The 72,089-nt window shown below is 43.5% G+C and overlaps 1 long non-coding RNA gene across 1 annotated transcript; it reads left to right on the top strand.

The window, feature by feature from the left end:
* Positions 1-20,854: 20,854 nt before the first annotated feature.
* Positions 20,855-40,986, top strand: LOC140458987 (uncharacterized). The gene is made up of 3 exons (XR_011953796.1): positions 20,855-21,410; positions 29,983-30,081; positions 40,923-40,986. It is a non-coding gene; the product is annotated as an uncharacterized lncRNA (long non-coding RNA).
* The last annotated feature ends 31,103 nt before the right edge of the window (positions 40,987-72,089 follow it).

Below are 72,089 nucleotides of genomic sequence, written 5' to 3'. Positions count from 1 at the left end.
GCAAAGCATTGAAGTGGCATTTGGTCAGAAACATGAACAGGCAGAGAATAGAGGGATATGGACCATGTGCAGGTAGATGGGACTAGTTTAGAATAGAATCATGGACAGCACAGCGATGGTGGGCCGAAGGGCCTATTACGGTGCTCTACTGCTCTGTTTTCTAACTTCCCAGCATCTAACCTGTCAAATCCCCCCAGAAACAAGAATGTTTCATTCAACTTCTCTCTCATGTTTTCTGAACGGCAATGGGTTCAACCTCAGTCTAATCCACCTCTTCCCATTAGAAAATCCCTCCATTCACAGGATCAGCCGAGTGATCCTTCTCTGGCCTGCCTCCAATGTGACCATGTTGTTCCTTAGCGCACTCAGACTGCTCTTAATATTCTAGGTGTGGTATGATTGTACCTTACCGTAGATCTCCCTCTTTTTTAGACGCCATTCCCTTTGTAACAAATGTCAGTATTTGATTTGCCTTCTCTATTACCTGATGACCCTGAAAGCTACCTCTTCCATCTTGATAACCAAGAACTCTCACAACCCTTTCTGCTGTCAGTCTGAAACCAAATAAGGTTAGCCTGACAGTAAGTCAGGCGCATGCTGAAATGTTTTAGAAAGGATATGTCAATAAACAATAACTGGACCCTTAGAAACACATTTTATACAAGAGAATTTGTTATTGAGCCTGTTGGATTTTATTTCTGGTGTGAATATAAATGGCAGAGTAGATAAGGGTGTCGGAGATGTGTGGTGGTACGGAGGTTATGGATTACTTGAATTATCAGAAGCCTTTGCACAAGTTTCAAGAAGTGCTAATGAGTAACTTAGTAGAGAATAGGGCCCGTTAAAGATCAATGAAGTCACCTATGTGTGGAACCAGAGGAGATGGGTGAGAAATTAGACAAAATAGTGTTGTAAGAATTTACTGTGGAGAAAGACATGGAAGTTCAGGAACTTGGGGAAACAAATAGTGATGTCTTGGAAAGAATGCTCAATGGAAAAGAGGAAGTGCTGGAGTCGTAAAGCAAATAAAGGTTGATCCTAGAATATTGTTGAAAGCTAGGGAAGAGATTGCAGTGTCCCTAACAGAGATATTTACATTATCAACAGACACCGTGAGGTGTCGGAAGACTGGAGGGCGGCTAATGATGTTCCATCACTTCAGGGTGCAGAGAAAAGCCGGGAGATTACAGCCCCGTGAAGGCGAAGTTGTTAGAGGAGCTTCTGAGAGAAAGGAGCTAAGTATATTCGGAAGGGCACGGGCTGATTAGAGATAGTCAGCATGGCTTTGTGAGCGGATAACAATGTTTCACAAACCGGATTGACTCTTCAAGGAAATGGAGACAGTGAGGTCTGCAGATGCTAGAAATCAGACTTTAGAGGGTATTGCTGGAAAATCACAGCAGGTCAGACAGCATCTGAGGAGCAGGAAAATCGACATTTCAGGCTGGAGGCCTTCATCAGGAATGAGGAGGTTGCCAAGAGCTGGATGAAGGCAAAGCATTCAATGTTGTCCAAATGAACTTCAGCAAAGCATTTGACAAGTTTCTAAGGGATGTAGAATGTCTAGTCAAGAGGAAGAAGGAAGCTGAATTATGGTTGAGGAAGCAAGAATCAAATAGACGTCTAGAGGGTTACATGGGGCAGCACGTTGTCTCCGTGGTTAACACTGCTGTCTCATAGCACGAGGGACCAGATTTTAATTCCAGCCTCCGGCGACTGTATATGTTCTCCCATTGTCGGTGTGTGTTTCCTTCCGGTGCTCGGCTTTCCACTGACAGCAAAAATGTGCAGGTTAGGTGAATCAGCCATGCTAAATTATCCAGAGTATTCAACGATGAAAAGGACTGATACATGTTTACAGGTTGATGTGAAGAAGGAGGATGCGCTGAGAATTTTGTAAAACATAAAAATAGATAAACCTGCTGCATCCACAGTCACGACAGGAAGCGAAGAAAGAGATTCTTGCGCCTTTGGCGATGGCCTTTGCTTCCTCACTGTCTACTGGTCATACCAGATAGATTGGAGGCAGGAAAATGTTATTCCCTTGTTATGGAAAGTGAATAGGGACAATCTTTGGAATTACAGAACTGTCAGTCTTATGTCTGTGGTGTACAGATTATTAGGGAGGACTGTGAGAGACAGGATTTATGATTCATAGTTTGATTAGAGATAGTCAGCATGGCTTTGTAAGGGGCAGGTCATGCCTCACAATGATCCTGTTCCTTTTTGCTTGTCTTCAGCTACACCCCTGTGCTGTTCTGATGTCTTCATCTTTTCTCTTTGGATTTGGAAAGTTCCTTTCACGTGAACTCTGTCCCTGCATCCTCGCTGTCATTTTAGAGCTCTGTCCATAAACCTACCGACATGATTGGCCAGGATACTGGTCCCAGCACGGTTCCAGTGGGACCATCCTAATGGATCTTTTAAAAAATAAGGTATGGGATGTGGGTGTCTCTGGCTGACCAGCCTTTCTTGCCCAGCCCTCGTGGTCATTGAGCTGAGTAACTTGCTTGGCCATTTCAGATGGTAATTGAGAGGCAAACACCTTGCTGTGGGGATGTCGATCAGACCACATGAGGATGGGCAGATGTCTTTCTCGAAAGCACAAGTGTTTGGGTTGTTTTGTACATCGGCAATGGTCCCATACTTATTTGTGGATTGTTAATTGGTATTTTTAAAATTATTGATTTCAAATTCCAACATTTCTGATGGTGGCATTAAAACCTGCGTCCCCTTAACATTACCACTGGGGCATCACTTCAACTGGTCACTGGTTGCTCATATCTGAGCACTGAAACCAGTGCATCATGAACCTAAGCCCATTCTTCTAACATGATTGTTTGATCCTGACACCTTCCTGCACAATGATGATATCACTCAGTCTCTCTCCATGTGGTATTCCTCCCTGTGTGGGTCTAATTGCTGCCTTTTTCAGCGCCTCTCGCTCTTGCAGCTACTCTGGATCCTGAACTAACAGAATTCTCCACTCCAGAGAGACGCAGCTGCACAGGCGAGGGATGGAGTTTGGAATTTTCCAAGTTTCTTTGTGATTCATTGCAATTTTCCCTGTGTAACCCTCACCGCATCTGTCTAATTTCCCATTCTGTCCATTCCTCTGTCTTCTGTCGGTACTCAGGAAGTTCCTGACGCAATAGACTTCCCAACTGTTGGCAGTCCATTCCATCTATGAACCATCATCTGTGGATACACTTAATGAGGTCCTGGGGCTTTCCATACCATTGTGTATGAAAACCTCCAGCACCATCTCTTCTGTAACATGCACTCTTTTCAAGTCTTAGATATGTACTGCGTGGAAACAGAGCCTTCGATCCAACTCATCTATGCTGACTAGAAGATCTAAATAAATCCGTTCCATTTACCAGCATTTGGCCTATTGCCCTCTAAACCATTAAAATTCTTATACCCATCCAGATACCTTTTAAAAGTTGTCATAGCATCCATCTCCTATATTTTCTCTCTCTGCACATTCCATACACATCTCGCCGTGTGCGTGAGAAAGCTGTCCCTTAGGGCGCCCTTAAACCTAAGCCCTCTACATTTGACTCCCCAACCCCTGGGAAAAGACCTTGATTGTTTACTCTATCCATGCCCCTCATGTTTATATTAACCTCTGTAGGGTCACCTCTCAGTCTCCGATGTTTCAGGGAAAATAACCCAAGCTTATTCAGCAACAAACTGGCAACGTTTTGTCAACCTTTTCTAAACCCTTTCAAGTTTCACAACATCCTTCCTATAGCGGGGAGACTGGAATTGCAGAGACCTCCAATTATTCCCTGAGTTCCCCAGTCTTTGTCCATAGTAAGTTCTGGAGTGAAAAACTTTTTTTGGGACTTAGTCATATCCTGCAGTTCCAAATATCGATGGCATCATTGATCTTTAAGGGCCCCTATTTTGTCTCGACTTACTTGTATATTCTTAATTTATTTGCACAATCACTTTCGGATTCGTCTTATCTTTCTCTGCTGAGGCGATTTCAAGTGCCCTTTCTGCATTCCTGATTTACACCCGAAGTGTATTCCTGCAGCCCCTATGCTCCTCAGGGATTCTCATGATCCAGCTGACACGTGCCCCCTTTTCCTTGACCTGACCGTCAATAGACAACCAGTGTTTCCTAATGCTGTCAGCATTGAGCTGCACACTAACAGGAACATGCTGGCGTTGAACGCTCAATTTATCTCACTTTTAAAATATTCTTATTTGCCGACTTCTCTTTCCCTGCAAATAGACACACCAATCACATTTTCAAAGTTCCTGGTTAAGACTATCAAGATTGGTCTGGCCCCATTTTATAACTTGAACTTGTGGACCCGGCCAGTCCTTTTCCATCGCTATTTTCAAACGAATAGAACTGTGGTCACTTTGGCAAAATGCTTTCCCACTAACACCTCAGTCCCTTTCCCTATTTTGTTTCCCAAGGGGAAGTCAGTATTTCCCCCTTTCCCTATTCAGGACATTTGCATATTGATTGGGAGTTTTCATGGAATGCAATTACCAAATTCCTCCCTTGAAAACACTGAACAATGGCAGTCCCAGTCTATTTTTGGAAAGTTTAAAAGCGCCAACCATAACAGCCCTAGTATTTTGCCTGATATTTGAGATCTCCCGACATATTTGTTCCACAGTCAGCCACGGCTTATTCGGGGTTCGTAGGACAATCGTATCAAAGTGATGACCCATTTTTATTTCTCAGTTCTACGAGAATAGCTTCGCTGGGCGATCCCACAGGAGTATCCTCTCTAAAACCCACTACCACACGTCCTCTCTGGCCTCCCCTTCCAAGCTTCCTGTAGCATCTCTACCTTAAAGCATTGAGCTGCAATTCCTGCCCCTCCCTCAGCTGTGTTTCTGCAATTGCTATAATATCCCAGTCCCATGTTTCAATCCATGCCCTGAGTTCATCTGTCAGGCGTCTTTCATTGAAATAAGTGCAGTTTAATCATTAGTTTCTCCACATTCCCTGTTATGTTCTTGCCTGCCTTGTCTGTTGAATGTTCTCTCTCTTTAACTTGTGCACTGACCTCAATCTTCTTTCTGGCCTTATGGCTGTTGAGGTTCCAACACCCTGCCAGGTTAGTTTATATCCTCTCAAGCAATTCGCCCCACCAGGGTATGGGGCCCCCTCCCGCTCCCAGTTCATGTGCCTTTTCCACCCTGTCTCCCTGTGTTGACACCTTCAGGGATCTAGGCACATGTCCACTAAGATCCCTTTGTTACTCAGTACTCGGCAAGGATCGAGCATTCATTATGTCTGTCCTTCACTTATCATACCTCCCACAGAGTATGACCTTACACTGACCAGTACTAAACTCTGCTCAGATTATCATCTGATCGTCATTAGACTGTATCTAGAGACCATCCCCCCTCACTGTGAACCACACCGTCACCTTTCGTGTCATCTGCAAACCGACTAATGACACCTTATGCTTTTACATTGAAGTTATTATTCCACAGAAGAATCAACAATTCCTGCACAGATCCCCATGGTACACCCGCTGGTGAAAGGATTTCAAATACGAAGAAGTTTATCCCCCAATTTTGTATCCAATTTACCAATTTGCCTTGAATCCCATGGGCTCTTCCCTTTTGGACCAGCCTTCCATTTGGGACCTTGTAAAAGGCCTTATTCAGGTTCATGTAAACCACATCATCTGCAATGCCCTCCTCAGTATTTTGAGAGACCAAATCAAAAAACGCAACTGAATTCTGAGGCGATATCTTCCTCTACCAAATCCGTGATGACGCAGCCGAGTTGACCCTTACGGTTGCAAGTTTTGATTCATCCTCAGAATATTTTCCACTAATTTCCCTCCTCCTGCTGTCAGACTCTCCGCTCTGTAATTATCTGGCCTATTCCTGTTGCTCTTATTGAACAAAGGAACCACATTAGCGATCCTCCAGTCATTCATCACTTCACCTGTGGCCAGCAAAGTATTAAATATATCCACCAGGGCCCCAGCAATCTCCTCCCTTACTTCCCATAGCAGCCTGGGATACATTGCATTGGACACTGGGCGTTTATCCACCTTTATGCCTGTGAAAATATTTAATATCCCCTCCTTATTGGTCGACACATGTTCGAGAAGCTCACCATCCTCAACTGAAATCCTTGGCTACAATGCCTTTCCCCTGTGTCAATAAGGACGGAAGGCATTTATTGAAGACCTCACCTACTTCCTCTGGCTCCATGTACAGATTGTTCCTTTGGTTTGTAACATGAGCAACCCTCGAACTATACTGATCAAATACCTTGTAGCCTTTACTTAAAAGTATCTGCCAAGGATATTTCATGTTCATTCTTTGACCCTCAGTTTGAAGGACCCCCTTGCACTTTCTATACGTTTGAAGGGCTTTGCCTATTTTCATCGCAGTGTACGTCTTTATCCAGCTCACGATATCACTTGATCAGTATTCGCTGGAGTTACTGCCATTGACATTTACTCATCGGGGGCCAAACCTGCCCTGAATTCTCACTGTACCACTTTAACATACTTCCTTTTTCCGAATATGAGCCCAACTGCAAATAGTTCCTCCCAGTCTGTGTTTGTCAGGTGCTGTATCATGATCGTGATAATGCCCAGTGACAGTGATATTTTATCAACTGGGGGCTTCTCCAAATTTGGCCTCTTCACATCTGCACTCTTTTTATCTCTTTCCAAAATGACTTTGAAACTTAGTGTTATGTCCACTATCCCCAAAACGCTACAAAAATCATTAGGTGTGTCATCTTGTCCAGCACATCCAACTCTTACCAAACTACCCTGAAGCCTCTCCAGAACATGATATAGCTGTAACCTTCTGCAGTCCCCACAGCACCTCTCCATCCTTTCAGACAGCACCTCATTACCTCTAACCATTCAGAAATCACGAATGCATGGGACACAGGGAAACCTATCTCTCTGGATACATATGGTTCCCTTGGAGCCCAGCGCAATGGGATTGTTTTAATTTAATCGTGAGATGTGGGTGTATCTGGCTGGTCAGCATTTGTTGCTCAGACCTAGCTGCCCTTGAGCTGAGTAGCTTGCTTGGCCATTTCAGAGGGCAATTGAGAGCCAAATACTTTGCTGTGGGTAAGTCGTGCAGCACATGTGAGGATGGGCAGATATCCTTGTCTGAAGAACAAGTGTCTTTTGGATGAACAAAGGTTATTTTCGACCTCAGCAATGGTTTCATGCTTACTCGTGGATTGTTAATTGCAATTTTTAAAAGTTATTGATTTAAAATTGCACCATTTCAGATGGTGGGATTCAATCCTGACTCCCTTGAACATTGGCTGAGGTTTTGGATACAGTGATACCACTTGGCCATCACTTCACCTGCTCACAGGTTACTCATCCCTGATAAGTTATACCAGTGCACCATGAAGCTAAACCCATTCTTCACATACAACGTTTTGATCCTCACACCTTCCTGCACTCTGGTGATATCACTCAGTATCTCTCCATGTGATATCCCTCTGTCAATGCCTCTCGCTCTTGCAGCTACTCCAGATCCTGAGCTAACAAAATTACCCACTCCAGAGAGCCAAAGCAGCACAGGCCAGGGATGGAGACTGGGATTTTCCAGATCTCTGTGGGACTCAGTGCCATTCTCCATGTGTAATCCTCACTACATCAGTCTAATTTCCAATTCTGTCTTTTCCTCTGTCTCCTGTAGGTTCTCAGATATTTCCTGACTCAGTGTACTTCCCACCTGCTGGGTGTGTCGTCCATCACCACATTGAAGATGATTGGTCAGCCAGAGAGACAAAGGGTAGGGAGGTCTGGGTCTTCCAATAAATCCTGCAGTGAGGTAAGATCACTCACAGTGAACAGAGCAGAGAGCAATGAGAGAGCTCCAAACATTGATTAACAAAACATGACACAGGTACAGTGTTGGAGGGGGAGCACAGTACAGACACACTCCGGGCTCAATCCCCACCCCTACTGCATTTTCTGTTGTACTGAGACTCACTTCTCTGCAACACTGTATCTGTGGCATGTCTTGTGGACCAGTGTCTTCAATAATTTGTAACTACTATAAGAGTTCCATTTCCAGTAACCTCCTCCCTTCCTGATAGTCCCTACACATACTTGAAATATACTGTATTCCAGACTACCATCCCGATCGCTGTAACTTGCTTCAGTGTCTCTAACATGCCTTATCTCGATTAGTCTCCTCCTCCAATACCTGGAACAGTGTCATGCAGCATGGAATCGGTTCCTTCGATCCAACTAGCCCATGCTGATCAGAGTCCCTGAATGAGTCACGTTTCCCTGCATATGAGACAAATCACTTCAAACCTTCTCCTCTCTCTGTGCCTGCCCAAATGTCATTCACATGTTGTTATTGTACTATTTTCTACCACTTCTCCCGGAAGCTCATTCCATACGTGCACCATCCTCTGTGTGAAAAATCTTCTCCTCCAATCCCTTTTCAATTTTTTCTCTCCCATCTCACACTTATGCCCTCTAGAAGACAGAACATAGAACATGGAAGCGCGCTACAGCCCTTCGGCTCTCGATGTTGCGCCAACCTGTGGAACCAATGTGCAGCCCATCTAACCTTCTCTATTCCATTCTCATCCATATGCCTGTCCAATGACCGTTTAAATGTGCTTAAAGTTGGCGAGTCTACTACTGTTGCAGGCAATGAATTCCATGCCCCACTATTCTGAGTAAAGAACCTACCTCTCGCATCTGTCCTATATCTATTTATTAATATTAATCTCTTCCTCAACTTAAAGCTATCACCCGTCGTGCTAGGCATCGCCAACTGAGGTAAAAGGCTCTCACTGTCAAACCTATCTAACCCTCTGATAATCATATATATTTAAATAAATTGGTCTCAAACGTCTTCTCCTGAACAAAAACAGTTTCAAGTCACTCAGCCTGAGTCATAATACCTTCCCTCCAGACTTGGTAAAACGCTAGTAAATCACCTCTGAACCCTTCCCAAATCTTTCACATCCGTCCTCTAATACGGTGACCTGAGCCATAGGTAACACTCCAAATGTGGACGCACCAACGTTTCATACAGCTGCAGCACTATCTCATGGTTCCGAAACTTCATGATTGTACCAATAAAAACTCACACGCCAAATGCCTTCCTAACAACCCTATCAACCTGGGTGGCAACTTTCAAGCATCTATGTACATGGACAGAGAGATGTCTCTGTTCATCTACACCGCCAAGAATCTTACCATTAGCCCAGTACTCTATGTTTCTGTTACTTCTTCCAAAGTGAATCACCTCACACTTTTCCACATTAAACTCCATTTGCAAAATCACAGTCCAGTTCTGCAGCTTATCTATGCTTCTCTGTAACCTATAACATCCTTCGTCACTATCCAAACTCTACCGACCTGAGTGTTATCCGTAAATTTGCTAACGCATTCTTCAATGCCCTCACCCAAGTCATTTGTATAAATGATAAACAATAATGGTTCCAAAACAGATCCTGGCAGTCCCAAATATTAAGTGAACTCTAGCATGAGTATTTCACTTCCATAACGACCCTCTGTTTTCTTTCAGCGAGCCAATTATCCAATCTAACAGCAAAAATTACCCTCAATCCCATGCCTTTGTATTGTCGGCAATAACCTACCGTGGGAAACCTGATCAAACGCCTTACTATAATCTATATACACACCAACTGCTTTACCCTCATCCACCTCTTTGGTCACCATCTCAAAGAAGTCAATATGGTTTGTCAGGCATGACCGACCCTTCAGAAAACCATGCTGACTATACCTAATCAACTTATTCATCTCCAGCTGATTATAAATGCTATCTTTTACAAGCCTTTCCAACATTTTACCCAGAGTCGAAGTAAGGCTCCGGATCTATAATTACTCAGGGTTGTCTCTATTCCCCTTCTTGGACAAGGGGACAACATTTGCTGTCCTCCAGCCTTCTGGCACGATTCCTGTACACACTGATGTCTTAACGATCAAAGCCAAAGGCTTGACAGTCTCCTTCCTGGCTTTCCAGAGTCCAATGATAAATCCATTCTGGCCCAGGGGACTGTTTTTCTACACTTCCCAGAATTGCTAACACCTTCTCCTTCTGCACTTCAATCCCATCTAGTTATGGACTCCACTACCCTGGGGTAGCAACGTTGGCTAATCAACTTACCTGTGCCCTTCATGGTTTTCACCCCTCAGCCACCTAAACCCAGTGGAAATGCGAAAGACAATGAAACAAATATCCCTGTTCAATCCCCTGCCACTACTTTGTCACAATATTCCGGGATACACTTGTTTAGGACATGGGCTTTCTCTACCTTTGTGTTCTGAGACCTCTTCTGTAATAGGGACTCTTTGTTTGCTAGTCATTGTACATAGTACGTTCTGACGTGAAATGGTCATTTAGGATCTCGCCCAGCTCCTGTGATTCTACACTTGAATGGCCATATCTATCCATATTCTGCCCCTAGTTAATCTTCTGTTGTTAATGTACTTGTAGACTCTCTTTGGATTTTCCTCAGCCTGATCTGCCAGAGCTTTCTGTGGTCCCCCTTGAGCCCTCCTAATTTCCCTTTTAAGTGAATTACTCCACCCGCAATATTCCTCAATGGATTCCCTTAATCCAGCTGGCTCTATGTGACACGTGCCCCCTTTTCTTGACCAGAGCCTTAATAACCCCAAGTCATCCAGTGTTTCCTACTTGTGATCGGCATTGTCCTTCAGACTAACAGGAATATGCTGGCCGTGAACTCTCATTTTATCTCCCTTTTCAAAGCTTCCCAACTGCCTGACGTCCCTTTACCTGCGAATACCCTCAATAATCAATTGTTAAAACCTCTGGACTGCAGGGAGATTTGCCAGTGTTATGCAGGGAGAATTTAAACTCGTTTGACAGGGGGTTTGGACTCTGAATAAGAGAGGTACCATCGATCAGTCAAGGGAAAAATGCATCAGCCAGCAAGAGCAAGTTTCCTATCCAGAATATCCCAGGGCATAGTCAAGGAAGGGAAAAAGACTTCTGGTTTAAAGGGCATTCATTTCAATGCACGAGGCCTGACTGGTAAGGCAGACGAGCTCAGATCATGGACTGACTCTAGGGACTGGGATATTATAGCCATAACAGAAACATGGCTGAAGAAGGGCTGGTCTGGCAGCTCAGTGTTCAAGTATACAGAGGCTACAGGCGGGGCAGAGGGGCAAGTAAGTGTGGAGGGGGAGCTGCACTTTTGATAAGGGAGGATATAACAACTGTGCTTAGAGAGGATACTCTTTTCGTTGTGATGAAATGAGGTCATATGGTGAAACGTTAGAAACAGAAAGCGGATGGTCAGTCTGCTGTGATGGTGTTCTAGACCCGCAAATAACCAGCGGGTACTAAAGGGGCAGATGTGGAGAGAGATTGCAGGTGCCTATAGAAATAATATAGTATTGGTTGGAGATTTTAACTTCCCCTTTATTGACTGGGCCATCTGGAGTGTAAAAGGCCCGTATGGGGTGGTGTTTGTCAAATGTGTCCAAGGAAGTTTCATATATCAATATGGAGAGGGCCCCATTCTGCTCAGACAGGTGCAATACTGAACCTCCCCTCAGAAACCGAGGTCAGGCAAGTGACTGAGTAGTCAGTCGGAGAGCACTTTGGGTCCAGTGAACACAACTGTCTTAATTTTAACAAAGTTATGGAAAAAGATCAGACATGTCCACAGATTAATGTCTTTAACTGGAGCAGGGACAGGTCTGGGGACATTAGGCAGGATCGAGCAGCTGTCGATTGGGTGAGTTAAAAATCACACAACACCAGGTTATACTCCAACAGATTTATTTCAAAGCACTAGCTTTCCAAGTGCGGATGATGATTCTATAATTTGAAAACTAAACTAATTGTGTTTGGTATTACATTCCATGACACTGTTATCCTGTTGCTATAAATTCTGTGCCTTATGATTGGGCTCCACAACCACCTGATGAAGAAGCAGCGCTCTGGAACCTAGTGCTTCCAAATAAACCTATTGGATTGGAAGCTGGTGTTGTGTGATTTTTAACTTTGTACAACCCCGTCCAACACCGGCTCCTCCACATCATGCTCCCATCAACTGGGTGAATCTGGTTGAAGGAAAAGGAATGACCGACAAATGGGAGGCTTTTAAAAGTGTGATCTCAAGAATCCAGGGCCAATGCGTCTCTGTTAGAGTGAAGGGAAAAGATGGCAGTTTTAGCTATCCCTGGCTCATGAGAGATACTGAGGCTCTGTTCAAGAAAAAGAAAACAGCATACATTGTCTTCAATTTTTCCTTATCGACATAATCTCTTCCAGTCCTAAAGACAAGATCACTTGCTGGAGACTCGACAATCCTTTCAGGTGCCTGCAGCATTCTCGATCTGCAGAACCCACTAAAAGCCTGTGATTCTCCCAATCCAGTTCCGACAAGACTCACTATCTGTGTGACATCCTCCTGTCGCCAGAACCCACCCTATCAATGTAAGTTCCTCCTCTATCTCCATGCATTGACTCATCTCCATAATCTTCTTCATCTCCGACACCCCATCTGTAGAAACGTCACCCTCCCCTACAACCCTTCCCACTTTGACCAAAATGGAGGGTGTTACTAATGCTCCCTTATCTGTGAAACTGTCTCCAACCAAAATTACTGCTCTTCTGGAATATCTGTCAGACACCACACTTCCATATCTAAATAATCTGCAGAAGTAAACCTTCCTATATCTATAAACATCTTCAGTAACGACTACCCTCCATATCTCTGTTTGGTCCTCCAGTCTATACAACCCGCTTTATCTCTGTCATCTGGTCCATTCACTGCACTCTGTGGGAGAAAAAGCTTCATGCTATCTACCATGTGTGTACATCCCATGATTTTGTAGACCTCAATCAGGTCCCCGGTCAACCTTTGTCTTTCGAATGAAAATAATCTGAATCTATTCAAACTTTTTTCAAAGCTAGTCCCTTCCATTCCAGACAACATCCTGGTGAACATCCTCTGCACCCTCTCCAAAGCATCCACATCCTTTTGGTAATGTGGTGATCAGAACTGCATGTAATATTCCAAATGTTGTCGAACCAAAATCCAATACAACTGTAACATGACCTGCCAACTCTTTTACTCAATATCCCATCCAGTGAAGGGAAGCATGCTGTATGCCACCTTGATCGCTTTACTGAACTGCGTTGTCACCTTCAAGAAACCTGAATACCCAGACCTCTCTGTCCGTCAGATTTCCTCATGACTTTTCCATTTAGTTTGCTGTTGGAGTGGATGTTTTGAAATGCATCAGCTCGCATTTGCCTGGATTGAACTCCCCATCTGCCATTTCTCTGCCAATCTCTCCAATCGATCTATACAATGCTGTATTCTCTGACAGTCCTCTTCACTATCTGCTACTCCACCAATCTTAGTGTCATCTCCAAACTTGGTAATCATATAACCGATACCTTCCTCCAAATCATTTATGCATATCACAAACAACAGTGGACCCAGCACGGATCCCCTTGGAACATCACAGGGCACAGGTCTTCATTTTGAGAAATTCATTTTACTCTCATCCATGTGCATATCCAAAAGTTAATTAAATGTCCCTAATGTAACTGTCTGTACCACCAACGCTGGCAGTGCATTCCACATACTCACCACTCTCTGTGTAAAGCACCTATCTCTGACATCTCCCATAAACCTTCCTCCAATTACATTAAAATTATGCCCGATCGTTATAGCCATTTTCACAATGGGAGCATTCTCGGGCTATCCACTCTATGTATCACTCTCATCATCTCGTACATCTCCATCGAGGCAGCTCTCATTCTTTTTCATTCCAATGAGAAAAGCCCTGGCTTCTCCAACATTTCTTCATTAGACCTACCCTCCAATCCAGAAAACTTCCTGATAAATCTCTTCTGCGCCCTCTTGAAAGCTTCAACATCTTTCCTATAATGAGGCGAATAGAATATAATGCCATATTCCAAGAGTGGACTAACCAGGGCTATATGGAGCTGCAGCATCACGCACAGGTCTTAAACTCATTCCCCTTGTTAATGAATGCTAAGACATTGCACGCCTTCTTCCCACCCCGTTCAACATGTCTGGCATCTTTGAAGGATCTATGGATGTTGACCCCAAGATTCTTCTGTTACTCCACACCACCAAGAATCTTGCCTTTAACTCAGTAGAGGTTATCAATCTTAAACCCTCCCTGTTTTGGTACCTTCCTCCAGTTCCCACAAAACCCATAAACTGTGAACCGCCTTCCTAATCCTCCAATCCTCCTTAGCTCCGTAACCTCCTGTATTGGCGTGAACCCTCAAAATTACCGAAGCCAAATTTAGCCACTTCAACATTACTAATAACTGTAAAATCTTCCAATCCTCTGTAGCCTGCACCATCCTCCAGTACCCTTCTGGGGAACATTGCAGAGGAAGGAAGAGTTTTAGATTCTGGGTCATGTTACGAGGTAGGAAAGGCTGAAGAACCTGGAGGATGGTACAAATGTAGGAGGGGATAGGGATGCTGAAGCAGGTTAGATGGAGCTAGATTCAAAGAACCTGCAGGATGGGACCGGGAATGGGTTGTGGAACCTGAAGGATATTTTAGTCTGAATGACTGGTTCATTCTTGATTAGACTTATTGGGCCGATATTGATGACCTAATTTTGGAGATGTTTACCAGAATAGCTGTGCACAGCTTCAGGTTCCCAGGCTGGGAGATGTGAGGTCAGGTGTGAATCTATTTGCCCATTCTGTCTGTGTGCCTGACACTGACCTGGTGCTGCTCTGGTAGAAAGCACTCAGCGTGCATCTGGTGACCTCCAGATCTACGGGACTGACCAGAGTTCACCTCATCAAAGCCTTCATTTAGAATGTGCATTATTTTTTCATTATTTTCAAATGGCAGTTTCGTCAGATGCATGAATTGGGGATTGGGAGAATGAAACCTTTATTATTGGAAGATGGGAAGCCTTCAAAAATGAGATTACGGCTTTCCAGAGACAGTATACAGTATTCCTATTAGGGTGGAAGGAAATGTTGGTGGTTGCACGGTATGCTGGATGACGAGAGAACTAAGCTTTTGGTTAAGAAAAAGAAGGGAAAATTTGTCAGGTATAGACATGAGAAATCAAGAGAATCCTCAGACTATAAAGGCAAGAGGAGTGTATGTAAGAAGGTAATCAGAAGGTAAAAAGGGGACATGAGTTTGCTTTGATAAATGGGGTAAAAGAGAATCCAAAGGGTTTTTATAAATACATAAAGGACAAGAGGGTAAGGAGGGAGAAAATAGGGCCCCTCAAAGATCAGCAAGGCAGACTTTGTGTACAGCCGGTGGAGATGGGGGCGATATTAACCTAATGTTTTGCATCATGTTTACAGTGGTGAAGGAAATGGAAGGTATAGAATGTGGGGAAATAGATGGTGACAACTTGAAAATGTCCATATTAAAAAGGAGGAGTTGCTGGCTGTCTTGAAACACATAAAAGTGGATAGATCCCCAGGAACTGATTAGGTGTACCTTGGAACTCTGTGGGAAGCTAGGGAAGTGATTGATGGGCTCCTTGCTGAGAAAGTTGTATAATCGATCATTACAGGTGAGGTGCTTTAATTTTGGAGGTTGCCTAACGTGGTGCCACCATTTAAGAAAGGTGGTAAGGGAAAGCTATGGAAGTATAGACCAGTGAGCCTGATATCAGTAGTGGGTAAATTGTTGAAGGGAATCCTGCGATTTAGGATTTGCATGTATTTGGAAAAGCAAGGAGTGACTAGGGATAGTCAGCATGGCTTTGTGTGTTGGAAATCATGTCTCAAGAAATTGACTGCGTTTTTTTAAGAAGTAACAAAAAGAGTGCCAATCATTGGATGTGATCTGTATGGACTTCAGTGAAGTGCTTGAAATGGTTCCTCATGGGAGATTGGTTAGCAAGGTTAGATCTCATGGAATACAGGGAGAACTAACCGTTTGGCTAGAGAACTGGCTCGAAGGTAGAAGACAGAGGGTTGTGGCAGATGGTCGCTTTTCACACTGGAGGCCGATGGTTTGCCACAAGGATCGGGGCTGGGTCCACTACTTTTCATCATTATATCAATGATTGGACATGAACCTAGTCGGTGCAGTTAATAAGTTTGCAGAATGCACCAAAGTTTGATACAGTGGACAGCGAAGAAGGTTGCCTCAGCTTACAACGGGATCTGGATCAGATGGGCAAATGGGCTGAGGAGTGACAGATGGAGTTTAATTTAGATAAATGTGAGATGCTGCATTTTGGGAAAGCACATCTGAGCAGGACTTATACACTTAATGGGAAGGTTCTAGGGAGTGTTGATGAATAAAGAGATCTTGGAGTTGATAGCCCCTTGAAAGTAGAGTCGCAGGTAAGCGGATAGTGAAGAAGGTGTATGGTATGCTTTCCTTTATTGGTCAGATCATGAGTACAGGAGTTTGGAGGTTATGTTGCAGCTGTGCAGGACACTGGTTAGGCCACTTTTGGAATATTGTGTGCAATTCTGGTCTTCTTTCTATTGGAAAGATGTTGTGAAACTTGAAAGTGTTCAGAAAAGATTTACAAGGATGTTGCCGGGATAGACTATTTGATCTATCAGGAGAGGCTGAAACGACTGGGACTGTTTTCCCTGGAGCGTCAGAGGCTGAGGGGTGACATTCTTTAGGTATATAAAAACATGAGGGGCGTGGATATGGTAAACAGACAAGGTCTTCTCCATGGGATGGTTGAGACCAGAGCTAGAGAGCATAGGTTTAGGGTGAGAGATGAAAGATTTAAAAGGGACCTAATGGGCAACCTTTTCACGCAGAGTGTGGTGTATGTATAGAATGTACTGCCAGAGGAACTGGTGGAAGCTGGTACAATTGCAGCATTCAAAAGGCATCTGTATTAGTATATGAATAAAAAGTGTTTATTGGGATATGGGCCAAGTGCTGGCAGATGGGATGAGATTAGGAAAGGATATCTGGTCGGCGTGGACGAGTTGGACCGAAGGGTCCGTTTATGTGCTGTACGTCTCGAGGTCTCTCTAGCTCTAAATGTTTTCCACTGTTCATTTACAGCCTGACATTTCAGTCTGTTTCGCCTGTTTACCTTGGTCAGTTCTCTCTCAAAATTATGTAATTGGTTTTGTTACTGATGCTCGGGTGTGCTTTATGGTCATTTTAAAATGTCATAATCTCTTTGAATTCCGGTATAATTTCTTGGAGGATCTCAGTGCAATATTTCTCATTCACTCAGCTTCAACACACAATGGTCGATCTGTGATAGTTACATCCCTACCCAGTTGCACAATGTGTTATTCCAAGAAACACTGACTAAAGAATTCAAAGAGGATCCACGATAATATCACTCTTGCCAATGTGCCTGTCCCAGATAATACAAGCATTGAAATCTCCCAAAATCATCACACCACCTTTGTTACGAAGTGCAATTAATTCCTGTTTAATGAAGGGATGCGCAACGAAATAATGCTAGGCAGCTTAAAACCTGTTCTCTTGCTTTTGTTTTTGACACGTAGCACCTAGAATTTGCATTTAGGCTGATCCAGCTGCATAATCTGAGGCCACATGCTTTCTCTGTAATACATTTGTTATCCATTAGTGTCAGGGTTCCCATCTTGCCTTTCCATTCTGCCTGAGACCTTTAAGGTTATTCACAGTTGAATATTTATGTTCCACCTTTTGTTCACCATGTAATCACGTCTGTCTGCTGACGAAATCTTATTTTTCTCAGTGTCACAAGTCACCTTATTGCAGTTACTTTGTCCATTCCACTAAAACAACAACATAATAATTTACATTTTCCCACAATGTCCTGTCTCAATCCTATTCGCTGGTGTACAGTTTTAATTCAACTCTGTCCCTTCCTGTTCATTTCTGCTTGTCTTCAGCCACATTCCCATACTATTCCGATGCTTCACATTTTCTCTTTGGATTTTGAAAGCTGATTTCACTTGAACCCTGTCCCTGCATCCTCTCTGTCAGTTTAAAGCCCTGTCCATAAACCTACCGACATGATTGGCCAGGACACTGCTGCCAGCAGGATTGGTTGTGATGCACTCATGGGATGTAGCTGTCTTTGGCTGGCCAGCATCGCATCCCCACCCTGACCAGTCTTAGAGCTGAGTGGCTTGCCAGACCATTACAGTGGGCATTTGAGAGTCAAACCCATTGCTCTGGTTCTGGGTTAATATGTAGTCCAGACCGGCAGCCTCTAACTGATTTCGTTACTTAAAGGGTATTAAGTAGTCAGATGGATATCCCTGCAACTGGCATTAAATTCTGGATGAACGGTCGAGTGAGAGTAACGCGAGGCCATTGCCTGGCCCACTGATAGCTCCCTCATCTCTGAGTACTGATCCCAGATAGCACCCCATCTGTGTAATATCCAGGGCCAAAACCCTCCCTTTCTCTAAAAACTTCTATAGTTCCAACTCCCACCAATTTCTGTGTAATCTCCAGTCCCGACAAGCCACCCCCTCTCCGTATCTCCTGGAGCGCCAACAACCACCCCTATCTGTTTAATCTCTAGTCCTTATATTCCTCCCGATCTCTGTAACTCCTTCGGGACTGATAACCACTGATAACCCTTGACATCTTTCAGTCCGACAACCTGTCTGATCTCTAACCACCAACAGTGATCTCAAACCAGCCGAACTCTGTAACATCCTCCAGTCTCTACAACCCAGCTTTTCTCTGTTAGTCTCTCTGGTGTCTGTATTCCCCTTTATCTCCCGTTACAATGTCTCAGTACTGAATCTGTAAGAACACAACATTCTTTGTTGTATCAATAAATTTGCCTTATTTTCTAAAAATTAACGACGGCAAGTTCATCTTTCTCCACCTCTTCTCATCAATATCCTCCCATTTTGAAGACCAGCCTGGTGAACCTTCTCTGGGCTGCCTCCAATGCAAGGCTATTAACCTCCAGATAGGGGACCAAACCTGTTCATTTTTCTCGATGTGAGTTGATTGGAGTCCTCTATATTTGTTACAAGCCTTCCCTATTTTTATTCTCCATTCCCTTTGGAATCAATGTCAGCATTCCATTTGCCTTCTCTGTGTCCTACTGACCCTGTATGCCACTTTTCCGAGATTTATACACAACGATTCCCACGTTACTCTGAGATGTAGATTTCTGCAGTTGATCTGAAACCAAGAGGTGACAACCGTAATCGGGGAAAGTGTTGGAATGTATGGTAAACAATATGCCAGAAATTATGACTGCACAGTTAGAGACCTATGGAAAAAGTGCAGTCCATAAGACCATCATGTCCAGGCGCAGAATTATGCCATTCGGTCCATCAGGTCTATTACACTATTTGATTATGGCTGAATTGTTTCTCAAGCTCATGCTCTCACTTACTCCCTGTAACCCTTGATCTCCTTAGTTATCAAGAACCTTGCTATCTCTGAGTTAGATACACTGAGTCACTTAGCATCCACAGCCCCATGAGGCAGTGAGTTCCACTGATCCATCACCCTCTGGCTGAATACATTCTTCCACTTCTCCATTCCAATGGGTGATCCCTTCACTTCGAAGCTGTGCCCTTGGCCCCCAGTCTCTCTTGCTCGTGGAAGCATCTTCCCCCCGTCCACTCCATCCAGACCCCTCAGTATTCTGTCAGTCTGAATGAGATTCTGCGCCCGACTCGAAACTTCATCAAGTGCAGACCCAGAGACTTCACTTGCTCCATATATGGCACGAATGTCATCCCTGAAATCTTTCTTGGAAACCCATTTCTCTTCACATCCTTTGTCCAGACTCTGAATGAATAACGTGTAGAGTGTTGTCCCAACACTGACCCTGCGGCGCTCCCTAATCATCAGTTCCCATCGTGATAAAGACCACTTTGTTCACTCTCTCTGCTTTGTGGCAATCAGACAAATCCTCTATCCATGCTAAGCATGTTGTTCTGAAAGGGAAATGTCATTTCACACCCACTGCTGGATTTATTTTTCTGTCTGGCTGTAAACAGCAGAGTTTCCCCATTACCTTCCCATCTGTAATTCCCTGGAGAAGGTGGTGGGGAGCTGCCTTCCTGCGCCCCTGCACCAGCCGTTGGAACTGTTGTCATCTGTGTCCCCTCCAGCAGGTAATACAGCACACCTCACGTCTATAACTGCACACAGAGAATGCAGCTCTCCCTTTTAGATCTGACATACTCCCAGACTTATCGTTCCTCACAATATCTTACCTCCTCCATACCCATCTGTGCTAGGGATCTCTAAAATGTCTTTATTCTTGTTTAGACATCTGATCACCTGAAATCTCTCCCTTTAAAAATTTGGACCCCTTCAGCTTCTGTAACTGTCCATATAACTGCAATCAATGACAGCAGAGGGTTCCTTCCTGAATCCCTATAATTGCAATGTTTGTATGTGTTAAATTGGCCCTTTTCATCCTCCGTATCCATCTCAGGACGTCCAGACCCTACAATCCGACTATTTGGAATGCTCCCATTCTCTGTACCTCCTCACGTCTTGGGGGTTGTTGAACACCACCAGTGCTTCAAAAGTATATATACCCCCCCAGTTGCTGCAAGTCTTCTAACTCTGTAACATTCCACAGTCTCCAGTACCATACAACAATTGTTGGCTGTCAATTTGCATTTGTTGAAGTCTACACATCTCTGTAAGCAGCACAGAAAAAGCCCTTTAGACTCTATAAAGCTCCGTCATGAACATGCTACAATCTCTCTATTTCCTTTGTCTTCTTCAGTGCGTGCAACTCTCGCTGTATCTTCCAGTAAACGTCTTTATTTGCTGCAGGTCTTCCCAGCTCCCCAGATAACCTGTTCCATCCCATAAAGCTCGCTCAATCACTGTAACACCATCTGCTCTGCCTAATCCTCCTCTTTTCCACTGTCTTCCACGCACAACGACGATCCTATAAGTGTGCAGTGCGGAATGGGATATGAAAAATCTCAGCTGAGGCTTGAGGCCGACCATTACCTGGGAGTCACAAAGGGAGAGAACCTGAGAGAGAGCAGCACAGAACAGGAGAATATTAATCAGTAGCGAGGATCGAGGCCTACTGGGACTTGGAGTTGGAGAAGCAGCGGAGCAGTAGACTGAAAATCAGCACGGAGTCACAGAGGGAGTGCCATTTGAGGGAGCAACTTGGAGCTGGTGTTTGAGGCTCACTCACACGTGGAAGTGACAGAGGTAGCAAAGTGAGATGATATAAATCAGCACTGAGGTTTGAGGCCGAGACATAACTGGTTGTCACAGAGATAGTGACCCTGTGAGGGAGCAGAGTGGTGTGGGAGCTGGAGGATTACACGTACCTGGGAGTCACAGAGACTGTGACCCTGTGAGGGGACAGAGTGGAGTGGGTGCTGGAGGATTACATGTACCTGGAAGTCACAGACATAACTTTCTGCTGCTGGGACCTGCCTGCACTGAGTTTCATAGAAGTGGCAGAGCCATCACAGAAAAGGCTGTAAGTTCAATGGCTGATAAATAGACTGTTATTAGCGACTGTCAGTAAATTGGTGTAAGTCAACAAATTTATTATTTCAACTTCTGAAATAAGGCTTGAACACAGAAATAAGAGGGAGAAGTGAAATTGTGAGCCAATATAATAAATTACCCTCAGTAAGTGACAGTTGAAAAAGGGACTTAACCATATTGTTATTTCCCGGATGTTAACGTCATTCGAAGTAATTAATTAAGTTACTCTAAACATGTTGCATTTTAAGACATGGCAAGACATGTTTGTAGATGGAAAATGCGTTCTGTTATATTTGGAAGTCATAGCCCCTGCTCGTGTCCTAGATGAACACTGGGTCTTGGAGCTCAGACAGTGACTAGAGACTCTATGGGGCATCTGTGATGCTGAGAGTTAGGGGGATAGCACTCACACACAGCAGATCACCCTGCAGACATGACGGCCTGCAAGAAGTAAGGTCATGGGGGATTAGGCAATTGAAGAGAAACAGTCAGGGAATACAAGAATATCCTGGTGTCTCCCTCCCAATTCAGTTTCCCAGTTTGGAAGCTGATGAAGATGCTGGCTGCTCAGAGGAGTGCTGTCAGAGCCAAATTTGTGGCACGACATGCAACCTGACTGTATAGGAGGGGAGGGAGAAGGAAGGAGGAGCAATATTCACAGGGGAGACAGGAAATTGAAGAAGATGTCAGCATGTCTATAATTCCAGGATAGTGGGGCTGAGAATGTTACGGTGGCTGCAGGACATTCGTCTGGGGGCCAGTGAGCAGTCAAAAATCATGTCCATGTTGGTAGGAATGACCTGGTTAGGAAGGCTGAAGTGATCTGTGGATCAGAATTTAGGGAGCTTTGTGGATGGTTAGCAAGCAGGACCTCAAATGTAACAATCCCTGGAATACTCCCAGTGCCATGTCGAAGTGAGAACAGGACTCTAAGTTTTAGATAGATGAGAGTGTGACTGGAACGTTGATGCTGCAGGAAGGGCTTCAGATTCCTCGGGCATTGGGACTGGTTCTGGGGAAGGCAACAACTGTACGAGCTGGATGGGCTAACGTGACAGAGCTGGGGCTGAATTTCTAACGGGGTGTTTGGAAGGGATTGAAAATAACTTGGTGTGTGCTTAGGATCCAAAAAGGAATAGTAGAGGATACTACCAGGATTCTCAAAATAATGGGAGATATAGTTGGTACTAATTTATAATAACAAGCCAATCAGTGTAAGATGGAGTAAGAAAGAAAGACTTAATCTGAGGTACTCTGCATAGACATGAATACTCGGGGTGTGGGGCGTTCCAGATGCCGATTGGTGTGTGGAAATCTGATGGACGAATCCCCGAGAGCTGGCTCAAGGAATGGCAGGACTGGGTGTTAAATATTGCTAGGTATAAGGGATTCTGAAATGATAGAAGGGAAGGGAAAGGATGAAGGTAGAAGTATTAGTTGAGATGAGCGTTAGTTAAGGAGTTCAAGAGGAAGAGGATCCGTCCAAGGACAGAATGAATTTGGCCGGAGCTACACAACAAGTATACAGTTACACTTTCAGGTGCAATCTGTCGGCCAGCAACCAAAGAAATGATGGAGATTAAATATGCAGGATCATTTGAGAGCAATGGCAATACAACAGATTAGTTATGCTGAGAAACCTAATGTTTCCAGATACAGACAGAGATACTGGTGGTGAAGGATCACGAGGGTCAAGTGTTCCTGGATTACATGGAAGACAGCTCACTGCAGGAGTATGTTTCCAACCCAAGAGAGGATGTACTATTGGATCTGGTCCTTGGGAAAGAGGTGGGGCAAGTGGATCCAGTGTCAGTAGGGGATGGTTTTGCGGTGCAGCGATCATTTTATTGTAAAGTTCAGGATGATGGTAGAGAATGATATGCATTAATTGAGATTGAGAAGCAATTAGTTGACTGACAACAGCCTTCAATGGGGCAAAAATGAAGCTGGGAAATTTTCAACAAGGCCAATTGAAAATTAATGGGAGATATAGTTGGTACTAATTTGGTAGCGTTAAATAGTGTGAACCAGGTCAGATTGAGCTGGGATTATGGAGATGGGGTTGCAGTGTGACCACGACAGACCTGGATAATCAAAGATTTTCCCCATTTCTACAGGAAGGATAAACAGGCCGACACAGTGAAGTAGCATTGTGTATAAAGGATGGGATCAGTATTATTGTGATGCTCATCAATTTACACACTGCTCCTCCCTGCCCTCACCCCTCATCCCTGTTTATTGATCCTATCAGATATTGGTAACATTTGATAACTTCAGAAAATAACACAGTATAGAGGAGATGACTGTCTGCTGTCTGCATTGGACAAGATGTAACGTTGTTTTTTAAAGCCCTAGTTCTCTCTCCCCGGACAGTGTATGCCTGCAGGTGCAGGTCCCGGCACCTTTTTAAAATGGTTTGAGAGTTTCTGCCTCTACTCCACTTCCAAGCATGACTCCCAGATCCCAACCATAAACTGCGTGAAATAGCTTTCCTCATCACTTCTCTAATATTTCAACCAATTACATTAAATATTTGCCAATGGTAACTGAGGTCTCTAATAGGAACAAGGTATTCTCTCCCTTTCTACCCAGGCTCCTGACAATATGTGCACCCCAATCAAATCTCCTCTCAGTATCCTCCGTTCCAATCTTTCCCCATAACTACACTTCCACTGTCACAGGATGAAGAATCTCCTCTGTATCCTCTTCAGGCTAATTCCATCCTTCCATGTGATGGGGTGACCAGAAATGCACACAGTCCCCAAGCCGCGACTGAACTCATTCTTTATACAGTTCCAGCATAAGCTTCATGCTCTGAAATTCTGCCCTTTGGCTGACAGAGGAAATGATGCCATTTGCTACATTAACGAGATTATTGATGTTTCCAGCTACCTTCATTTACCTGCCCACACTGACCATATTCTCATTTATTGTCCATTCCTCTCTGTTGTTGATGTCCCCAAATGCCTTGACTTACACTTCTCTGGGTTGTTTGCTCCATTCACCTGGACCCCATAGTGTCTGTTTTTAAACAGTATGCCATGGGATCTCTTGTCAAATCCGAGTAATTCACATGATGTTACAAGTTACTGCATCAAACCGACAGTCAGATTATTTACACGCGATCTTCCTTGAACAAATCCTGACTGACTGTCCTGGAGTCACTGGGACTTCCTCAGTGACCGTTTATCCACTGTCTCAGAATTTCAGCCTCGACCTATTCAGTCAGTCCCTTGCTTCACATTAAACAAAGTTGCGGTATTAACTGTTCTCCAGGCCTCCGGCACCATCCCTGCATCCAGTGAGGATTGGAGATTTTTCCCCGGCTCCTTTGAACAGTCTGGAACATTGTATTACCCTGTTTTAAGGATTTGAATCTCCTGTATAATTCTCCGCTCCTAGTTTGTTGCTCTCAATAGTTCATCCCAATTTTGATTCAGACAGACAGAGGCTCAACCCATCATATGATTTGGGCATATCTCATTTTATTCGGGTTTCATGGAGGGTTACTCTCCACAAGGTGAATTGCATTTTCTCATGATACCATCCCCAATCTGTCTCATTAACTACTCTCCCTGCCCGCGTGGTCTTCCTCTCATCTGACATTAACATGATGATTTTCCCATTTGTCATAACAACTGCCCTCTGCCTGGATATCCCAGAATGCACCGGCCTCCCTGTTTCCAGGAGCCATCTTTAAAAAGTCATTTTACTCTTGGGTTGTGAATCTAAATTTGGCCTGGACATGGCAGAAGGCCCCACTTTGTGCCCAAGCCCCTGGTCCTGGAGTATGACATGGTGCATGAGAGGGTCATTATCTTCCTCCAGGGCTGGCAGGGGAAGCTATGACACCAGACCCTTCCAGCTTGGTCCGAGGCTGACTCCTGGGTCAGTGCGGTGCCAGCCTTCTGGGTGAATGCCCAGCAGTGTAGGAAGGAGACCAGTGACCTTCTCCACTCCACCAAGTAAGTGGCACCATCTGCAGTTTGTGACTTCTCCCTCACTCTATCTCTGTTACAGCACCCACCTCGCAACAAGGCTCATGTTCTCCCACCCTCAGTGAATGCAGCACCTTCTCTCAGTCTCTCTGTAACTCTTCTCTGCCCCTTTGCCCAACTCTGCCTGGTGTCTATGCTGCCCACTCGACATTCCTCCCACAATCCAAAGATGTGCAGGATCCAAGTGAATTGGCCATACTAAATCGTTAAGTATCTTATTCAGAAGGAAACGGGTGTGCGTGGGTTACTCCTCGGAGGGGTGATGTGTACAGGTTAGCCCGAAGGGCCTGTTTCCACACTGTAAGGAATCTAATCTATTCTCCATGGTTCATGTCAGGAATATGATGGAATAATAACTTGTCTGAATGAGCGCAGCTCCAACAGTACTCTAGTATGGACTTACTAGCAACAGGCAACACAGTTGCGTGGGGAGGATCATGTCTCACAAACATGATTGAATGTTTTGAGGAAGTGACAAAATTGATTGATGAGGGCGCGGGGCTGGACCTTGGCAAGGCCTTTGATATGTTTTCTTGTGGCATGCTCATACAGAAGGTGAGGTGAAGTGAAGTGGGATCAGTGGTCAGTTAGTAAGATGGATAGAGAACTGTTTGGCCATAGAAGACAGGAGTGGTGGAACAGTGTTTTTGTGACTGGAGATCTGTAAATTGATTGGCGGAGTTGCAGATTGTGAGGATGATTGCCAGAGAATACAGCAGGATATAGGTCAGCTGCAGACTAGGACAGAGAAAACACAGATGTAACTTTATTTGGACAATTGTGACGTGATTCATTTTGGAAGTTCTCATGCAGGAGAGCAGCATTCAGTGGATGGAAAAATTACTGGCCGCATCAACATTCGAAGGGATCTTGGTGTACAGCTCCCTGTAAGGACTGTGTATTGAAAATTCTTACAGATATGAAATGAAGAGGTGTATCTGCAGCCGGCAGAAAGGTGACAATGTGATTAATTATAGGTTTCCCTTTTATAGTTTCCCGCAAAACCTGCTACAGAGCAGTCTTGCAGCCACAGAACCCAGCATCAATGCTGAGCACTATGATTATAATAGATTCCGTGCAGTGTGTGAACAGACCCTTCGGCCCAATCAGTCCACACTAACCCTCCAAAGAGCAACCCACCACCATGGCCAATTCACCTGAGCTGCACATACTTGGACTGTGGGAGGTAACCCACACAGACACGGGGAGAATGTGTAAACTCCACACAGCTAGTTGCTCAAGGCTGGAATCGAACCCGGATCCCTGGTGCTGTAAGGCAGCAGTGCTAACCACTGAGCCTCCATGCTGCCCTATATGCCCAGGATCTGCCCTCTTCTGCCTGGCTGTGCTCTTTCAGTGGGACAGAACCTCCCAGACAGGATGGTGATGTTGCATGGGACATAGTTCTGTTCGCAGAATCCTGCTTTACAGACAATATTGATTGTTGCTTGACTAGTCTGTGGGAAATTTGCAACAGGTCAATTTTACATTTTGTATAGTTAAGAGTTAATATCACTTTATTTCTTACATATTTTAAAATAAACCAAACATCAATATTTTTCATTTGAAAACAATTGAAGTGAACAATAATTGAAATACCAGAGCGCACACCTAAATATTACACAATTCAGTGACTGTAGTAAACAGCCGATTCATGTTCAGATCAGTGAACACACCATCTTGCAGGCAGCAAAGCTGTTGGAAATGATTTTGAGGAAAAGCCTGAATTCAGAAACAGTGTTACTGGACCTCACCATGACCTCCAAAACACTGACCATCCCCAAAATCTGTCCAGAGAGCTTCCAAGCTGGAGCTGGGCAGTTACTCACACAACAGACTGGTTAGAGACATACCTGAACAACAGGGAGATGTGTGTGGGGCAGACTGGTCAATGGACTAGCACATGGCGCTAGTCCAGACACAGTTCAATATTTATAACAATGACCTGTAAACAGCCATGTCTTGCAAGTATATTTCTTCTGGTGTGTCCCTAAACTCTGTAATTCTGAACCTTGGATCCGATCCTGAATGACGGTGTTGTAAAGGTGATGGTCTCCCGCAGCACATGGCATCTTACATTGGATTTGGTTTATGATTGATTCAATGCATGTTAGCCCCACAATGTTAATATCCAAACAGAATTGTGCAGCTCCATTGATGGCCAGCATCATCCCAGCCCAAACGTCCTTGTGTGTGACTTGAGCTGGAAATCTCTGTGTAAATGTTTACAGCATTGTTCTAATCATTAACAGCAAAATCTCTTCAATGAAGTTCCGACATCCTGTCATAATACCAGCTTTTAGATTGTCCAATAAGCACAAAATCCACCCATTTATTTTGTTCACTTTTATAACAACAATATGATGAAAACAGTGCCCAACTCACAGTAAGGAACATTGAAATGATGAATATCATTCCCACACCCAAGACCATGTTATTATTAAGTGCAGGAATTTTGAAAATATGCAATTATTTTCCTTTGTATTAATGTTGTGAACTAATAGTCGACTCTCCTGCTCCTCATGTGCTGCCTGAACGACTGTGCTTTTTCAGAAGCACAGTTTTTTACTCTGATCTTCAGCATCTGCAGTCCTCACTTTCTCCCTGGTAATATTCAATCATAGTCATTTTTGTGGTAACAATTTCACTGTGTGTTTAAGCATGTTAGTCAGACATGAATACATTTTGCATTGCCTATGTCTGGCTCAGAGCTCAGTGATGTTGGGTGTGAATGTCAATGTCTGTGTGATGCTCGGTATGTAGGCCATGCCTCTGAGAGACTGACAGATTAACTCTTTAGCTGTTCACAACAAGCAAGTTCCGAACTGAACCCAACCAGCCTGAGCTCACAAAACCCAAAGCATAGTGTCCAGCATTGGGCATGTTTGGACAATATTTTTCATTTTAATTTATTCATAGAATATGATTGGGCCAGTATTTATTGTCCGTCTCTTGTTACCCTTGAGAAGGTGGTGGTGAGCTGCCGCACTGAACCACTGGGGTCCATGTGTTGTAGTTAGACTTACAATACCATTCGGGAGGGACATTGAAACTGTAACACTGAAGGAACAGCAATATACTTCCCAATCATAATGGTGGATGGCTTGGAACAGAACGCGAACATGGTGGGGGTCCCATGTATCGGCTACCCTTGTCCTTCTTGATGGTCGGGCTTCAGAAATACGTTGTAAGGAGCCTTGGTAAATTTCTGCAGAGCACCATGTAGATGGCAGGTGTTGCTACTACTGACTGTCAGTGGATGAAGGGTGAAGCTGCACTCACCCAAGGAAATGGGGGGGGGGGGGGGGGTATTACATCACACCCATATTCAACATGAGTCTTACCGATGGTTTACAGGCTTTCAGAGATCATGAAGTGAGTTATTTCTGCAGGATTCCTAACCCCTGGCATATTCTTGTGGCCAATTAATTTTCATACGTCAAAGTGTGGCACTGGTAAAGCATAACAGGTCAGGCCACATCAGAGGTACAGGAGTATCGATGTTTTAGTATAAGACCTTTAGATTAGATTACTTACAGTGTGGAAACAGGCCCTTCGGCCCAACAAGTCCACACCGCCCCGCCGAAGCGTAACCCACCCATACCCCTACATCTATATTTACCCCTTACCTAACACTATGGGCAATTTAGCATGGCCAATTCACCTGGCCTGTACATCTTTGGACTGTGGGAGGAAACCGGAGCACCCGGAGGAAACCCACGCAGACACGGGGAGAACGTGCAAACTCCACACAGTCAGTCGCCTGAGGCGGGAATTGAACCCGGGTCTCAGGTGCTGTGAGGCAGCAGTGCTAACCACTGTGCCACTGTGCCGCCCACATTACAGGAATGGGTAATGAAATCATATGGTCAGTCCAGTTCTGGTTAACGGTACTCCCCAGGATATTGCTAGTTGTGTGTTCAGTGATGGTGGTGGCATTGAACGTTAGAGCATACGGTTCAATTTTCTATTGTTAGAGGAAATCATTGTCTGGCATATTTGTAATGGAAATGGTACTTGTCACTTTTAAGCACACACCTGTATATTTCCAGGTCCTTGTTGCATTTAGACAAGGACTGCTTCAGTATCTGAGTAAATCGCGAATGACATTGAACATTGTCAAACATCAATGGCAAACATCCCCACTTGTGCATTCACACTGTTGGGATGGTCATTTATGATTGGGTCGAAGGCAGAGATCACTCTTACAGCTCACTGATACTGTCCCTCTCTCTGATTTAGGAAGTTTGCTTCTAGTTCCACCTGCTCCAGAGGTGTTTAACAACATATCTAAATGGGATAATATTACAGTATCTTCCCCAAGGAGCTGAGTGAGGACTTGGTTAGCTCAATCAGTTGGAGGCTAGATATTAATGCCAACAGGGTGGGTCCAAGTCCTGCACTGACAGGGGTGACTAAAGGACTGTCCTACGCAACCTCTCCCTCATTTGAGGCATGATGACTGTCCAGTTAAACTACCACCAGTCATCTCTGTCTAACGAGAGAGCAGCCCTATCAAACTGTAGGAGTTTGGTGCCTTACCTTTCCATTTCTGATTTACAGGCTTACCCAGAAACCCCTCCCCTGGGGAACTGCTGCAGAGCTGTCCTGGAGCTGAGATGGCTGATCTCCACCTACCCCAACCACCGTCATTTGTGCCAGGTATAACTTCAGCCAGTGCAGACGAGCATTATTTGCTCTAGTTTTGCCGTTAAGCCTGGACACTTGGTCAAATGCAGTTAAGATAATATTTAAAATGCAGTCACTGTCGCATCACCTGTAGAATTCAGCTATGTGGTTTCTTGTTGTACACCATTAAACCGAGGCTTCAATATGCCCAAGAGATGATTGGCCCTGGCAGAGCCTAACCTGAGTTTCAGTGAGCAGGTTGGTGTTGAGGAAGTGCTACTTGATCCCACTGTAGATTCCAATAACATTCCAACACTTTATTAGTGATATGGATTTGAGCAATGGGGCAGTCATTGATTGGCTGATGTTTTGTCTCTGTGTGTACAGGACCCGCACGGATAATTTCCCACATTGTCAGGTAGGTTCCAGTGCGATATCCCTGCAGGAATAGCTTCAATGGAATGTTCTCAGGGCCCACAGCTTTTGCATTATCCCATGCCTCCAGCCACTTGGAGACATCAAACAAAAATGAATTGAATTAGCTGACGACTGCCAACTGGAGGAGACTAAAATAGGCCATCCCATCGATACTTCTGTCGGAACATTGTTGAGAATGTTTCAGCCTTATCTTTTCTATTGTTGTGCTGGCCTCTTCCATCACTGAGGAAGGTGATATTTGTGGATCGTCCTCTTCCAGTGAGTTGTTTGATTGACCACACAATTCACCCTGATTTCATGTGACAGGATTGCAGTGATTAGATCTGATTTGTTGATTAGATCTGTCTGTCACTGGCTGTTTATGCTATTTGGTCAGTAAGTGGTCTTGATTGGTAAAGTCACCTCATTGTGAGGTGTAGCTGGTGCTGCTCCTGGCAGGCCCTCCTGTATTCTCCATTGAACAAGGGTTTATCCCCTGGCCGGATGGTCAAGGTAATGTGGAGCATATGACAGGTAGTGACAGTGGAAATTGTTCTGGAATACAATCCTGCTGCTGTTGGTAATGACTCGAAACACCTCACAAATGCTAGTGCTGCGTTCTAGACCTATTTGAAATCTGTCCAGTTTAGCATGGTGATAGTATCTCTCACATGTGCGTGCATGTATGTGTGACTTTGTCTCCCGGAATACTGTATGTGGTAGTCACCATTCCCAATATGGTCATCATCAATGTGTCTGCAGCAGTAGGTTGGTGAAGATGAGGTCGTGTGTTTCGTCCTCTCAGTCGTTCCCCCCTGCCCCGGTGCAGACTCAGTCTCACAGCTATGTCCATTTGGACCCGACCATCTCGATCAGCAGTGCTGCTGCTGATCCACTCTTGGTGGGGTTTGAAATGGACCACCCAGTATACATTCTTCAACTCTGTCACCCTCTCAGTGCGTCCTCCGTGTGTTGTTCAATGTGGAGGGACACTGATCCATCAGCTGAGGGAGGGGAGTCAGAAGGAGGTTTCCGTGTCAATGTTTGATCTGACACCGTGAGGCTGAGGGAGGGGAGTCAGCAGGAAGTTTCCGTGTCGGTGTTTGATCTGACACCGTGAGGTTGAGGGAGGGGAGTCAGCAGGACGTTTCTGTGTCAGTGTTTGATCTGATACCGTGAGGCTGAGGGAGGGGAGTCAGCAGGAGGTTTCTGTGTCAGTGTTTGATCTGACGCAATGAGGTTGAGGGAGGAGAGTCAACAGGAGGTTTCTGTGTCAGTGTTTGATCTGACACCGTGAGGCTGAGGGAGGGGGGTCAGCAGGAGGTTTCCGTGTCAGTGTTTGATCTGCCACCGTGAGGCTGAGGGAAGGGGCTCAGCAGGTTTCTGTGTCAGTGTTTGATCTGACACAATGAGGTGTTGTTATGTCACATTGTTGTTTGAGCAGTCTATAGGACACCTCTCCCAAATCTAGCCCTTGCCCCCAGACGTTAGGAAGGAGGGGTTTCCAGGGTCTACAGGGCTTTTTATTTGTGCCGCTGTCAACCGAAGGGCCTGTCCTGTGCTGTATGACACTGACTCTGTTTCTCTCGTGATTGGACAATCCAAGGTCTCATTCCTTCAGTTCCTCCCAGTGCCTTGTCTATTCCAAAGATTTCTATAATATTTTCTCTATTAAGACATTGCACAATTCTATTTTTAGACTATCTACGTGTATGTCTGTATGTTTCCCTGTCATCTCCTCCAGCCGCTGCATCCATCTGTATCTCAGTAACCCTCCATATCTCCACAATCTTTATCTCAAACCCCAGACCCATCTATCGCTATAAATTCTGCCAGCCGCTACATGTCTCCCTATCTCTATAACTTCCAGCTGCTACACCTCTCCCTATATCCTGTGATTGAATTTAACATACCTCACTATCCTGTTCAAGCATGCGCAGTCCACGCTATCTCTCGGCCATCTCCAGCCATGTTTTCCTATCTCTGAAAAATCTGCAGCTTGCTTTCCTATCACTGTAACATCTCTAGCCTTGCTTTCCTATCTCTGCAACATCTCCAGCCTTCCTTTCCTTTATCTATAACATCTCCAACCTTGCTTTCCGATCTCTGTTAAATTTCTGGCCTTGCTTTCCTATCGCTGTAACATCTCTAGCCTTGCTTTCCTCTCTCTGTGACATCTGCAAACTTGCTTTCCTATTTCTGTAACATCTCCCGCCTTGCCTTCCTCTCTCTGTAACATCTCTGGCCTTGCCTTCCTATCTCTCCAACATCTCCAGCCTGGCTTTCCTATCTCTGTAACATCACCAGCCTTGCTTTCTTATCTCTGTAACATCTCTAGCCTTGCTTTCCTCTCTCTGTAACATCTGCAAACTTGCATTCCTATCTCTGTTACATCACCAGTCTTGCTTTCCTATCTCTGTAAGATCACCAGCCTTGCTTCCCTATCTCTGTAACATCTCCACCTTGCTTTCCTACACTCCTCAGTGAATTGGTTATATATCTTCTCCTGTATTTTCATCTTTCTGGGGCTCTATAAAATATCCCCAGCAGTGTGTTCTGTCATCGTTCTGATCCTAACCTCGGCCCATAAACCCTCATTAGGAGAAACTTCCAAGATATCGTTCCTCCTTAATGTAGTAACTGACTCCTTTATTAATGATACAACACCACCTTCTATTCAACACCCTCTCCTGTCCAGCCCATATTTTACAGTATAACAGAATATTGAGTTGTTGGTCCTGACCTCCCCCAAACACGTATCTGTGATGTCAAAAATGTCACACCTCCACATGTCAATTCATTCTCTTACAAAATCAGTCTGTTTGATAATATTCCCAGCTGGAATATAACACCAGTAATACTCTGTACCTCGGAGTTCTTCAGTCATTCACTATTTCTTATCAGGCTGCTCAACCATGAACCAAAATTATAACTCTGGCACTGAATAAACATTTGTTGAACTATAATTTAAAAAAATATATTCATCAAGTGCAACTTTCCAGAACTGACCAGTCAGCTCCACATACAATAAAGTTCTGATGGTTTATTCCCTGCTCCGAGTGCAGAGGGGACAGCCCTCTGTAATGGAGAAAGTGAGGAGTGCAGTTGATCGAGATCAAAGTCGAAAAGTGTGGTGCTGGAAAAGCACAGCAGGTCAGGCAGCATCCGAGGAGTAGGAGAGTTCATGATTCGGGCATAAGCCCTTCATCAGGAAGGCATTGGTGTATTCCATTTTTCATTCTGTGATTCAGAGGACATTGGGAACCGTACTTACTCAGGCAGGCAGCACTCTTTATAGCATTGAAATGGAAACAGTGAATCAGTTGGTTGGACAGGGTGTAGAAAAGTTGTTAAGAAGTACAGAATGATTGAAGTACAAATATAAGGATAGAAAAATGACCTGGATCAGATGGGGTATGCCCGAGGTTACTCCAGGAAGTGATGGGAGAGGTTTGTTTGCCTTTGGCGATAACCTTTACATTGTCATTGTCCACTGGAGTAGTGCCAGATGATTGAAGGATGGCAAATGTTATTCCCTTCTTCAGGAAAGGGAATAGGGATAACCCTGGGAATGACAGAACTGTCAGTCTTACATCAGTGGTGGGCAAAGTATTCGAGACGCTTCTGAGAGGCAGGATTTACAATTACTTAGAAAACCATAGTTTGATCAGAGATAGTCAGCATGGCTTTGTGAGGAGCAGGTCACCCTCAGAAACCTTATTGAATTATTTAAGATGTGAAAAAACACACTGATGAAGGTAGACCAGTAGATGTGGTGAACAACAATTTTAGCAAGGCGTTTGATAAGGTTCCCCGTTGTAGGCGCATTCAGAAGGTAAGGAGGCATGGGGCACAGGGAAGTTTGGATGTCTGGATATGGATTTGGCTGGTCCATAGAAGACAGAGGGTAGTAGCAGATGGAAAGTATTCAGCCTGGACATCAGTGACCAATGGTGTAACACAGGGATCCGCTCTGGGACCTGTGCTCTTTGTGATTTTTATAGATGACTGATGAGTAAGTGGAATGCTGGGTTAATAGGTTTGCCGATGACATGAAGGTTGGTGGAATTATGGATCGTGTGGAGGGTTCGTATATGTTACAAGAGGACATTGACAGCATGCAGAGCTGGGCTGATAAGTGGCAGATATAGTTGAACCATAAAAATTGTGAAGCGATTTATTTTGGAAGGTTGTATTTGCATACACCACACAGAGTTAAAGGCAAACTTCTTGGCAGCGTGGAGTGACAGAGGGATCTTTGGCTCCATGTCCATGGATCCCACAAAGTTGCCACCCAGGTTGGCAGGGTTGTTCAGAATGTGTGTGGTGTGTTGGCTTTCATTAATAGGGGGATTGAGATTAAGAGGGGTGAGGTTAATGCTTAGCTCTACATAGCTGTGGTTCAACCCACACTTGGAATATTGGGTTCAGTTCTGGTTGCCTCATAATAGGAAACATGTGGAAGCCTCAGAGAGTGTACAGACCAGATCTACCAGGATGCTGCCTGGAAGGAGGACATGTCTTAAGAAAGAACGTTGAGAGAGCTAGGGCTTTTCTCACTGGAGCGAAGATGGATGACAGGTGACATAATAGAGGTGTTCAAGATGTTGAGAAAATAGACAGAGTGGATAGCCAGAGCCTTTTCCCAGGGCAGAATATCAACAAAGGGCATAACTTTAAGGTGATTGGAGGAAGGTTTAGAGGAGATGTCAGAGATAGGTTCTTTATTCAGAGAGTGGTGGGTGGGCGGAATGCACCGCCAGCGGTGGTAGTAGAATCAGATACATTAGGGATAGTTAAGAAGACTCTTGGATAGGAACATGGAAGTTAGTATGTTGAAGGTAATGTAGGTTAGTCTGATCTAAGAGTAGGATAAAAGGCCAGCAAAACATTGAGGACTGAAGGGCTCTTACTGTGCTGTACTGTTCTATGTTCTAAGCTTCACTCAGTTTGTGGCTTCTCATTAATTGTAATTAGTTGAGGGAATGAGGGGTGCGAGGGAGAGAGGTGTGCGAGGGAGAGAGGTGTACAAGGGAGTGCGGTGCATGAGGTCAGGAAGCCGGTGTGGGACGTTAGACCAAGACTTCCAGTTTTGAAGTGCATTGTTACATTCACCTAAATGCCAGCACAATATGCGTGGTTACCTAGACCAGACAAAATCCACCAGGTTCAATTATTAAAACGATGCTTGGCTTGCTGTTTGCTCCTGGTTTCTTCAGATACATTCCGTTGGATGACCTATGAATTAGTATCTGACCATCCACAGACATGTACAATTTTATTTTGATACTGTTGAATATGAAGGCGCATTTATTGGATAGAGTTTCAGAGGGTTCTCTGTGAGACACAAAATGCTGCAATAGACTGCCAGTTGTGAACATTTTCACCCAGTGTCTTGTCCACGGGACAAATGTATGGAGTCTGGGGGACATGCCAGATGTCATCACCATATGTAACTTGTGCGATGTGATTCTGAGACTCAATGGCCATACATCTGCTCCATGGGCCAGGCTCTGACTGCAGATAAATTAGTCAGACCTGGTTCCTCGTCAGTCGCTGGTATCTAATTTAGACAGCATTTGTACCTACACTGAGAGCAGTAATAGCCTGTTGGCTAGTTTCCTGCTGCTAAAGGTGGATTCCAAATGATTCTCTGAGAGGGAATATTTGAATGTCTGTCCTGACCTAGGTTGGAAACTTTCTGGACAGATTCAGGAGCAGGCAAGTGTCTCACTCAGTGCCACAGGCAGCTGTGAGGTCCAGGAGCACTGTAACCGAATTCAGGCCTTTTGGAATCCACTTTTAATGTCGGTCATGATGTAAAGTGATGGGTTTACTGATCTGAACAATGATCAGGAGTTTGCCATGTTTGTGAATTGGGAAACAATAAGGTATGAGCTACAATTATTCAACTGCACAATAACTGCACCATCTCTGAAAACAATTACGTTGATTCTACATTGATGGAATTAAATTATAAACACCAAACGTTTATGATACAAAAGTAAAGAATGCACATTTTGTTTTGTATCGAAAAAGAACATGTTGTCTGACTATTTTGGTGATCACAATTACACATTGAATCTCAGTATTCAAATGCGTACATTGTTGCTCTATCATTTGCAAAGTGGTTGACCTCTGACTGATTTCCATGTTCAAAGTGAGCAAATGATTGAACAATCAAATCGACTTATCATTCTTACGCATTTAAATGTAATCAATCGATTTAATTTCTCACTGAAATGTGTGACCACCAGCTATTTGCCAACAGTTCAATTAGTTTGAACATAACAATGGAAAAGGACAGACAAGAACTTAAAGTTGAAGTTCTAACTTGGAGAAAGAACAATTTCGACATTATCAGGCAAGAACTTTTAAAAGCTGATAGCGGCAGATGTTCACGGGGAAAGGGAAGGCTGGAAAATGGAAAGCGTACAGAAATGAAATAACGAGAGTTCAGAGACAGTATATTCTTGTTAGGGTGAAAGGAAAGGCTGGTAGGTATAGAGAGTGCTGAATGACTAAAGAAATTGAGGGTCCAGTTAAGAAAAAGAAGGAAGCATATGCAGGATAGATCGTGTGAATCCTCAGAAGAGTATAAAGGCAGTAGGAGCATACTAAAGAGAGAAATCTGGAAGGCAAAAAGGCAACATGAGATATCTTTGGCTAATTGAGTTAAGAACAATCCAAAAGGATTTTACAAAAACATTGAGGACAAAAGGGTAAATAGGGAGAGAATAGAGCCCTCAAAGATCAGCAAGGTGCCTTTGTGTGGAGCCGCAGGAGATGGGGTGGATACTAAACGAGTATTTTGTATCAGTGTTTACTCAGGAGAAGACATGGGAGATGTAGATATACAGAGAAATAGATGGTAACATCTTGAAAAATGTCCTTATTACAGAGGAGGAAGTGATGACGTCTTGAAACGCATAAAAGTGGATAAATCCCCAGGATCTGATCGATCAAGTTTACCCTACAACTCTGTGCGAAGCTAGGGAAGTGATTGCTGTGCCTCTTACTGAGATACCTGTACCATTGATAGTCACAGGTGAGGTGTCAGAAGACTGGAGGTTGGCGAACGTGGTGTCACTGTTTAAGAAAGGTGGTAAGGACAAGCCAGGGAACTATAGACCATTGAACCTGACGTCAGTGGAGGGCAGGTTTTTGGAGGGAATCCTGAGGGACAGTTTGCACAATTACTTGGGAAAGCAAGGACTGATCAGGGAGAGAAAATATGGCTTTGTGCGTGGGAAATCATGTCTCACAAACCTGATTGAGTTTTTTTACAGAAGTAGCAAAAAAGGATTGATGAGGGCAGAGCAGTGGACGTGATCAAAAAGGACTTCAGTAAGGCATTTGATGTTTGCAAGTATAGATCTCGTGGGATACAGGGAGAACTAACCATTTTGATACAGAACTGACTTAAGGTAGAACGCAGACGGTGGTGGTGCAGAGTTGATTTTCAGATTGTTGGCATGTGACCAGTGGAGTGTCACAAGGATCGGTGCTGGGTCCACTACTTTTAGTCATTCATATAAATTATTTGATTGTGTGTATAAGAAGTGTATTTAGTAAATTTGCTGATGACACACAAATTGGAGGTGTAGTGGACAGCGAAGAAGGTTAACTCACATTAAGATGGGATTTTGATCAGATGGGCCAATGGGCTGAGGAGTGGTAGATGGAGTTTAATTTAGGTAAATGCGAGACACTGTATTTTAAGAAAGCAAATCTTAGCAGGAGTTATACTCTTAATGGTGAGTTCCAAGGGAGTGTTGCTGGACAAAGAGAACTTAGAGTGCAGGTTCATTGTTCCTTGAAGGTAGAGTCACAGATAGATAAGACAGTGAAGAAGACATTTGGCATGCTTTTCTTAATTGGTCAGAGCATTGAGTACAGTGGTTGGAAGGTCGTGCTGCGGCTGTACAGGAGGTTAGTTAGGCCACTTTTGGAATATTATGTGCAATTCTGGTCTCCATCCTATCGGTAGGATGTTGTGAAAATTGAAAGGGTTCTGAAAAGATTTACAAGAATGTCGCCAAGGTTGGAGGTTTGAACTGTAGGTGGAGGTTGAATAGGCTAGGGATATTTTCCCTGGAACCCTGAGGGGTGACCTTATAGAGGTCTATAAAACCATGAGGGTTTGAATGGGGAAATAGGCAAGCTATTTTGCCTGGTGTGGGGGAGTCCAGAACTAGAGGGCATAGGTTTAGGTTGGGATGGAAAAATGTAAAAGTGACGTAAGGGGCAACATTTTCACACACAGGGTGGTACGTGTATGGAATTAACTGCCAGAGGAAGTGCTGAAGGCTGGTATAATTGCAACATTTAGATGGCGTCTGGATGGGTATGTGAATAGAAAGTGTTTCGAGGGATATGGGCTGAGTGCTGGCAGGTGGGACGAGATTGGGTTGGGATATATGGTCAGCATGGACGGGTTGGACGGAAGGGTCTGTTTCCATGCTGTACATGTGTATGACTCTGTGTCTGAAATTTAGCAATGACAATAATTTGACATGCACTGCCAAATAAATAAATGGTTTATATTATTAAATTGTAGCAAACAATAAGTTAAAAACTTGCAATTTTTAGAATGAATGATAAAGAACAAAGAGCATTCCAACACAGGAACAGACCCTTCGGCTCTCCAAGCCTGCGCTGATCCAGATCCTCCTATTTTCTAAACCTGCCACCTATTTTCTAACGACCTGTATCCCTCTGCTCCCCGCCCATTCATATGTATCTGGCAAATACATCTTAGATGGTAACGTGTGGTAAATCCCATCCAGACCTGGGGGCTTGTCTACATTACTACCTTTTAGAATATCCGAAACCTTCTCCCTCTTTTTGTCGGCTTGACCCAAAATACTCAAAGATCTATCCCTCAACATCCGTCATGTCCCTCTCCTTGGTGAATACAGATGCAAAGTACTCGTTAAGAATCTCACCCATTTTCTCTGACACAACGCATAACTTTCTTTCCTTTGTCCTTGTGTTGGCCAAACATTTCTCTCGTTACCCTTTTTCTCCTTATATATGAAAACAAAGGCTTTGGGATTTTCCTCAATCCTGTTTGCTAAAGATATATCATGACCACTTTTAGCTCTGTTAATTCCTCAATATTTACTGTGAAATGTGGTTAGTGTAAAGAAAATAAACATTTGTTTGTGCAAGTGGGAACTCAGACCTTTTCAAAGTGTTTTGTGTCAAAACATGTTTGAAATCCGTCTCAGTGCAAATAAAAAGCATGGGAAGAAACCTCTAGGGAAGATTAATTTTCAGCCTCTCTGCCCCAAAGTCCTTCTGAGGTTAAAAAAGAGTGAGGGTTTGTAACAAGGGCACAACAGTAACTATGGGTGGTTTGAACATGCAAATTGACTCAATTAATCAACTTAACAGTGATAGCCTCGAATAAAGATTCATAGAGTATGAGAGGTTATTTCTAAGAGCAGGACGTCATGGAAACAACCAGAGAATGGGCTAATTTAGATTTGATATTATGTTACAAGGAAGAATTGGTGGATGAGCTTTGCCTTGGAAAGAGGAACCACAACTTGCTGGAGTTTCACATTCAGATTGAAAGAGTGAAAACTGAGTCATACCTGAGAGTTTTAGTGTTAGGCAATAATAATTATACTAGGCTAAGGAAGGATTTGTCCTGGGTGGACTGGGGGAGAAAAGAACAGTCAAAGGCAGGACAGATGAAGAAATTTGGCAAATAACTAGGGAGATACTAAAGACCGAAGAGGAATTGCATAATAGGGAAAAATCATCCATAACTTGATAAGGAAGTCAAAGTTAACATGAAGGCAAATCATAGGACATGTCATTCTGCATATGCTAGTCACACTGTGGAGGATTGGGCAAATTAGTGGCCTTGTGGTGTTTTCACTGAATTGGTATGTGCTAAACCCAGATAATGTTCGACTGACCTGGCTTCAAATGCTGCTACAACAAGTCACGGAGCTTGACTTCAAATCTGGAATTAAGAGACTGATGGTGGTTATGAATCGATTGTCGAGAAAAACTCACCTGGTTCACTGATGTCCTTTAGGGAATGAAACTGCTATTCTACCACTGTCAGGCTGAAGTTATTTCTCCTTATCTCTGTTCTAAAAGATCTTCTCTTGACTCTCAGGCTATGTCCTTGAGTCCCTTCTCTCCTAACAGTGGAAGCATCTTCCCAACGTCTACTCTGACCAGGCCACCAGTATTCTGTAAGTTTCAATTAGATCCATCTTCATCCTTCTAATCTCCAGCGAGTATAGACACAGAGACCTCATATGTTAAGCTTTTCATTCCTAAGACCATTCTTATGAAGCTCCTCTGAACACTGTCCGGGGCAGTACATCTTTCCTGAGTTATGGTGCCCAAAACGGTAGACAATACTCCGTGTTGCTTTAATATTGAAGCCCTCTGAAAATAAATGCTATCACTGTATTTGCATTTCTTACCAGATGGACCACCTGAAAGAATAATCTTACGATGGACAATAATTAATTTACCATGGAGTTACAAAAATGAACAATGATTAAAGCATGCTGGGAAGTAGAACTCAGCCTTGACAGAAGTCTCTGTGGTAATCCCCATATTACAGAATCCAGACAGGCTGCATCTCCTTACAAATACCAACGAACTTGACAGCTACAGACCCTGTTACACCTGCATGAAGTTGGACCTGAATGGGACAATGGAATGACGTCCTTGGGCCATCAATGTGACAACCCCAGGTTGAGTCCGATTGATCAGGGTAACTGAAACTGATCATTCCATTGTCAGATCCTCCATACCCTCCAAAAAAGGCGTGAAGACTTGGAAGGATAAGAATTGCTGCAAAACCCCTCGATAATAACCACTTGAAGAGAAGACACCTCTAAGAGACTATCAGAAGAACAATTAGTGTTCACCACATGGAATCCGGTCACCTTCTCGTGGGGTGGGATGTGATCATCCAAAGTTAAGTTAGTTTGTAATGTTTTTCATTACATTATAATGCATTTTATTTTTCTAACATTAAATGTGTTCAATAAACAAATATTATTGTTTATAAGAGTTGACTCAGTTCTTTTTCTGAATGTAAGATTTCCAACACACTGTGTGGCAGATATAACACCTTCCTAGATACTGACTCAACTTGCACATTTACCTAGAGACAATCCCGGACTGGATCTAGAAAATCTATTTGTACTTCAGATTTCTGAATTTTCTCCTCAGTTATAAAATAGTCCATGCCTCTGTTCTATCCTATAAAGTGCATCACCGCGCACTTTCTCAGGTTGAGCTCCATCTACCACTTCGTTGCCCATTCTCCTACCCTATCTAAATCCGTCTGCCTCCTCAATGATACCTTTCCCTCTACCTACCTTTGCGAAATCTAAAAGCCTCGCCGGAATGCCCTCAGTTCCTTAATCTAGATCCTTAATGTTCAAAGTAAAAAGTTGTGGTTTCCTTGCGGAACACCAGTTTCCATCGTCTGCTATCCAGAGAAGGACCCTAATATTTGTAATCTCTACTTTCTGCCAGACAGCTGAGCTTCTGTACCTTGTCTCTGACACCATGGGCCTCCTGATACTCAGCAGCCTCCTGTGAAGCACATTGTCAATGTCCTTCTTGTAGTCCAAATAGATAGTATCCATTAGCTCTCCTTGGTCTAACCTGTTTGTTACATCCTCAAAGAATTCTAACAGATTCATAAGCATCCTCTCTTTTGACAAAGCCATCCTGACTTTGGCCTACTTTACCATGCACTGGCAATTATTCAGAAATCTCATCCTTCACAATGGATTCCAGGAACTTACCCACGACCGAGGATAGGCTGATCAGTTTGTAATTTTCTGTCTTTTGCCTTATTCCTTTTTTTAAACAGGGTGTCAGGGAGATGCAAAATGGCGGTGACCCAGTAGGTATGAGAGTGCATAGCTCTGCCCAAGACTCTGGCAAAGTGGGGTACACAACCTCACCTCACCTGTTAAATTGTTTAAACCAGTTTTTGCACAGCAGCCTTGCCATTCTACATCAAACTTTATAATTTGATGCTTTTTAAAATGACCGAAGGCAAAGGTTCTCGGAGTTCACAACGGAGAGGGATCCCTCCCCCAACCCCGCAGCAAGACAGACGTCTGCGTCCGCCCCGGGGGAGTCACCTGCAGGGGTGAGCCTGATCTCGGAGCTAGTAAAACTCCGAGAGAAGATTGATACGTCCATTGAAGAGACAGAGTCCAGGTGGGAGTCAGTCTCGGTCATACTGCAGAAACATGACTAAGACATTGAGAAACTCAGGCAGCGTGTCGGGGAGAGCGGGGTAACAGGCAATGGCCTCCAAGACCACTTCTGAGTCATCCATGGGTCAGGTCTGGGTTCTGGAAAATCGAGTCCCGAACTTAGAGGAACATATTGATGACATCGGAAATCCAGGTCATTGGAAACACATTCGGTTGCTTGGCCTTCCCGAACGGGAGGAGGAAGGCCCGCGTGTTGATTTTCTGGAGCAATGGCACCCACAGCTGCTGTAACTAGAGTCAGAGCTGGGCTAGGTGTGGACTGAATTGGCCCACTGGGATGCTGTGTGCCAGAAGGGGTCAGACCAGCGACCCCACCCAGTCCTAGGTCAACGACAGCTTTTCAGGGAAAAATAGATGCTGCTGGAGGCCTCCATAGTCTCGGGGAAGGATTCTCATGACATGATATACAAGCGCTCTAGGATAATGCAGTTCCAGGACTTTTCTCCGTCTGTGGACCGCAAGAGGAAGACATTTGATGAGGTGAAGAAGCGTCTGAGGGATTTAAGTATTCAATATTCTGTGCAATATCCGGCAACGCTGTGCTGCAGTCATGGAGGATCTGTGCATAACGTCGGATCACCAGAAGAAATAAACTAATTCCTGGATGCTCTCAAGTCGACTGTGGGACTTGAACTGTATGGATAATGCCTTTATTTTGCCCTCCTTTTGTTTTTTTATCCTCCTTTCTTCCTCTTTCTCTTCTCCATCTTTCCTTGGTGGGTGGGGGTGGGGGTAGTGTGTGGATCATTCCTTATCCTTTCTATGGACTCTTATCTATAGCTCGTGCGGGTTGGGAATGTTTCTGGGATTTTTAAAATTTGTTTGCTTATTACTTGCTGAGATTGTAATTTTGTAATTTTATGTATTTTCATCTTGTGTTGTTTTGCTATGTGTATCCAGGTGATGGTGTTGGGGGGGGGGGAAGTGGGAGGGTCACCCATCTTTAACTTCTGTCTTATAAGACATTGGAATTTATTTGCTCTAATTTATAATGCCTGTCCGAGGGCATGTCTCTGGCTGGGACATGCTATGACGGGATTATTGGAAGGTAGTAGTGCCTCCTGTGAACAAGGGGGAAAGTCTCCGTTTAAGTATGTTTTATGTTATTTGTTTTTAGGAGTAGTTCTTAGTTTTTTATTGATTTAGCTGTTTTAAAGAGTGTTTTATGTGTGAATCATTTTTGGATTTATTCAATGTCTTTGGGTGGGGATCTCCCTCCTGGGGGGTCTCGGGCTTGCTTGGACGATCATGGCTAGTCATTTGTTTCGGTGGTGCACCTGGAATGTCAAGGGGAGCCACTCACCAATCAAAGGAACAAGCTATTATCAAGTCTTAAAAAAGAAAGGGCGGATGTAACCCTTCTATAGGAGACATATCTACTTGATAAGGAGCATTCGAAGCTGCAATAGGGTGGTTTTGGCCAGGTGTTCTTTTCATCTTTCAGCTCAAAAAGTAGGAGAGTAGCCATTCTAATTCGGAAGAATCTTCCCTTCCAAATGGTAAGCCAGATAAAAGATGACTCTAGATGGTATATATTAAGTTATACACTAAGACATGGAAAGGAATCTGGGATTTTGAATCTTTATTGCCCCCCCCCCCCCCCCCCGTGCACACATTTAAATTTGTAATGGAAGCGTTCTCCAAGTTGATGGCTCTCGGGGTGCACCACACAATTTTAGCGGGGGATTATAATTGTATCATCGACCCAGGAATGGCCAGAATACCTAAGAGCTCTGCGGGTATATCTTTGAGATTTAGGCAGTTGGCGGATCTGAATGTGGAGTTGGGGCTGGTAGATGTATGGAGGTGTCTTCACCCGGAGGCTAGAGACTTTACTTTTTATTCTAACCCACGCAAGTGCCATACCGGAATCGATATGCTTCTGTCCCCTCAACATTTTTGAACTCAATATTGTTTTGTGAAGTCGGTCATATATATATTTCCGACCATGCCACAGTATAAATGGAGGTTAAGACTAGTGATGATGAGATAGCTTCCCGACATTGGGGTATGGACCTTTTCCTATTGAAGGATAGTAAGTATATAAAATATTTCTTGAAGAATTTAAAACCTTCTGGGATATCAACTCAGGCACGGTCAGTAACCCGTCGGTGATGTGGGAGACTGCTAAGGCACATGCATGAGGCTTGGTTATCTCATATTCTGAGCCCCGGATAAGACAAAAGGGAGAACAACAGTGTCTGCTCGAGGCTTGCCGGAAGCGGCTAAGACCCTCCATTACTAAACTACAGTGGGTCACAGCACTTAGGGTAACCTTGAATACCTTAGTCAAACAGCAAAGAGGGAGATAATACTGGCAGAGCAGAGATTATTTGAATACAGTGACAAGCCTGGCAGGTATCTAGCATACCTTGCCATAAAGAAGAAGGCCGCCCAAGCAATTATGTCTTTAGAAAGAGTAATGGTACCTTGACCTGTGATCGTAAAAAAGATCAATGCAGTCTTTAGAAGATTCTATTTCGAATTTTATAGGCCACAGGGCTGTGAGGATAGAACAAGGAAGATAAAGTCTTTATTTAAAAAAAAGCCTTGCCCTCCCGGCCCTAACCTGGAAGCAGATGTTGTTCTTCAATGCCCCCCTAGCAACCCAGGAAATACAGGAGGCAGTGATGCAACTCCAGAGTGGCAAGGAGCCCGGACCAGATGGGGGAATTAGTCGGGCCACTTATAAATATGTATAATTACTCACATAATCTGGGCTGCCTCTCGCCTTCTCTGAGAGAAGCAAATATTTGTCTCATTCTCAACAAGGAAAAGGCTCCAAATGACTGCTCTTCATATAGACCTATAATCTTGTTGAATGTGGATTTTAAAATTCTCTCAATAGTGTTGTCATGAAGACTGGAGAGGGTTTTGCCATTCATTATTAAAGAAGGCTAGATGGGATTTATAAAGGGTCGCAGATCAACTAATAACACTAGAAGAGTCTTAAATATGGCACAAGCCTGCCAGCAGGGAGCGACGCCAGGATTAGTTGTCTCCCTAGAGAAGGTATTCGATCGGATAGAATGGCCATATCTCGTTTATATGCTCGAATGGTTTGGTGTTCGAGAGGTCTTTACTAAATGGGTTACAGTATTATATAATGATCCCAAAGCAGCGGTGATCACCAAACGTTTACGTTCAGATAGTTTCACGTTGGCAGAGATTGTCGTCAGGAATGCCCTCTCTCACCATTATTATTTACACAAGTGATTGAGCCGTTGGTGGAATCTGTACGAGCTGACCTTCATATAATGGCTCCGGAGGTTGGATCGGGTAAGCACAAAATTACTCTCTATGCAGTTGATGTCCTCCTATTCTTAAATAATCCATTGACATCTGTGCCCCGCTTAATTCAAGTGGTTAAATTATTTGACATGTTCTCAGGTTATAAAATCAATTTGTGAAATCAGAGGCTATGCTGCTGAGCGGTCTTGCCAGTATATCCAATTTTCCGGATGAATCCCGTTTTGACTTTGGGTTGTCACTGGGAGGTTTTCTTTACTTAGGTATTTTTAATACTCCGGCGTTTGGTCAGCTATATAAAGTCAATTATACACATTTATTGGAGAAATTATGATAGGACCTTCAACGCTGGGAAGATCTCCCAATATCCTGGCTCGGTAGAATAGCTTTGGTCAACATGAACATCCTACCTGGCTTTTTATACGCTATGAGAATGCTCCCCTTGATGCTGCTGAGACAAGCGCTGCGTTAGCTTTATGATTGGCTCGGCTCCTTTATTTGGAGTCATAGACGGCCCCTTATTAAATTAGAAAAGCTGCAGCTTCCACAAGTAAGGGATGGGCTGGATTTTCCGGATTTGAGGAGGTACCAGTTGAGTTCTCTATTACCTCCGTAGCTGATTGGGTCTCTTGTGATCCACAAACAATCTGGTTCGATATTGAGGCATCCCAAGCAAAATATCCCCTCATCAATTTACTATTTATGGACAAGGTGAGAGTTATTACGTATCATTGTAAAAATCCTATTGTATTAAATACAATCAAAGCCTGGACGATAATGTGACAGGATGAGGGTAACCTACAAAAATCCTCCCCCATACCCCTATAGTGGGAATGTTGGGATTCCAGCCAGGGCTGATTGATGTATTCAGAATCTGGGAGTCAAGAGGTATCTCCTGTTTGGGAATCCTGTTCGATGGGGAGTCATGATGTCCTTCAAACAGCTGCGTCAGAAGTTTGGGCTGCATAGCAAAGATCTTTTTCGATAATTTCAAATAGGAGACGATGTTGATAATTGATCCTTATAAATCGGATAGGGAAAGGAGAGTGCGTCGGCCAATGGGTCCGCCCGTGGTCAGTACTCTCTACCATAAACTATTTAATAAGATATCAAAGGACATGGAATGGTTATATAAAATCTACGGTGAAGAATTGGGGATGGAATTCTCCTTAGAGATGTGGGAGGACGTCTGGGAAAACGTTAGGAAGATGTCTATCTGTAACAGAACTCAGGCTATCCAATTCAAGATACTTCATTGGGCTCAGATGCCACCTGAGTGACTTGTAAAGTTCCAGGCAGGGGCATCTTCAATGTGTCCCATATGCAAAACAGAAGTTAGTACTCTCACGCATTGTCTGAGGACATGCCATAAGATCTGCATGTGTTGGGACAGAGTAGAGAATGCCTTGGCAAAGATTGGGTGGGAGCCAGTGCCTCTACTTTTGGGTTCCCAAATTTCCCTTCTTTGGATATATACAGGAGGAAATTATTCATTATTCTTTTCTTTCGTCCGGGCAAAAACGTTTTAGTGAATTGGATATCCGAAGGTTCCCTTTCAAAGGGCTTTCAAATTGGCACAGGATAATCATGGAATATACCCCCCTTGACTTCCTTACGAATATGGTGAACCAAAAGACGGAATTATTTCATAGAACATGGCAGACCTTTTTAAACTACATTGACACAGATATATCAGCCACATTGTTCAGGGCCTTTACTTAGCCGTGGGGATAGTTCTGGCTGCTTCGGGGGGTCCTGGGAGGAGGAATCCTGTATGAGTATGGGTTCTGTTATGACTTAATATATATTTTAAAACATTTGTATCGAGTTATTTATTTACTTATTTATTTTCTTTTCTCCTTTTGTTTAGTTTTAGTAATGTAGGATAACCTATTTTATGGTTTGCTGATTTGGAGAATAGATTAATAGTTTTTTAAAAATTCTATATTTGGGTTGTTATTATATTGTAAAGCAGAATACACTAGTTTGTACTATTTTTGTAATTTTGTAAAAAAAATTCAAAAATCTTGTTTTATTAAAAACAAACAGGGTGTCACGTTCATAATTTTCTCGTCTTCTGGGACCCTCCTTGATTCCAATGATTTCTGGAATATCACCATTGATGTCTCCATCCAGTTTATTTACCCATTTAGTTTTTCGAGCAATTTGTCCTAATCAGCTCTGCCTCCTCACTCACTTGAATTTTTCGGATATTATTCATGTCTTCCGCTGTGAAATCTGACAAGAAATAATTATTTAGTTTCTCATCTATTATTTGTTCCACGCTACTATCAATCCAGCGTCATTTTCCAGTGCCCCAATATCCACTTCTGCTTCCTGTTTTTGCCCTTAATATATCTAAAGAGACTCTTTCAGTCATCCTTTCTATCACTGGATAGCTTAACTTCATATTTAATCTTCCCCCTCGTTATTTCTTATTTTGTTGCCTTCTGTTCCTCTTTGTAAGCTTCCCAATCCTCTGGTTTTCCCACTGCCATTTGCCATGTTAGCTGCTTTCTCTTTTTCATTTACCCTAGCCATGCATTCCCCAGTCATCCATGGATACCTCATCCTCCCTGGACAAGGCATCTCGGGATGAATCTCTGCTGTGACTCCTAAATTGCTCCAAGAAACTCCCGCCATTCCTCTTCCACTGTCTTTCCTGCTAGGCTCCTCTCCCAGTCAATTCCACCCAGCCCCTCTCTCATGTCTTTGTCGGTGCCTTTATACAGCTGTAATATTAACTCTGATTCTACTTTCTTCCTCTCAAATTGAAGATTAAGTTCAATCATATTACGATCACTGCCTCCGGAGGGTTCCTTCACCTTAAGATTACTTCTCACGTATGCCTCACTGCACAACACTAAATCCAGGATTGCCCGTTCCCTTGTTGCCTGCACCATAAGCTGCTCCAAAAATCCATCGTGTAGACATTCCACAAATTCCTTTCCTTGCAAACCACTACCAGTCTGATTTTCCCAATCCACCTGCATATCGAAATCCCCCCACTCATTGTAACTTTGCCTTTCCTACATATATTTTCTATCTCCTGGTCTATCATGCGCTCCAACTCCTGACTATGATTCAAAGGCCTGAATATTACTCCAATTATGGTTTTGCACATTTGTGGTTCCTCTATTCTACCCACACACATTCCACACCATCTGACCCTACATTGAGTAATGGGAACTGAGTGATAGGACTGGAACACTCTTTAGCTTTGTCTTAAATTTATAGTTTAGACATGGAGTAAAAATATTTCATTTTAAATTACTTTGAAATGTCGCCACAGTGTGTTTCTTTGGCCAAATATTCTGTCTGTATTAGGGAAGAATACAAATTGTTGAAACTGTTGCAGAAGGAAGATAAGAAGAGGACATGAGTCTACAAAGAGATACAGGTTGGGCCAAGTGAACAGGCAAATATTGGTGTATGGAACATAGTAGGAAAAATGTGTCTGTGCTCAAAGATATTGGCGGGTTGAATGGAAACGTAATGTATTATTTCAGTGGAGACATTGGCTTTAGGCGCAGAGGAACCAGGCACCTTGGTTACAAAATAAAAACTTTACGTGTACATCAAACGTTTAGGGAGATAAGATAAATGTTCAAACTTTCTGACACAGAATACATTTAAAAGTAGGGGCGATTTTCTACAGATCGACAAGGTAATGGTGTTAGCACACCGAGAGAGCGATGACCACAATGATATGAAATGCAATCCATAGACGATTCACTCAGCTGACTCCGGGGACGAGTGTGTATTTCTGGAGGAAATCTTGAATTGACTGGCCTTGGATCTGCTGGGCTTTAGGCGAACAACATGTGATCTTGCTTAACCCCAGAATATTCCAAGTAGTCTTTCAAGTTGAATTCTGAAACAATGTTTCAGCTTGTATGAGAGATTACCATGATTGGATGGTATAAAACTGAAGAATGTCTCTGTTAAGAAGTTGGCGATTTGTTGTAATCATCTCATTGTGTTGTGTCTTTGTGGAATTCTCTTCCCAGATAGCGTTGGAGAATAAGACATTGAATATTCCTTAGGCAGAGGCAGGCAGACTATTGACTAAGAATGACGCACTAACATTGTAAGAGCAAAGGAGGAATGTGTGATTGAGGTCAAAATCAGATCATCCATGACCTTATCTAATGACGGAGCTATTTTGATTCCTTACTCCTGATGCTAGTTTCTACATTTCAAAGACAGTTACAAGCTCATCAGATCAATAAAATGTCCTCGTTGTTTAAAATTATTAGAAATTCAGATTGTCTTTTTAGTTCATTTGTGATTTTAATGGAGTTAGACCAGCATTAATTGCCCTTAAGAAGTTCCAGTCCAGTTGACGTTGGTCCATCCAAGTGGCTATTGAGAGAGAGTACCAGCAGTGCATCTCATGTGCCGGTTTAACTGGGAGTAAATATTGCTGGTGATGGATGGAGTGTTAAACCAGCCGCCACGCTGTGAGGAACAGCTCGCAGGATAACAAACTCTTTGTCAATACAAATATATGTTAGGAATTTATTAGTCTTCAGAGAAATAATAACCTTACACGAGAAGTCTATATAAAAATGAAGCGAATTCTGTTTCTTGGTGAACTTAAAATAATGCTGTCAAACAGCTGGAATAATGTGGATGCTGTGTTGGACGATTCTTACACTGAGCATGTGAATTATCCTGGATGATTTCAGAGATGGCTGGGCTGTCCTAGATTGAGTAAGTGCTGATACTCCATCGGATGATGCTTGTTTGTAATCTCGCCACTTACTGAGCACAGTTCGATTTAACAAACCAACAAGTCCAATTGGCTGCTGCTTCAGAATATACCAAAGCTTTCATGGCTGCCACCACATGTAATCATGTAATAAAGACAAGGCCCATCGACTCTGCACCACCCTGTGCTGATACAAGTGTTTCATAACGTTTGTGAGGTTACCTTCATGAACCACGCTCTCAGGCAATACACTTTTGACACATATCAGGCTCTGTGGTCAAAACAGATTTCACAAATTTCTCTTTCACTTCAAACGTATTTCCTCTTGTTTTTGACCGTTTAGCTAAGGGGAATGGTTGTTATCTGTTCAGTGGTCCCATACCTCTCATGCTGTAATACACTTCTGTCAGGGTCACCCCTCACTCTTCTCTGCTCCAAACGCAAATGCAACGGATCTTCATGGTTTGACTTCTCTCTTGTTTTGTTACATCTTCCAAAATGCAGCATCTCGCATGTTTCAGAGTTACCGTTTATGAGTCATTGATCTGACCATCTGACCATCCATTTGTACCCTCTTGTGAACAACACATTCCTGATCACTCTGACCCACCCGGCTAATCATCGACAACATGGTTCATCATTCTCCAACATCCCCTCCATCTCCCACATTCTTATCATCAACATTTATAAATTTCAGAAACAAACCTTGATTTTCTTCCTGTTCTACAGATGCTGTTGCAGAATTGGGAATTCCAGTCTCTTGTTTTTTTTCTATTTTGGTGAATTTAAAGCATGAATCAGCTGTGCTCTTTTGTGAGGGAGCCACAAATATTATTTCGGATATCGAGCTGAATTCTGCTTTTATACTCCACCCCTCCATATGTATTATTCATATGGCTTGGACATCATAAACCTTTGACTAACTTTTGGCACCATGCCCTGCAATATTTCCATTTTACATGGGCCTGCAGATTGTTCTTTACAACATTCATTGCAATAGTCAAAGATAAAAGAACTTTTTAATCTGAAGGATGGACACAGACTCATTCATTAATTTTGTTTGAAAGAACTAGAGAAATGATGATAAGGATTGATTTAAATTCTGGATTATAAACACACTATAGAAGATCAATTCACGGTCTCATTTCAACGTTGAATTGGAAGCAAATTAAAAGAACAAATACCCACCATTCTGAATATTGTTTAAAAGGTGATGTCGTGTCGAAATAATGCCTTAAGGAAGACCGTGCATCAATTTTCTTTTGAATATTGCAAGGACATTGTTCTAACAAGCAATGTTCTTGTCATTTGCTCTTTATTCTTTCAACTGAACTTCCCGTGTAATTTGAGGTGAGAGCAGAGTGACTTCCCTTTCAACCGAAGCAGGACTTGACTGAGGGTGGAATCAAGGACCCTGAGCAAAACTGTGGTTAATGGGAATTAGAGAACATTCTGCACTGGGAATGGGAACAAGAGAAAAATCAGTCTCTGAAAGGTATCTTCCAAGTTGCATGTCATCCTGACTAGAGACTAATTTTTCTGTTCCTTCACAAGTTTTTGTTAAAAATCTTGAAATGCCCCTACAAACAGCTCTGTCTGGATCTGCATCACTTTGGATTGAGGAGTTAAAACAGGGCAACTCTGTGTCGCTTATTCCAGAGTAATTGGGGATGACAAATAAAGTCTGCCCTTGCTAGTGCCTTCCAAAACCCTGGATGAATATGTCCTGTTAAAAATACAAAGATATTTTATGTTTTCATTGCTGTGTGTAAACTTTCGGAAAGGTAAGACCTTGCTGGATGAGTATGATGCCTGAAAAATCAGGAGCATGATAAGACATTGATAACAATTGGGATCAGTATTTCAATCAGTTACTTTCAGCGGATTTATCATGTGATGTCATGATCACCGAGTTCAACATTTTCATAATGTATTATGACAGTGGCAATAAACTATCGGTATTTGGGGAGCTGTCAGGCACATAGTTTTTCATTTTTCATTCAAAAACCATAACCAAATTCTTGAGCATCAACAGAAATGGCAGCTTCGCTGTTCCCTTTCAGATCAGACAAACATCCACTGTCCAGAAGAGTAACTAAATTGAAAGTTCAGAAAAACATTTGCAAGTTCTGAACAGAGAGAAACACAATTAACTTTTTGAGTCCGATATGAGTTTTTCAGAAGAGGATCATATCTGACCCTATATGCTGCCTCTGTTTCTACCTCCAGATCCTGACACATCTGTGGTGTTTTGTCACTGTTTACAGTTTAGAACACAGAACATAGAACAGTACAGCACAGAACAGGCCCTTCAGCCCACGATGTTGTGCCGACCATTGATCCTCATGTGAGGTACAGCTAATGTATGAACTCTCAAATTTCTGTGACCATATGCATGTTCAGCTATCTCTTAAATATCCCCAATGGCCTCGCTTCCACAACTGCTGCTGGCAACGCATTCCATGCTCTCACTACTCTCTGTGTAAAGAACCCGCCTCTGACATCCCCTCTATACTTTCCTCCAAATAGCTTTAAACTATGACCCCTCGTGTTAGCAATTTCTGCCCTGAGAAAATGTTTCTGGCGATCAACTCTATCTATGCCTCTCATTATCTTGTACACTTCAATTAGGTCCCCTCTCTTCCTTTTTTTTTCCAACGAAAAATGGCCGAGCTCAGTCAAATTCTCTTTGTCAGATAATTCCAGGGCAGCATCCTGGTAAACCTCCTGTGAACCCTCTCCAAAGCATCCACATATTTCCTATAATAGGGCGATCAGAAGTGGACACAGCATTCCACGTGCGGTCTAACCAAAGTTTTATAGAGATGCAACAAGATCTCACTGCTCTTAAACTCAATCCCCCTGTTAATGAAAGCCAAAGCACCGTATGCTTTCTTAACAATCCTGTCCACCTGGGTGGAAATTTTAAGGGATCTATGTACCTGCACACCAAGATCCCGCTGTTCCTCCACACTGCCAAGAATCCTGCCTTTAATCCTGTACTCAACTTTCAAGTTCAACCTTCCAAAATGCATCACCTCACATTTATCCAGTTTGAATTCTATTTTAGAACTCTCAGCCCATCTCTGCATCCTGGCAATGTCAAGCTGCAGCCTACAATAGGCCTGTATACTGTCAACGACACCTCTAACCTTTGTGTCGTCTGAAAACTTGCTAAGCCATAATTCAATCTCCTCATCCAAGTCATTAATAAAAAATTACAAAGAGTAGAGGCCCAAAAATAGAGCTCTGTGGAACACCACTCACCACTGACTTCCAGGCAGAATATTTTCCTTCCAGTACCACTCGCTGTCTTCTGTCGACTAGCCAATTCTGTATCCAGACAGCTAAATTTCCCTGTGTCCCATTCCTCCTGACCTTTTGAAAGAGCCTACCATGGGGAACCTTATCAAATGCCTAACAGTAGTCCAGATGCACAACAACCACCGCTCGATCCTCATCAACCTGTCTAGTAACATCCTCAAAGAACTCGATAAGGGTTGTGAAGCATGACCTGCCACTCACAAAGCCATGCTGACTGCCTTTAATCAATCCATGCTCTTCCAGATGGTCATAAATCGTATCACTCAGAATCCTTTCTGACACCTTGCAGATGACAGACGTGAGACTGACTGGTCTGTAATATCTGTGGATTTCCCTATTTCCTTTCTTGAAGAGAGGAATTACATTTGTCTCCCTCCAGTCCTCCAGTACGAATCCTGTGGAGAGTGAGGATGAAAAGATCATCGCAAGCGGCGAAGCAATCACATTTCTCGCTTCCCAGAGCAGCCGAGGACAAATCTAGTCTGGCCTTGGTGACTTGTCAATCGTAATGTTTGTCAAAATTTTCAACACATCAGCTTCCTCAATCTCTATCTGTTGCAGCATGCTTACCTGCTCCTCAATGGTTTGGTCACTATGACCAGAATGCTCTCCCACCACAAGATCTGATACCTGCCCGGCTCATTGCTGAGCACCAAATCCAAAATGGTCTCTCCCCTCGTCGGCTTGTCAACGTAATGAGTTAGGAAACCCTCTTGAACGCACCTTACAAAAACAGCTCCTTCCAAATCATCTACTGGAAGGAGGTTCCAATCAATATTGGGAAAGTTAGTCACCCATTACAACTATCCAATTCCATTCACACCTTTCCAAAATCTGCCGACCTATGCTTTCTTCAATCTCCCTGCTTCTATTGGGGGGCCTGTATTTAACCCCTATTGAGGTGATTGCTGCCTTACCGTTCCTAATTTCCACCCATACTGTCTCAGTCGGCAGACCCTCCTCGATAATGGTAACTTCTGTAGCTGTGATACCCTCTCTGACGAGCAGTGCTACACCCCCTCCTCTTTTTAACTCCTCCCTATTATATTTAAATGTTCTAAACCCTGGAACATCCAACATCCATTCCTGCCCCTGAGAAACCCACGTCTCTGTTATGGCCACAACATCATAGCTCTAAGCTCATCACTTTTATTCACATTTTCCCCAGTATTACCGAGCACAGTGACTCCGTTTGGGGGGACAGGGCAGGGAGGGGGGCATGGTGTCTCAGTGGTTAGCATGGCTGTCTCACAGTACCGGGGACCCGGTTTGGGAGGGAGATTGGGAGGGGGACATCGTGTCTCAGTGTTATCACGACTGTCTCTCAGTACCAGGGACCCGGTTTGAGGGGAGGGGGAGGGAGGCATGGTGTCTCAGTGGTTATTACGGCTGTCTCACAGTACCAGTGACCCGGTTTGAGGGAAGGGGGAGGGTGCACGGTGATCAGTGGTTATTACGGCTGTCTCACAGTACCAGGGACACGTTTTGTGGGGAGGGGGAGGGGGGAATGGTGTCTAAATGGTTAGTACGGCTGTCTCACAGGACCAGGGCCCCAGTTTGAGTGGTGGGGGTGGGAAATTGGGAAATGGTGTCTCAGTGGTTAACACGGCTGTCTCAAAGTACCAGAGAACAGGTTTGGTGGGAAAGAAGGGGGCATGGTTTCTCAGTGGTTAGCACAGCTGTCTGACAGGACCAGGGACCCAGTTTTGGGGGAGGGGGGCATGATGTCTCAGTGTTTAGCACGGCTATCCCACAGTACCAGGGACCCGATTTTGGGGGAGGGGAGAGGGGCATGGTGTTTCAGTGGTTAGCACGGCTGTCTCACAGTACCAGGGACCCCGTTTGGGGGGAGGGGTGGGGGGGCATGGTGTTTCAGTGGTTAGCACGGCTGTCTCATAGTAGGAGAGACCCAGATTGGGGGGGTGGGGGTTGGGGCATGGTGTGTCAGTGGTTAGCACGGCAGTCTCATAGTAGCAGGGACACAGTTTGGGGAGGGGGTGGGAGCATGATGTTTCAGTGATTAGCACGGCTGTCTCATAGTAGCAGGGACCCAGTTTGCTTCTGCCCTCAGGACTTTTCGTGTTGAATTTTCTCATTCTCCCGGGTCTGCAAGTGTTTCCTCTCGGTGCTCCAGGTTCCTCCCACAGTCCCACCAATCATGTGCAGCTCGGTGTAATAGACATGTGAGATGCAGGGGTAGATTAGTAGTTGGGAAATGCAGGAGTAGTGTATGAGGTGGGTCGGGGAGCAATGCTTTTCAGTTTGTCAATGTGGATTCGAAAGGTATCTGTCCCATAAAGTAAGGAAACATATGTTAAATCAAACAATGGAAGGTACTGGAAGCCTGAACCAAAAAGAAACAGAGTGCAGGGGAAATGGAGCAGGTTGGGCAGAGTGGGGCAAGAGAAAAACAAAGTTAACACTGTGAGTCCACTCACCATGTATCAGATCCGAAAGCAGCTGGGAATTAATTTAATGTGTGTTGGTGAGGTGAGATAAACATATGGGGAAATAGAGAGATAGAATACATTAACAAAGGGATTATTGATAGTCAGCAGAGATGGAAATAAAATGTGACATTATTTTAATTTATTTTTCACCTCCTCCCATATTCCTGAGTTTCATGCACGTGTGGGCACATATGCACGTCCCTGTTTGAAGTGAATTCTGTCCCCTCGATCTCTTCCCTCAGTGTGGCCATCTTCTTTCCTTAATGAATGGGACATGTTTGATGTTGGCTGGGCCAGAGTTTATTTCTCTTTCCTATTTGCTCTTGAGAAGCGGTTGGGGGACTGCCTTTCTGAACCACTGTAATTCGATGTGCTGTCGGCTGCTAGTGCTCAGGTCTATCTGGTTTCACTTCTTTGAGATCTTGTAGATCTTGATAACTGAATGGTTGACTTGGCCATTTCAAAGGGCATTTGAGAATCTACCATTGCTGAGGGTCTGGAGTAACATGTAGGTCAGACCAGTGATGATAGCAAGTTTCCTTCCCTGAGCGACACTACTGAGCCAGGGGTTATTAGTTTTAACAACCATCAATGTTTCAATAGATTGTTAGTTCCAAATAATTTATTGTATTCAAATTCTACCATCTGCTATAGGGAGATTGAAGGTACCTGGCTCTCTGGATGTATTGTCTGGAGAAAATAACACGAGACCATCACCTCGCTCCCCCCCCCCCCCCCCCCCCACCAACAACTCAATCAGAAATAGCAGTGTTGCTATTATCATGACAGGAAAAGAAAATTGTGCAGTTTCATTGTCAAATACTTCCATGGAGAAAAAAGCTGTTAATATTTCAGGTGCCAGCGACAATGCAGAGATCCTATGGATTTTCAGCCCAGAATAGAAACTGAAGCGAAAAGCATTTTTAACATTGAGTGCATGTGCCTGTCTACAGCGTTTTGACTTGTTCCTGTCGTGGAAAGTCAGTGGAGGTTCTGTGGATGATTTTCTCGGATTTGTGGTATCACCTGCTGCGATCATTCAGGACGATTCCAGTGTCTAGTGTTCCATTCTGGACAAAGTGTGGGCACTGCACTTAGAGAGTGTCTGGGTCTACAGGGAGGAGCAGGACACGGATCTTTTTCTGAAACTTCTACAAATATTTCCCAATGACATATTTTTCCAGATGCAAAGTTTGAAGCCAGTTTATTTCAACAATGTGGAGATCTCAGAGCTGTGAACCTCCTTCCAATATCCAATAGTCTCACACCAGGGAGAGGACTGTACTCACAATCTCCAACAATGGTTTTGTTCTGGAACATTCCAGGCAGGAGTGGGTGACATACCCATTATGCCACAGTGCCATCCTCTTGTGTATTCATGAGGTGACAGAGGCCATCTCTGTCTGGCGAGGTAAATATGTTGGTTCTGTCTACACCGAGGAAAAAACAGAAAATCCTCCTGAAATATTAAGGAGCAGAGTGTCTAGGGAAAATGAGGAACTGCAAGAAATTAGAATTATTAAAGTGGAAATACTGGGAAAAAAAACTCATTGTATTGAAGCTTGATAAGTTTCTGGACCAGATGAGTGATGAATTGAGAAGGTCACAGATTTAGGGCTGGAGAGTTGAGTTTGCTGGATAGATATGTCCGGAGCAGGAATGGACACAATGGGTCAGTGGCTTCCTTCTGTACTGTCAATTCCATCACTCTATGAGGGAGGTCAAAGTTGGTCAAAGCGCTTTATATTATCGAAAGGGTCCTGCAGATTTGAAAGTAGCTACTGTTGTTGTAAATACTTAAAACAGGAGAGGGAGAGAGAGAGGAACAACAGATTATCAACTGATTGATAAATTGACGTCAGTTATGAGGAAAATATTAGATTTTTTTGTCATTAATAACAACTAGATCTTTGGAGAATGATGATATGATTTGCAGAGTCAGCCGAGATTCAGGGAAGGGAAAATCGTTTTTGCTAAACTAGTAGGAGTTTTTGGAGGATGTAGATTGTGACATCGACAAATGAGAACCAATGGGAATGGTGTCTTTGAATTTTCAGAAGGCATTTGAATGGTGAGCGAAGAACGTTAGCGTCCTTCAGTAAGGGGTGAATATACTAATTGGATTAAGAATTGGATAATGGGGAGAATACAGAGAGTAAGGTCCTGCTCTGAACTGAAGATCATTGCTCATATGATATCAAATGTATCAGTTTTTGGAACACAGCTGTTCACAAGGCAAAAAAGTAATTTGAATTTGAGCAACAAATGTAGCCCTTTCCATTTTGTATTGGTTAGAAGATGAGAGGTTGGGAACTGCAGTTGCTAAAAAGCAAGTAATCAGGACAGTGAATGATCTGTTGTCATTCATTATAAAATTATTCAAGTAAAGGAGTAAAGACATCTTCCTGCAGTTGTAGAGTGTTGCTGAGACAGTATTCGGGGCACTGTTGGCAGGTTTACTCTCTTTTGTAAGTAATGATTTTGTTGCGATCGAGAGTGCAAAGGAGTTTCACTCGATTAATTCCTGGATGAGAAAGAGAGTATAAAGGAAATGAGTGTTTAATCTGTAGCACTGCGAGAGAATAGCAGGCGATTATATTTAAACTTGAGGATTATGGACTAACATTCATTATGTCAAGAAAAATTGTGTAAATTTGAATTTTCCACATGATACATTTTTCCCAATATTTCATGTACCTGTGTCGAATCTCCATGTTGGTTGAAATGGAGTATTATGCTCTAACTAAACCCTCAGTGTCTCAGTGTGCAGTTGTGTGCGCCCCTGCACTGTTCATAAATCTGTCAGTAGGCACAATGGCTTATTCCTGAAAGAGTTAGCCATTCCCACCAGCTTCTGACCTCCACAGGAACGCCAGTTTGTCTTCTCAGAGATAGAAGGTATTTTCTTGAGACTTTGCACAAAACATCAATTTTCCATTCTCACCTTCAGCAAACCACGAGCAATAGAGCCAGGAGGAACAACATGCAGCAGTCTATCTGTGGGGTATCTGTAACATCTTGCTCTTTCTGAATAAGTAGTTTGACAGGCTGCATTGCCTCTTCCTGGTCATATGGAAGTGGCTCAAGGACCTTACTTAGCGACTCCTGGATCCTCTTTAACACCTTTGTGGTGTCTACACTCATTCCCTACTTGTGTAATAGGCAGAAAGGACTGAATGGGCTTATCCAATAGTTTCAATGAGTTGAATGGCGTCCTTATATTCCGTTGAAACCAGTGTGAGGTGCTGAATGAGCTCCTCATGTTTAACTGTGGAGATGAGCAATGTCTAGCAGGACTGTTATATGAATGTTACCAACAGCACAATTTAAATGCTATCAAGGTCTTGCTGCACGTGGACACAGACTGCTTCAGCGGCAGAGAAGAGACAACTTATTCTGAACATTATGCGATCTTCAGAGAACACTTCAGACTGTATGCTCTGGAAAAGATGTTGAAGCAGCTGAAGAAAACTACCTCGAGGATGCCTGCAGAGATGTCCTGTGACTGAGATGGTTGATCCTCAACAAACACAAGCATGTTCCCTTGTTCTCTGAATGGCCTCTAACCAATGGGGAGTTTACACATCATTCACATTACATTCAATTCTGTTCGGGTTCCTTGATACCATCCTCAGTTAAATCCTGCTTTGATATCAGGACCTGCCTTACCTTGTGTTCATATTTTGATTTATATCCATAGGTCATGGTGTGTGTGCGTGGAGTGTTTCCTTCTCACAGAGGGTACTGACTATCGGGACTTCTCTATTACAGAGGGTTAAGGAAGATGGATCACTGAGAAGATTGGGGGAGTGGGGTGCACAACGGATATTTGACGCAAAAGAGAGTTGAGGGCTGCAGGAATTGGGCACAAAAGAGAAATAGAGGTATTGAGCAGATTAGTCATGATTTTATTGAAGGGAAAGACAGGCTTAAAGGGCTGAATAACTTATTTGTGTTTCTGTTGTTCTCACATTCGGTTATTGGAAAGTTATTTCCCTGGAAATCCTGTTATTGAAGATTGCAGTCAGGGAGAGCAGATGATTTTGTGAGACACCTCTGGGTGAGGTATGGGAGCTTTACACATAATGAATCTGGGTCTGCACCATAACCAACAAATGAACACAGTTCTGTAAAGAGAGAGAAGTAGGATGTTTCACACTGGCACCGATTCTTTCTTTTCCCAAGAAAATTTTCCAACACCATACCAACCTGTGTGTGACAGTCTTCCGGTGCTAAAAAAAAAGTGAGGACTGCAGATGCTGGCGATCAGAGTCGAGAGTGCAGTGCTGGAAAAGCACAGCAGGCGAGGCAGCATCCAAGGAGCAAGAGAATCGACATTTCGGGCATAAGTCATTTGTCAGGATTCCTGATGAACAGTTTATGCCCAAAACGTTGACTCTCCTGCTCCTTGAATGCTGTCTGATTTGCTGCTGTGCTTTTCCAGCACTACACTATCGAGTCTTCAGGCCCTGAATGGTCTGCTCTGTTTCCGTGTACCAGCTTATCGATGTAAATGACCTCCAAATGCTCTTGTCTGGCAGGTTTGAGGAGCTGAATGGAACATAGGGACGTTGGACTGAGGAGCAGGAGTGGGCAATTAAACACTTTGAGCCTTCTTCAGCAGACAGTAAGATTGTAGCTGATCAGTTTGTGGTCTCAGCCCCAATTTCCTGTCTGTAGTTCATTGTCCTTTACTCTCCAATATCTAATATATAGTTTTTACTAAACGCAAACACACAGGCAATACAAACTTCCGTGGAAGAGCATTTACCCTCAAACAGCCCTTTGTGAATTACTCCTAATCCATGCTCAGACTGTGGTAGGAGGGGTCACTGTTTTATTTTCTAGTGCCACTACTCTACTGGTCATCATAAATTTTAAATGCAACCCGGTTGGTGTTATGACCAATGATATAGGTCTCAGACTAGGTCACATTCTTTGTGAGGGACAAATCAGTTTGATAACTTACATTTGCAAAAATAACTCACCTAATCAAAGATACTGAAAGTAAGATGGAAAGATACATGTCAAGCAGTTTGGACAGATTTGTGCATTAATATTTATCTTTTAATGCATACACCAGCACACTTTGTGCATACGCACAGACAAATACACAGATGCACACAGACACACCAATATACATGCCTGAAGACAGATAGAAAAAACTCTGCAGAATACCAGCTCGAAAGAGCTTTACAAGAAATAGTTAAATTCAAGGCAAAAAAAGGAAATACAAAATAAATGGTATTCTGCCTCTGAGGTTATTCTGCTCACGCTAGCTGTTGGCATTCGGGTTCCTTCCCCATGACATTTGTAGTTGGTTGAATTCCCTTTGCTTCAGGCAATGTGGAGATTCCAATGAATCCTCAACAGGAATTCTTCATGAATGGTAAAGATGACTGACAGGTTTTCACCTCTCATACGTTGCTGTGAGAAGGAATAAGGAAAGAGAGGGAGCAAAAAGCTGTGGCTTCTCAAGCAGGTTGCATTCTCTCGATATTTTAGCTGAAATATGTAATAATGTTATCTGACCACGATACTGGATCATGTGAAGCCTCCTTGAACATTCCAGGGATTCTATGACTCCATCCATGTAATCTGCTCCCTGTAGGAGCAATTTATAAAGCATAATTTGAAGATATGATTGTACGTGTCCTCATAATTTTTGTCCAATAAATTCATGTCTTCAAAGTATCTGTTTTAAAATAAGTACATCGTTCCCTTAAAGTTGAATCCTTTATAACCTCTTAGGGAACACAGAGGTCTCCTCGTGTCTCATTGTACCGATCCTGACTGGCTGAATGGGATCTTCCTCTCTCTGTAACAGCTTCAAGAGGTTGAGAGAGAGAACAACACATGGGGCAGGAGCAGCAGTTGGCCACTCAGCCCCTCAAGCCTGCTGCACCATTCGGAATGTGCATTGTTGTCGTGATTATAACTACACATCCCCTTCCTATCTTAAATTTGAATCCTTAATTCTTGTCTCACATAACCGTAGGAAATGTCCATCAGCTACGCAACTAATACACTATCCTCAAGATCTTATATGGTTCAGTATGAACATCACCCATTCTCAATCCTGAAGTACTCTGGTCCTGTAGAGGTTTATAAAATGACGAGGGGTTTGGAAATGGTGACATTTCCTTGGTTTGGGGAATCCAAAACTAGATCACATAAATTTAAGGCGAGAGGGGAAAAATTTAAAAGAGACAAAAGTGGTAACCTTTTCATGAAGTGTATGGAATGAACTGTCAGAGGAAGTGTTGGAAGCTGGGACAATTACAGTATTTAAAGCCCATTGGTTTGGTGTGTGAAGAAGCAGTGTTCAGTGGGATATGGGCCAAATGCTGGCAAATGGGACTACATTAATTTAGCACATCCAGTTGGCATGGACAAGTTGGACCAAAGTTTCTGTTTCCATGGTGTATGACAGAATAAGGCCTTCATTCCAGGGGGGGAAAAAAAAAGTGAAGCATTTTTACAAAGACTCGAAAACAATCAAGTATATTTACTATTCAGTTTAGGGAATCATAGCTATGTACAATGTATCGAATGTGGCGTCAGGAATGCCCTGTACAGTTGCAGTAAAATGTCCTGACAGACTTTGTAAAATAGAGGCATTCCATATACCTTCCTAAACACTCGCTACTTTTGCATAATAACTTTGTTTGAGGTCTGTACCTGGATTGATAAATCCCTTTGCACACTGAGTTTTGCGACCTCGCGCCATTTAAACAGTTTAATGTTGTTTTACCTTTCTTTCACATTACAAACCTCAGTAGCCCAGCTTATACTGTTTCTGCTGAAGGATTGCACACTAAACTCCCCTGTCTATATCCCATTACAGACTCTCTACCTCCACTTGACATCTGATTGAATGACTATCCTGGTGGCTGAGCTAATTGAACTTCAATGCAATCAGTGCCCACATCCAAGTCATTGACAGGTTTGAAATAGTTGTGGATCCTGCACTGATCTCTGAGGTACTACACGAAGTTCAAGTTTTCCAATCTGAAAATAAACGTTTATCCTTTATGTCAATTTCCTGGTATTTACTCAGGGCTCCACGTTCCTATGAAGCAACCTAGAAAGGTTGGACGGCCTCCTCCTGTGCTGTGTATTGCACTCAAACTGCTGAATGACTTCATCCTCTCCTTTATAAATTCTTAGAAGGAACAGAGGTCTCCTCGTGTCTAATTGTACCGATCCTGACTGGCTGAATGGGATCTTCCTCTCTCTGTAACAGCCTCAAGAGGTTGAGAGAGAGAACAACACATGGGGCAGGAGCAACAGTTGGCCACTCAGCCCCTCGAGCCTGCTGCACAATTCAGAATGGGCATTGTTGTCATGATTGTAACTACGCATCCACTTCCTGTCTGTTCCCCATAAACATGGATTCTCTTGTTCATCAAATGGCTACGGAACTCAACCTTGAGTGTTTTCAGGAACCCAGTCTTCACTGCTCCCTGGGAATGAGAACACCACAGATCACACAATCCTAAAGGGAAAGGAACATCCCCGTCTCAGTCTTAAATGGGAAGGTCCTTATTCTCAAAATGTGTTCCCCTCAAACCAATCACTACTGTTTCGAAACACAAGGACACAACAATTAGGAACAGATATAGACCATTCAGTCCCTCAAACCTGTTCACATTTCCATTAACTCTCTTCAATCAAATGCTTACTAAATGTAGCCTCGACTGAAGTTAAAGGAATTCCAGATACTATAAGCTCACAAGAGTATACGAAATAAGAACATAGAAAAATACAGCACAGTACAGCCCTTCAGCCTACGCTGTTGTGCCATGCTTTTAGCCTACTTTCAGATAAAACTAAACGACATACCCTTAATTTTAGTATCTTCCATGTGCCTTTCCAAGAGTCATTTAACTCTCCCTAATGTATGTGATTTTACTACCACCGCTGGCAGTGCATTCCACGCACCCACCAATCTCTGTGTAAGAAATCCTGCCTTTGGCATCTACCAAAACGTTTCTCCAAACACCTTAAAATTATGCTCACTTCGTGACAATCATTTCCACCCTGGGAAGAAGTCTTTGGCTATTTATTCTGTCTGTAACTCTCACCATCATATTCAGCTCTATCAAGTTACCTCTCATCCTTCTTTAATCCAATGAGAAAAGCCATAGGTCCCTCAAACTTTCTTCATAAGACAAGCCCTCTAGTCCAGGCAGCATCCTGGTAAATTTCCTCGACACCCGTTCTTCAGCTTCCACCTCCTTTCTATAATGAGGCGATCAGAACATTTCAAATGTGGTCTCACCAGGGCTTTATAGACCTGCAGCATAATGTCCCGGCTCTTAACCTCAGTCCCACTGCTAATGAAAGCCAACACAACATACGCCTTGTTAACAACTTAGGTGGCAACTGAGAGACCTACAGACATGGACCCCAAGATCCGTTTGTTCCTCCACACTTCTACAAATACTGCACTTGACCCAGTAATCTGCATTCAAATTCGACTTCCAGAATGAATCCCTTCACAAAATAGGACATTGGAACAGAATTAGGCCATTTAACTCCTTAGATCTGCTGAGCCGTTTGATCACGGTTAAAATGTTTCTCAGCCACATTCTCCTGCCTTCACCAACTGGCCATTGATTCCCTTATTCACGAAAAACGTACTTATCTCTATCTTAAATAGACCACTGTGTTTGTGTGTAAGTGTCCATCTCTGTATGTATATGTGCTGTGTGTTTAATGTGTCTATGTATGTTTGTGTGCATTTCTGTGAAATGATGGCTCTGTGGGTTTGGGGGTAAATCCATTGAAATTGAGATAAACCCCTACTCCCCCTCTTCACCTCGACGTCTGTCCCTTTTAAGTTTATAGTCATACAATGCCACCCTCTTCTGGTGTCCCCATGACACTGCACAAGTGTCAGTTTTTTTCTCTCTGTCAGAGGACATCAAATCCTGTGAATCTCTCACATTGCACGGCTGTTTGGCTTTGCAAATATCTCTGGAGGCACAGAACAGTTTTGTCTAATACCTAGATATATTACCATCACCACTGGGTCAGTTTCAGGACTTTTCAATCCTTTCTCACTTACACCTTGTAGGGGTGAATTATAACATATTTCAATTTAAAGAACATGTAATAAATTCATCGCATCACCTTACAGATGGTTTGGTCAGAATTGCTTGGACGCAGTTGCAGTGGAAATACTCTTTAAGGTGTACACTCTGTGTAAGGAATAATCTTCAAAGACAAATCACTTCCACATTGCAGAGCGAGCACAGATATTACTCAGGAGCATTCGCGACTCTGAGTGTCCTCAGTACAATGATGATCCTCCCTATATCCAACTCTGTGTGTGTGTGTGTGTGTGTGTGTGTGTGCATGTGCAGAAGGTGCTGTCAGTTTGGATCGTGCTATAATCTACCTCCCTCTGCCCACCTCCTATACTGAATTCCTTCTGGTTTTCTCCCTCCACTGCCATTAATGCAGTAGAGTGTGAAGGCCAGCAGAGGTGGACACTGCATCACTTTAAACACCACAGAGGCTGGCAGATCTGCACACGGCACGCGGATACGCACAGAGACACGCAGATACACACAGGTATGAATATAGATACACAAGCACACATAGAGACTGGTGCGGTCACACAGATACTAAAGCAGACACACAGAGAGAAATGCCGATACACTGATGCACATGCACACACAGATATACAGGCATCTGAACAGACAGATCACAAACACTGACGCACTGACGTTTATACAGAGATGGAGAATCTGCCAATATTTATTTTTCACGTGGTGACTTCCTCAATATTTCATTCGATCGTGTGGTGTGTGCCAATATTTCTGTTGATCCGTAGGTATTCTTCCGCAACATCGCTATAGCTTTCACATCTTTCCTATAACAAGGCGAACAGAACTGAACACAATGTTCCAAGTGTGCTGTTACGACACAGCAATGAACCTGTTTGTTAATTAAACCAAACACCCAGAAAAGCTCACCTTTCCTTAGAATCTGTTAAAGCACGAGTGACAGAGAACTCGAAAATTCCACTATTTAAAGAAAAATAATATCAATTTATTTCATAACTCTAAAAGTGAACATTGAACAACAAATATTCACAGCTCTAAGTTCCCTTTCTCTGAACTGTTTGTTATCTGCCTCCACCTCTATAACAATATACTGTTCCTTTTAAAAAATAACTAAATTAAAATTACATCATTTAATTTCAAAACCAGACAATTACTGCTGTGACTCGGATTACGAACCGAGGTTGCTGCGGCCACAACGCAGAGTACTAACCGCTAGACGATCACGGCATTCCACAGACGCACACACTGACAGTGCGCAATAAGTACAGTAGCATAGGAAATGTTAGGCAGCTTACCAAACGCACAATATCAGTGCTTATCGAACAGTGGCAGATATGTGGGAACTCAGAATGGGCTGACCGCTTAACTTCAGTGCCCCAAGTGGCTGTGGTGATTTCATCATTAAATGCTGAAGGCTGAGATAAATAGATTTCTCCAAAACAGCAAAGACTACGGAGACATTGCAGCTTTTGTTGAAATATATGCTGCAATAGCAATGCAGTTTATCACCGGCTCCTCCACCAGCTCCCCACAGAAGTCAGTAAACACTGCTGCCATACAGTCCCAATTCCCAGCCCCAGAATCAGAGGAACTGAGTGGCACAGTCGCGAAGATCCAACTTGAAATCGAGATGGGAATGAGGTCGCACTCGATGGCTCCAGTGACACAACCGGAGAATGCACGGTATTTCTATAATGGTTTAGAGGTGCAAGCAATTCAGAGGTTGGGAGTGCTCCTGGTCAAAGGTGGGGCAGAAGGGAAAATTTGTTCCCGTTTATGATAACATAGCAATCTACGGTGCATCTTGCTGAGACAGCTGAGTGCCACAACTAGAACGGGGGCGGCTGGTTTGAAGTTTGATTTTACTTCACTATCACCCACTTCTATGGAATGAAGTGCTTTCACAATTTTTATTTCCAATTGTTTGATATCTCCCTGTAGTCTGAGGCTTTCTTCCTCTTGGTTAATTGCATGATTAACTGTTGTATGATCTGCACACTGCTAAATCACGGCCATGACAAGTAAATAGGAATCGTTGATCTATATGAGAAAACAGGGGAACTAACAGCAGGCATGCTGCGTAGGTTTGCAGGTGACACCAGAATTGTAGACAGTGAGGAAGATTATCTGAGATTCAGAAGGATCTTAAACCAATGAGTCGTTGGACTGAAAAATGAAACATGGAGTTCATCTGGATAAATGGAAGGTATTCCATTTTGATACAGCAAAAAGAGTAGGGTTTTGCGTCATGTTGGAGAACACGGAAGCTAGGGATGCAGGTACATAAATCCTTGTCGTTTGCCTCACATACAGACAGGATGGTTCAAAGGCATTTAACTTCCTTCCCTTCATTGCTCAGTCATTTGCGTATACTAGTTGGGACGTTAAGTTTAAGTTTTTCAGACATTGATGAGACCTCTTCTGGAATATTATGTCCAGTTCAGTTGTAGGAATGATATTATTCAGCTGGAGCAGGTTCAGAAAAGGTATACACGCATGTTGCTGTGCGTGGAAGGTTTGGGTTATAATGAAAGGCTGAGACTATTTTCAGATTCGAGATTTGGGGGCTGGAAATCCACAACAGGTAAGGCAGCACGGGAGGAGCAGGAGAACCAACTTTTCACGCAAGTGTCATTCATCAGGCTCTTGCCTGTAACGTCGATTCTCCTGCTCCTCAAATGCTGCCTGACCTGCTGTGCTTTCCCAGCACAACACTCTCGACTCTAACCGCTCATCTGCAGTTCTCAGTTCTCCTAGTTGAGACTGTTTTCACTCTAGGTGAGGGGTTTTAGCGGCGACCTGAGAGAAGTTTATGAGAGGGAAGTTAGAGTTAACGATAGCTGCCTTTTCCCAGGAGGGTAATTTCAAGAACGAGAGGGCATATGTTTAAGATGAAAAGAAAGATTTTTTTTTAAAAAGACAAGAGGCATTTTTCTAGAGAAGGTGTTTTACGTGTGTAATTAAAGTTATTATCTCTGTTTCTGAGGTTAGACGTGCGTTTCACATTTTATTCGTCGAACTTAAACATCACCCTTTCCACGTCCCAGTCTCCAAGGCTGACAAGTTTAAAAATATCACCCCAACACCACCTTCTCCAGGTTGAAGTCTTGACTGTGTGGAAGAAACTGATACTGAGCTGATGCAAGCAAATGTAGCTGCCACCACCATTATCGGAGATACAGATCCAAAGAGCAAAATCATCTTTTAAACCCACCAGTTCAACGTTAAGGGCTCAACACGCTCCACTTGTGCCACTCAGCTGTCTTAGAAAGATGCACTGTAAATCGCTATGATAGTATAAACGGGGACAACCATTCCCATGAGCAGGAGCACACTCTCCTCGGAATTTCGTGCACCTCGATACCAGCACAGAAGGACGCACGCTCACCTATTGCATCACTGGAGCCAGAGAGTAACTCTGCGCACTCATTCCCATCCACATTTCCGGTTGGATCTGGGCGGCTGTGCCGATGTTAAGCTAAAATGATATTGAAGCTTACATTTCACCAATATCCTGTACTGTCCCGTGAGTCTTTTATGTTTTGTCGAAATCGATCAATCTCATTTTTCAACATCCTCATTCGAGGGATCTCCACAGTCTCTGAGGACATCGAACTGAAAGATTCAGCTCATTGTCAGTTCCCACATGTCTGTCACTGTTCGCTGAGTACTGATATTGTACATTTGCTGTTCTTCCGAACATTTCCTCTGCTAGTATACTTATTGCTGCTTGCAAGCATCCTGTTCTATGATTAATGTGATCGTGGTTGTCGGTATTTTGCATAGTGACCACAGCATCCTCGATTTGGAACGAAATCACGGCACTAAGTGTTCTCTCCGTTGTCCTTTTTGTGATACACGTTAATAAATGAATTGTTTTATCTTCAAATTCCGCTCTCTCACATCTCTGCGTTTCATATATCAGGATTCAAACACACCCGTTGTCGGCGATTTATCTCCTTCCCACGATAATTAAACCTCCTTTCCGTCCCTCCCCCCATTTCTCTGAGGCAATGCCCAACCTATCACCCTCTTTCACATTCATACTGTTCTGTCTGTGCTGCTGCTGCGGTGACTGTTGTTGGGTGAACGTGACCCAATCCCACCATCGGGACCTTCAAACAAGTCGATCCATTTGGATCCCACGTTTGTGAAATCAATCCCCATGTAGCAGCTTTTACTGAAATAGGACAGAGACAATTGGAGCGTCAGGCTCATGGAAAATACCCAGGGCGTTTTTGGTGAAAAGACATTTTATTGTTAAAGATCAGCTTTTATGGCTTTCTGCGTTGGTCTTGTGGTAATTTCATAGGACTGATAATCCAGAGACGGAGGTAATATTCTGGGCACTCGGCCTTGAATCCCACCATGCCATGATTGTCAAATTTGGATTCAAAAAATATCTGCAAGGAAGAATCTAATGACTACTATAGATCCATTGACATTTTTTTGAAAAAAACATATGTTTCACTGATGTCATTTCGGCATGGAATTTGCTATCCTTACTTGGTCTCGGCTGCATGTGACTTCAGACTCACAGCAATATGGTTGAGTCTCAACTGCCCTCTGGGCAACTAGGCATGGGTAATAAATTCTGCCTAGCCATAATCGCCCTCATACTTATCCAGAAATTTTAAATCAAATGCTCATTAGAATCAAACAAGAGTGTTGTGTGCAGTTTTGCAAGTCACACATGGATGTGATCACCCTGAGAAAATTGCAGGAGTTATTTCCGGGGATACTGTTTGGGCTGAAGAGTTTCAGTTGTGAAGAAAGACAGGACAGAGTGGAGTGTTTGTCGCAGTGTAAAGGAGATGGAGACAAGACATGATTGAGTCAGGGCATGGATAGTGTTGACTGAACGAGTTTCCCGTTGATGGAGGGTTCGATCAGCAGGGGCCAGAGACTTAAGGAGAAAGACAGAAAGGTTTGAGAAGACGTGCGAAAAACTTTATCAGCCAGTGGGTGGTTGGAATTTAGAATACACTGCCTGCATTTTTCAGAGTGGCATAAACCCTGAAACCCTGAATAAGTATTCAGATGTGAACTTTTGATGCCAAGACATGTAAGGCTGTGGGACAAGAATTATGAAATGGGATTCAGTTCATTGTGGGCACATCTGTATGGGTGTGTCTATGTGGTTCGGGGTTTCTGTGAGTATGTGTGTGTGTCTGTGTGCAGCTGCATGTGCGCCTGTTTTTGAAAGTGTATGTGCATCTGTGAATGTATCTGTGTTTGACTGTGTGTGTGTCTGCTTCTATGTGTGTCTGTTTCTGTGAGTGTTTGTGCGTGTCTGTGTGTATGTGTGTGTGTCTGTGTATGTGTATCTGTAGGTATGTGTCTGTGTGTGTTTGTGTGTGTGTATCTGTGGGTGTGTGTGTCTGTGTGTGTGTCTATGCGTGTGTGCGGGTGTGTGTCTGTGTTTTTGTTTGAGTTTGTGTGCGTGTGTGTGTTGATGGTGCTGTGAGCTGCTGCCCTCCCTCTGTCCCTCCCAAACTAAATCGCTGACGCTTTTCACTCTCCACTCCCACCTGTACAGTGATGTGGCAAGGCCAGCAGAGACTGGCAGCAACAGAAAGCTCAACAGGTCTGTCAGCATATGTGGACAGAAATGAAAGGACCCTTTCTCGGATCTTGTGTCAGGGGATATTACATCACTTTAAGCACGATAGAGATTGCCAAACTCGTTCCACATTGATGCACACACATCGACACACACTAATACAGAGACGTAGAGGCACTCATTAATACACAGAAACTAATACAGACATGAAATGTGTGTCAGTATTTCTCTTGCTCCACGGTAACCTTGTCAATATTTCAATCATTATGTCTGGTGTTTGCCCAGTATTTAAGTCTGTCCTCAGGGAGTGTATTAGTTTTGCACAATCGTGAGTGAGTCAGTATTTCAGTGTGGACTGTGACTGTAGAACAATTTCAATGTTTGCAGATACCAAATCTGGAAGAATTATAAGGTTTATGGAGGGCAATGTGGAAATCCAGCAGAACAGTGACACGTTGGTGTAGCTAACAGGTTTATGACAGGTCAGGATCAATGCAGACGGTGTGAGGTGAAGCGCCTTGGAAGGAATAACTCTGAAAGTCAATACAAAACATTCTGTACCATTATAAAGGAGTGCAGGAACAGAGGGCGCTAGGTGTATATGAGCACATATTATTGAATATGTCAGGACATGTGGGGAGAGCAGCAAATATCACAGATTAGTTTCAATATATGACCTGTTTACAGGAGGAGATATAGGATGGAGTCTCCGTGCTCCCTTCCTGGTGGTGGTCGTGATGATGTGTTGTAAGCCTACCCTTCTGCCCATTGAGACCGTGCGGATTCCATTTGTGCCATGTTGACACAAAAGGGAGATGGCACCAGGGTCGCAGAGTCTAAGTTGTGCTGGGGGGGGGGGGGGGTGGTGATTGGTAATGGAACAGCCAGTGGGTTTAAAGTGAAAATTGCCCTTCACTGAACATTGCTCCTTCCTCAGTCGGCGAGACGTGGATGTTTCAGAATCTC

Source organism: Chiloscyllium punctatum, chromosome 34 (genome assembly GCF_047496795.1).
Source record: "Chiloscyllium punctatum isolate Juve2018m chromosome 34, sChiPun1.3, whole genome shotgun sequence".
In the NCBI taxonomy this organism is placed as follows: domain Eukaryota; kingdom Metazoa; phylum Chordata; class Chondrichthyes; order Orectolobiformes; family Hemiscylliidae; genus Chiloscyllium; species Chiloscyllium punctatum.
Note: the sequence above shows the minus strand (reverse complement) of the source record. Positions and strands in the feature narration are given on the sequence as shown.